At 40.6% G+C, this 72089-nt stretch overlaps 2 protein-coding genes and 1 pseudogene across 3 annotated transcripts; 1 reads left to right on the forward strand and 2 right to left on the reverse strand.

Moving 5' to 3' along the window:
* Positions 1-1793: 1793 nt before the first annotated feature.
* On the reverse strand, positions 1794-3504 carry LOC309408397 (voltage-gated potassium channel KCNC1-like; annotated as a pseudogene). Its single transcript has 2 exons — positions 3042-3504; positions 1794-2611 (listed from the first exon to the last, which is right to left on the reverse strand). The product of its transcript is annotated as a voltage-gated potassium channel KCNC1-like (transcript).
* Positions 3505-7887: 4383 nt separating this feature from the next.
* Positions 7888-47391, forward strand: LAS1L (LAS1 like ribosome biogenesis factor; the record flags this gene model as incomplete). The annotated part of the gene is made up of 13 exons (XM_082003980.1): positions 7888-8084; positions 8798-8923; positions 9117-9186; positions 10371-10452; positions 11460-11651; positions 13050-13096; positions 16764-16873; positions 25027-25112; positions 26602-26817; positions 28017-28152; positions 28746-29125; positions 31620-31761; positions 47301-47391. 13 exons carry the CDS (start codon positions 7888-7890, stop codon positions 47389-47391), a joined length of 1875 nt encoding a protein of 624 aa, XP_081860106.1.
* A 5627-nt stretch (positions 47392-53018) lies between these two features.
* ZC3H12B (zinc finger CCCH-type containing 12B) lies at positions 53019-60689 on the reverse strand (the record flags this gene model as incomplete). Its single annotated transcript, XM_082004080.1, has 5 exons — positions 59416-60689; positions 56178-56317; positions 55185-55419; positions 54989-55095; positions 53019-54439 (listed from the first exon to the last, which is right to left on the reverse strand). The coding sequence occupies exons 1-5, from the start codon at positions 60024-60026 to the stop codon at positions 53019-53021; spliced, it is 2514 nt and encodes an 837-aa protein (XP_081860206.1). The 5' UTR covers positions 60027-60689.
* Positions 60690-72089: the final 11400 nt, after the last annotated feature.

The following is a 72089-nucleotide window of genomic DNA, read 5'->3' on the forward strand; positions in this document are numbered from 1 at the left end:
GCATCCTGTGCAGAAACCGGACTGTCATGTGCATTTAGAGAGCACCCTCTTCTGGGGGCAGCAGTGAAGGCTGCTCTACTCAATTGCAGAAGATCTGTCTCCTGTGAAGCATCTGCTAAAAAATGGATGTACACCAGAAGAGCTGTCTAAACACAGGAAAAAGCACTGCAGCATTCTGAACCACCTCCTAACTTCGCAGCCAGTAAGATGTAACTGTTCCAGTGGATTTGACTTAGATTCTTAAAATAGGGTCATGGCCTATGATTATATCGTGGGTCCTTTCCTGGACTGGGAGAAACTCGAGCACAGGTCTGGTAAATCTCTTGTTAAACTGTTGCAATTAATATGAATTTCCAAGAAGACTATATAAGTCCATAGAAAGCATAGCACCACTTCGATCTGATTAAGAAAAATTCCTATGCACCACATGCATGTCTTTACCCGGCTCACCCCCTCCACTCATAGCAAAGGTGGGTGCAGGAGAACACCTAGACTTTCCTTCCACTGCCAGGGTGTTTCCAGCTTCTCATGTGCTTTGTGCCTGAAATGTTTGCAGTGTTTTTTGTTTCGCTTAGATTAATTCATTGGAATTGCATTGGAATAGAGGGAAGCTACCTGGTGTTTCAATAAAAATAAAGCAGCCTTAAAATGCTATCCTGAAGAGAAAAATCATAGTGACAGACAAAGCTTAATAAAAACTGCAATTAAAATACAGCCTTAATGAAATTTATATACATAACTTGTATACAGAAATATTTACTTACTAAACAAAATAATCTTAGCACATCATTCTGCTATATAAACAATGGGATTTTTTTTTTTATACTTCAACAATATTTGTTATTTCAAAATTAAACATACGCAACAATTAAGACTATCCAGTTAAAAGATAAATAATCCTAGTTTATATCTATGTCTTAAGAAAGTAAATGACATTAAAATTACGTTGAATACTGTAGATTATGTTTTTCCTTTTGAATAGCAAAAAACATATATATATATTTTGGGTAATAGCTCTGTGACTTTTTTACATAAAAATCAAGAACTGTTGAAATGTGTTGATCCGCTGGAAGTGTCCAATGAAACTTTGACCTCACTGAAGTCAGTGAAAGATTGCCATTGACTTCAGCAGAGCCAAAAAGGATTTGCTGCTACCCAAATGCCACGGCAATTCCTGTAAGCCTGCAAAGCAAGGTGACAACCAGTGCTGGCTCTCAGGACCACAGATATTCATTTCAGCCTGCTGCCGCCTTTACACCTGTGTGCAAGTGCAGCCAAATCAGATGTATTGGTAAAATGCGCAAACAGAACATTGTTAAAAAAACCCAAACCGAACATGCTTCCTCCTCGGTGTCAGAGCACGACTGTGTACAAATCTTTTTTCCCAGCATGCAAAATGAGATTGTGGTCTGTCAGGTGATGGACGGCATAGCTAGCATCATGGGTTGTATGCCAGCTGAGGGAATATGCTGTGGCCCCAGGTCATGGAACTGCGCTATGTGGTGCACATTCAGGCTATAACGCAGCATCACAGCCTGTCTCCAAACAGCTAGATGAGAAACTGCAGCATATAAAAGAGCATGGGATGAAGAACAATATGGGAAAGACTCATGGGATTTGACAGGTCTGATCAGCTGTGTATCAAGTACTGCAACCTGAGGCCTCACCAATGGTTTGAAATAAGCTGAGTTAGCGAGTGCAGTAAGAACTATTTGCACTCCCTTCTCACCAAAAGGAATAAATCATGCTGAAGGATTATTGCTAAAGGCAAGGGGAACAGAGGGTCTGAAGTGTTAATGTTTCTTGCTCCTTGTCAGCTTCTGTTTGAAGATAGCAATGTCATAATAGCTTTTAAATTTCACCAGGAAAACAGGTACTGAGATGATAATAGTTAACATGCCAAGTACCCCAGCTAAGGCTGCCGTCACTTGTCCAGCTGTGGTGAGAGGGATAGTATCTCCGTAGCCCACTGTAGTGAGTGTGATCAAAGCCCACCAGAAGCAAACAAGAATATCAGTGAAGTGCAGCTCCCCTGTGTAAGAAGGATGGCTACCCAGCAACTCCCCATAGGAAAAGAGAGAGACGAAGAAGAGGGTCTTGAAGGCCAAAATCCAATTATCTGCAGGATGCAAATCTCTGAGGATAGACTTGAAGGTGTAGCACAGAACCCTGAGGATCAGTGGTGTTTCTATCAGCTTGGGTATCTTCAGGAGTGTGAGGAGATGGACAATGTGAACAAAGCCCGAACAAAGCCCAGCCAAAGCCCTAGGCTTGGCATTCTCTGAATCTGCCCAGCCACAAAGAGTGCAATATAAACTGGGAAGAAGGAGAGGAAGTCAACCACGTTCAGGGGATTTTGGAAGAAGAATTTCTTGTCTGGGCAGAAACAAAATTGCGCAGAGAACTCAAAAGTAAACCAGAGGACACAGAAAAGCTCCAAATGAAGCAAGTAGGCAGCCTGGCGGTAATAAGGTTCATGGTCAATGTGGCAGACCTCGGAATAGCCAACAGAGGTGAAGTTAGCAGCAAAGAACTCAAATGGTGCCTTGGTGTCCTCAAAGAATATGATGTCAATTCCAACGATGAACAGCAAAGAAACAAAAGCCAAGCACTGCAGAGGGAGGAAAGGGCACATGTACAATTAGTCCAACAAAGAAGTATCGCATGACCTCAGTGCCTCACCACAACCCCAGGATCCCTTCCACAGGCACAGTACAACCCCAGACTAATCTTTCTCAAATCATCATTGTTTTGCTCACATGGAGTGCATTTTCTCCTTCCAGATTTAAAAATAATAGAGAAGATTGGAGTAAAAGAAAAAAACCCACCTGAACTCCTATATTGGATTTTATAAGGAAGGGGGAAAAACTCCAGTCTGACAGCTGGAGTAATGCAGACAGGCTCACACTGAGGGCCACTTCAGAACTAAATGTTGGTTCCAGAAATAACAGCAGCGCAGAAAACATCCTCCAGTCTCTGACTTGTGTTTGTTCCTCTGCATGCCTGACATTATAAGGAGGCACGGGGTATGCATTTTGTACGGAGAACAGGGAAAAGAGAAGAAGGAGGTGTCTAGTTCACCAGCTGAAATCCCTTCTGTCTGTCTGGACTGTGAGGCACTGATCATCAGTCTGTTCACTTTCATCCCAAATGTTAAACTCTTCTGGCTGCACCTCTTTATTATTCAGCTTCAGCAAACAGCAGGATGCTAGTGGTGTCTCCTTTATTTCCCAGAAAACCAGCTCTTCTTATAAGACTGACCTACAGGTATCAATGGGGCAGTGGAAATGTTTGGTCCTATAATAGTTCAATGTGTAGCTAAAGATCTCAGCACTCCTATCAAAAAAGAACTCTTTGATGATGGTAGCATGGTTGTAGATGTTTGGGGCATGGGGCTCTGTTAGGCTGCACAGCTTGGTCCCTGGGAAGGTCTGGAGGGTGCTGCTGTATGTCTCACATCTGACCACCAATATTCAGGATGATTTTTTCCTTGGAGCCTTCCATCTGTGAGGGAGGAGGGAGGTACAAGTCCTCACAGGCTCTTGTTTATCTTCAGTCAAAAAGAAAATGCAAATTAAAAGAAGTAAAGTTGCTTATTTCCTATAATGCATCCCATTTTGCTCTTCAAAATCCAACATACCTGGAGGAAACTTGAGCCCTGTTTTATGAACGTTATTCGAAGAAGGGGGGAAACCAAGGACCTCTGTAGCCTCAGGAGCAGGTAGGAGAGGTGCAGAATAGGGGCAGGATGTTCTTGAGAAAATCACTAGGGCTGTCTTTCACCCACACGTATCCACTTCTGACTGTACCCCTCCACTTGTGCCCCTCCATTCCTACACATTTCCATCCAACCTTCTCTTATGCCCTGCATTCATAGTTCTGGCCCTTCTCTTCTTCTAACAGATCAAACCTGTCTGTCTTTCCTGCTTGGACTCTCTTACTCAGAGATGGCTGCTCAGTGTGTGGAGACCATGCATGCAGAAATTCCATTGTCCCTCCTCCCTCTTTTGCAGAAAGTGCTGAGCATGGGAGTCACAGGCCACTTCTGTAACAAACCTTTCCATCCAGGATCAGCAGGGAAACAAGCCCTGCACGAGGGGAGACTCCCAGAAGTAAAGAACTACATGCAGCACCTCATTCAGCTTTATCAGAAAAGGCTGGAAGCTGCAGCTTGGACATATGCTTATAGCACAAGAGAATTACTGCCCATCGGCTGTCCTTGCCAATCCCAACATCTGTGAGGCTTGATGCAGCTTCACCCTAAAACTTGCACTAACTTCAGTGAGAGCAGGATTGAGCATAAGGACTAAAAGTGTGCAGGCATCGCTCAGTACTTGCTGCACAGGAGTCCATACAGTGTGGTTCTAAGAAGGTTAGATTAATTCAGCACTCAGCAAATCTGGAGTTACATTATTGGCCTCTGTTGCCTAGCTCTCTAAAGAGCCACAGTGATTTTTGAGATCCCAGCTAAACTTGCCTTCATCTGCTTAGACTACCAGATACCCCTTGCTCAAATATAACAATCCCCGTGTGAGAAATGAGCCAAGAAGTGCCATTTCGTATTCTTACCTTGGTACTATTGCAGCAACTCTGCAACCTGAAGAAAGGAGAAGAGACTGGGAAGAACAGAGACAAATTCAAGTGAAAACAGGATGTTTGATGACTAGTGTTCAAAGCTCAAGTCTCTCAGATGCCAGAAAACAAAACCAGCCAATAGCACTGAAAAGATACAGAGCCCCTCTCCTTTGTTCTCTGCCCCATCAGCAGTAGCTCTCCCCACTCCAGGAAATAACACTCAAACAAGAAGGCAACAACTGCCAGACCAGATATGCTCTAACTACTCTGCCACCCACTGCTCTACTAACAATCTCAAAGGGCCATGGTGTTTGGAAAAATCGTGGAGCTAAAATGTCTTAGAACCAATTAGAGATTAAACTATCAAACCACAGAAAGGCAGAAAGAGCATGGTTCTTTCTTGGCTTGTGCCTTATTTGAGTTAAAAAATAATATGGAAGACAACAGGAACAAACAAAGGAACAAAAAACTGGTCTCCCATCTTCTTGTCACATTCTCTCCTTTTTTGGTTTAAAGGGCTTTTTCTTCATTTCTTGATGCCATAAAGGTTAACTTTTTGCAACCACTGATTTTAAATGCACTTTTTGTCATTGATTACTCCAGGAAGAAGGTTGGCACATAGTTGTTAATCCTAGTCAAGAAAGGCATGCTGCATGTGAAACTTCCTTTCAGCTGACATTCCAAGGCCATTTTTAGGTATCACCTCTACTTACTTCAAACTCTCTGGAAAGAAAGTAGGAAAAGGAATTTTCTCATTCCCAGGAAGAGCAAGACTATTCAGGAAGTCTCTGGGGGCTTCCTTTTCAGTTCTACAACTGAAAAGCAGATTCATGTTTCTTTAGAGGAAGTAGTATCACAGTTCACTTGCTGGATTTTTCATTTTAATCCACTACTTACATTACCCTGGCACACTGAAGTCTCTTTTCTTTAAAAAAATAGGGTTTTTTTAGGCCTTTTACCTAGATAGCAGTCTGGTTCTTTGCTCCTCATTGGCGCTTCACCTGCAGGTGCAAGTAACCTCACTCACCCTAACCATCCAGATTCCCAAAGTACTAAGGGACATCACAGACAATCTTGGCTTCTTCTCTCAGCTAACACCACAGCAAGGCTGCAGAAACTAGAATGGCAAATTGCTGCCATTGTGTGGGACATTCTGGGCAACAAGCCGTCTTTGCCCATTACGTCCCAATTCTGTACTGAGCAACTTTGTTGCCAGACATCACAAGCAGAGCACCAGCAGAAGAATAATTTCACTTAGATCCAGACTCTGAAAGCACATGAAGCATGTGAAACCTATGCTGCTTCAGTCCTTGCTCCCTTCCATCTCTGTAACAGACACCAAACTTCACATCTTTCTCCCTCTCCACAGAGAATAAGAATGAAAAAGTCTCCTTTTAATTTAATGTCTGATATGTGTCTGAGGTTCTGGAAGCGGGTGATCTGATCAAGTTTGATGTATCCTGTTCCATAGCACTGCCTTATTTGCCTTTTACAACGTTTGCACTGCAGCTGATTTCTGAAACCCAGAAATAATCTGGAAAGCAAAATGACACATGGTGTTCCTATGCTCTGAATAAGACCCTTTGATTGCAGTAAACAGCTTGTCCTTTCAGAACATTTTTTAAGCAGATGAAAAGTGCAACTCCATTTCCAGAGAACAGGGCCCTATTCCAAGTTTTCTCCATGCCTCATATCTTCTGAGAATTCACTTTCACTGCATGAGGCACTGCGGGAGTTTGGCAACGAATGTCAAATCTGCTCCCTCAACCTTATACTTCTTTTGAGTAATGAAACTCTTGTTTCAATTTGGCCTACATTTATTAACGCCAAAGAACAGGGCAGGCTTTTCTGGGGGGAGGCAAAGGGGAGGAGATTGAAGCTGTAATGAACTGAGGCATTTTTCAAAGATGGTATTTTAACAGAACTAATTCAGTATTTCTTTCCCATAATCTTTGGTATTTAATAAAACAAATATTTTGTACAGGGCAGATGTTCTATTACTTTTTCCTGTTCACTCATATTCAGATGGATATGGTCTCCACTATGCACTCAGGCATACTCACGTTAGTCTTAATCAGGCAGGGCTTTGTTAACTGCATTTGTGCTAGAATGTAAGAGGAGTTTTAGCCTTCCAGTATAAGCATTTCTTCAGAGAATGTTCATAAAAAGCTGGTGAGGATGAGTAACAGTTTTGCAAACAAAATCTTGCTTTGGAATATTGAGCAAAAAAGCTTAATCTATCCTAAAGTCCTGAGAGCCCTGGGGAAACACGAAGCTACTCTTTAGGTGCTGGAGATACATAGCACCAGCACCTACAGACGTAGCTTTTCTACTAGCAAAACCAGTGTAAGTAAGCTTACAGTAAGTGTAAGTAGCTTCTGTGGATTTCCACCTCCAGTGAATTTTTCCCCATCCCATGTTTCAGTTATACGTCTGTTTTGACCTCTAACACAAGTGTATTCCTGGGATTATGCAAACAGATCGGTGAAAAAAGTTTAAAAAACAAGCCTCCAAAAATAAGGTGATGTATAGCCTGGGTTATTTATTGATTCAGCCTACTGCAAAAACCTGTAAAATGTCGCAACTGGAAAGAAGAGCAGTTAAGCCTTCTGCAAGTGCAGATACATACAGCCAAGGCTGGAAGGTCAAGGACACTGAAAGCATCTGTTTGAGATGTGCTACTTTAGTCCCCCTCCTCCCTCTCCCTTTAGGCCCATGGCATGCACCGAGTTCAGTAAGGCCAAGCAGATACAGCGTGAAGCCCTACGTTATCCGCCTGCCTTCACCTCTTGCTGCGGGGACTGTGTTACACATCCCATCAAGTTCAGCATCCTGCCCTGAAGTCCTCTGGCTACCCTTCCCCACACCGCTCCCTTCACCCTGACCCCAAACACACTTCACCGTCCCTCTGCTCCCCCCAGCTACATAAGGAGAGAACACGTCTGTTCTGCACCGGCCCCAAAACCCCTAAGCCCCTTCTGGCCGTGGACCACAGGCCCTGCAGCGAATCACTGGAGGGGGCCCCGCTACCCTTGGGAGACGAGTCCTACAGCCCTCGGGCGAGGGCAGGATCCCTACGCGGGCCGAGAAGCCCTGCAGGCGCGCGACGCCTCACAGCTCGCCCCACGACCAGCCCCACGTCCAACAGCAACCGGCCCCCGACCGCCACGACCCGCCCCGGAAGCCGCCACCTCGCGCCCCGGAAGCGACCCTCCCGCGCCCCGCCCCAGGGCCGGGAGCGGAAGCTGGGAGCGGAAGCTCGTCGCGGATGGGCGGTACGCAGGGTGCAGCGGTGGCGTGGCTGAACGCGGCATGGCGGGCCGCGCGGAGCTGGCATGGCGCCGCGGGCGGCGGTGTTTGTCCCCGGCCCGCAAGCGGCTCAAGCCGCTGCGGACTGTGGTGGCGTGGAGGGGCAGGGCGGAGTGGGACCAGGTGATGGTGGGGCTCTACTGTGGAGACAGCCGGCTACAGCAGGAAGCGCTGGACCGGGTCTCGGCCTGGAAGAGTCGGTACGGGCTGCACACCGCGGGCATGGAGCGGGCTACGGCCCTCCGGGGCCGGCGCTCCCTTCTAGGCTGCCTCCTCTGTCCCTGAAACGGCCCTGCCGGCCCTCCTCCCCAGGCTGCTCCTGACGCTCTCTGTCGTGGAGCCGTAGGGCGCCCAGGACCCGGCCGCAGCTCCCCGGTGGTAGTCCGCGTCCGGGGTTATGTGTGCAGATCGCTGATGCTTGCCGGGCAGGCAGCTCTGTCTTGCAGGGTGCCATCTTCATGCAGTGGACTTCGGGCGTGTAGCTCCTGCCAGAAGTAGGCAGGCCCGGTGGTCACCAGGGGAGGCAGAGGCCCTGCACACCTGCAGCATCACAGCCTGGTGTCTCAAGGCAGAGCGCTGCAGTAAGCGTATCCAAGGCCCCCAAATCGCCTTATTCTATTTGTGTTGCCCCTGCTGCATCCATAGACAGGACCAGTTTTGGTATGGCATCTTATATTATGTACATGCTTAGCATATCAGTAAGTACGTGTTTTAACATATGCTTAGGAGTAGCCATGTAATCACTCTGTTCCAATAAAAGCCTTCTGGAAAGAGCCTGTGATGCAGTCTTGCTGCATACTGCTTCTCAGGCTGTTACGTATCACAGAGCACAAAAGGTAGCCAGAAAGCTACGCTTTTTGGAGGGGGAGTGTATTCCTGTGAGGCTGCTCACCTGTTTTTCTTTTATCTCCAGTTATGGTCCCAAAATGCCTCTTGCAGTGGATTGCACCGCTGAACTGATTCGATGCAAGGTCCTGGATTCATCTGGCAGATTGAAGTCACATGAACTCATCCTCTCTTACGGTCTGGCTCTTGTAAGGTAGGGCCTGTGTGCTGTGTGAGAGAGAGAGAGACAGACACCTGGGCAGATAGCATTATTCTGCTGTCAAATTTCACTTTGCACCTCTGGGACCACAGATCCCCCCACAGCCTGTGGGCGATTTGTCTCTGGGGCTTCCAAGTTTCTCTGCAGCTCTTGATAATTGTTTATCTTTTCTGTCACTTGCATGCAGGTTTGTCAACTTGATCACAGAAAGGAAACAGAAGATGGTCAGCATTCCTCTGAGACAATTAGCCAGAGAGGTAAATCTTTAATAAGTGTTACTCAATAACTTATGTATATACAAAGAGCATATGTATTGTCTATTACAGAACTGGGTGGAGGGAGTTGGGGGGGGGGGTAATTCTTTTGTAAGCAAAACAATGGATATAGATGCCAGTTCTTTCCAACTGCAAATTTTTAAAGAGACTTGATGTAACTAGATCTAAAACTTTGTTCCTTAAAGTCAGATTACGAGTAACAAAGGCTGATGTTCATTAAAGCATTTTGAATCATGTGATCAAAAGTCTTGATTTACATGTAAATAGTCCCACTTGACACATACAACCACGCATTTTTGTTTCTTAGCTACTGAGAGGTGGAAAAAGAACTAAATCTATGGTTTATAAATTCTAGTCTTGGACAAGAAAGGTTATATATAAAAAGCACTTAACCACATTTGCAGGTATTTTCATCTTGTGGCTCTCACTTAAGGTGGGCTAGTCCACTTCTGTGTGCAGGAGGGAAGGTTCAAGGTGTAGTTGTAGTAGCAGGACAAGTTTGAGTCCTTTTATTGGCAGTTGCACTGAGCATTATATCTGGGTCTGAACAGCAAGTTTTGAAAGTAAAGAACAGATGGCATTTGAGACTCTCCCAGATACGCAGCCTTGTCTGGGGCCCCTATGTAAGAATGATGAACTGATTTTTTTTTTTTTTTTTTTAAGAAAGGTGCTGTTTCTCAGCTTTTAAAACTGATCAAGCTTAACACTAGAGATGTGGCATAGTTAAGGTTAGTCGTCCTTAGGAAAGTTGCAAAAAATTGCATGCGACTTGGAGTGTGTATGATTTGAGTATGATATGATTTCTATCTTTGATATACAAACGGTCATCCAGAATGTTTCATCACTTTAAATATAATTTAACTGCTTCTCAGTATGTCATTAAGTTATACATAGCACCTCTGTCTAAAAAGACATCTGTTGTTGCAAGTAACGTTGAAGAACTGAAACTGTAAAATTGCAAGTTTGTATGGATCTAGGCCACAGGAGGAGAGAGGAGGGGATCTCAGCCCACCCTTGAAGTGGGAAGCTGGGGGACTGTGGTGCAGGAGTGGCCCAGAAGAGGCTGTTCCCACCCAGGTAGAGGTCCTCTGCAGTCTTGCAGGGCTGCATGCAGTTGTGGCGTGATGCAGTGGGAACTGTGGGGTAACGCCTGTGGCTTCTTCCAGGTGGATATCCCTATCTGGGTTGTGGATCTCCGACACGAGCTGACCCATGGGAAGCTGCCACGGCTGGCTCTGTGCCGCAAGGGTGAGTGCTGACAGTGGGCGGCATTGGGAGGGCTCGGCCTGAGGTACACTTGAGGCAGCAATGCCAGTGCTGCAGGCCCTGAGGGGGAGCACCCCCCCTCCATTTTGGGCCCCTGCAGGGCCGGCAGTGGGCTTGTCTTGGCAGGGAGAGCTGTGGTGTGAGACACTGGGAGGGTTTGCTGCTGCCCTGTAAGGGTAGCTGAACTGCATTACAGGGCAGATGTTCAGAGGTTTTTCTCCTTCCCTTGAAAAAAATACTGGAAACAGTAGTTCAGCCCTCTAGTTTCTTTATAGCACAGGAAGTTTATCTCAGGGAAAGAGGTAAATGCTTTTCCTGATGGTTTAGCGTTACCCCAGACTCTTATTAAATCCCATTCAGGGACAAAGGCTCTAGGTGTACTGCAAGCCTGAATGAATGACCAGCTCATGGTGTTCGAAGGGATTCCTGGGAATTTTGGGTTAGGCACTGAGGAGACAGTTGAATAACCTTCAGCAGGGTCCTTAGGTTGAGTTGAGTAGTGAAATAGTGGTGGGAGAAAAGGGGTTCTCTTTCTGTTCTATGTAATTTATGCCTAGTGTAGTCTCTACACGAAAGATTAATGTTATTGCCATTACATTGAACATGGTGATACTAAATAATTGACTCATTTTCTCATCAGAATGCCACTGCTGGACTTAGTTTCTGCTTAAATTTGGCCTGCCTTGAGTGAGGTGCAGCACTATAGCAGTGTCCAGTCTGCTGCTGCTAAAAAGACAGTGCATGGGTGTTACCAGGCCTGTGATACTGGGTTGTGGGGTTTTCTTGCTGTGTTGTTTTGTTGTGGTGGTGTTTTTTTTAAACTCGTTCACCTTTTCATTAACGGAGTTGTATGTGATTTCGGGGTTCATAACTTGTTAACAGCATTTCTTTTCACAATGCAAGTTAGCAATTTTCCACCTATATTTTTTTTTTTTTTCAATGACAAAGAAAACCTTACTGAGTAGAGAATGTTTTCTGTTCTCCCTTAGGTTGTGATGTTGTCCTGGACTGGCTACGAAAGACTTACTGGAGCCGTCAACTGGGCAATAATTTGTGTGAAGAAAGTGAGGACGAGGAAGAGGAGCAGGAAGAGGTGGTAGCAAATGCAGAGTTGGACAATGATGCATGGGAGATTCGAACCCCACAGCATGAGGCCTGTCAGAAACACAAGGAATTCCATGGTAGGTGTTCCTAGAACAATGGCACATAAAAGGATTAGATTTGTCACATGCTAGAGAAAGCAGTTTAAGTGTCATCTTCTAGCCCTGACAATGCATAAAGATATACCTTCAGCTCAGGTTTTGGGATTTCTCTTTGGGCCTTGGTGGATTCTTGGGGTGACTGACTTTGCTATTAGCTCACTGAATTTGTAGCATAAAATCTTTTACTTCTGTTGATTATGCAGTATCCCAATCAGTAGCAACAGTTGTACTGGGATGGTTTAGCATTGTAAAAATTTTACAAGCATTGTAAAAATTACTTGTAGTGTCTTGACAGCTGCAGTTTTAATATTGAGTCCACTACTGACAAAGAAGACTATGGTCCTTCTATAGCCCTCAAAACTCTGTAGATTCATCACTTGAGCAAGAGCAGGGTAGTTTCAGGCAGTTCAGCCAGTTTCAAAATACTTCACATGTGGACAGAAAAATCACTAGCTGCCAATAGTATTTAAAAACAATCACAAGTAACTCATCCAGGACATAATCTAAAGTGCAAAACAATGGGAAAACTTCGGTAAACTGTTCCAGTGGTTGGTTTTCCATCACCAGAAGTCTTTGAACCCAAAATGAGGAGCTTTTCTCAAAGTGGATTTCTAGTTTGAATGACTTGCTGGAGGAAGTGGGAGTTCAGATTGGATGGCTGGTCTGTAAATTTGAGGCATGTGAGGTATGACACAGTACCTCAAACAGTAAAACCAGTCAGTCATAATTTTTTCTGACAAAACATGGCATGCTTATGGGGAGTAACTCATCCAACAAGATTACAGCAGCCCAATCCAAGGTGCAGACGGTGTGCAGAAATGCTGAAGTGACCCGTATGGCTCCTTGGAAGGTCACACAAGGTGACTATAATGACCTTTCTGGCTTTAGGATCAATGGATTTGTTGCAGGTCTTTTCTAGATTCCTTTATAACAGACTTATGCATAGTTACAGTAACCGTGGTCCAGAAAATATTAGCTAATTTGTTGTGCACTTTGAGTTTAATACAGAATTTATTAGAACAACGCAAATCTAGAGGCAGTACTAAACTTTGGAACGCTGCAGCACTTACCACTGTTCTGGTCAGTGTGTTATGTCTGGGCTTCTGTCTGACTTCATGTTGGATGAGACCCAACCATGTGCTATTCCTCCCTCTCCGTGGCTACTGTAAAAAAAAAAAAAAAAAATGAACACCCCATCCTGGGTTGCTGAGAACCACAGAATGATACAGAGTGTTGTCTGAATCAAAATTTATGACTTTGACTGATGTCTTCCTTGAGTGTATGTTCAGCAGAACTAAGCAGCTTGCTTAGACACAAAATTTCCTTATATAGTTGAGCCATTCCCTGTTCCAACTATATATTTATGTTTATTTCTAGAAAAAGTCAGAGATGTGCTGATATCCTACAAGAATGAGCAGTTTCGGGTAAGTGCAGTCTGATCATCAGCACTTTCAGTTCTTCTCATTTCCTGCTTGGGGCAGTAAGGCTTCTCTTAATTCTTGTCCAAACTGAAGAATTGATGCTCTTGGCCAGCTCTCATTTGAAATACCTGAGTGCTAGCATGACGTAAGTTGCTGTGCCAGGAGTTTATTTCATATAACTGCAGGGACCACTTTTTTCTCCCTGTAGCATCCTCCCACAGTTAGAAGCATCAGTGATACAGAAGTGGTATTTGTATCAGTGCTGCAGACGTGGCAGTAAGCCAGTGTCCACAGCACTACCAGTGCTTACTGGGTTGTGTACTCTTGCCTGAAGTAGTGCTGTTGTCTAGTGCCTAGCCCATAGTGGAGCTGTGACTGCTGCATGTGGAGAGAGGCTTGGTTAGTTCCTTGTTCAACTATCTCTCCTAGTGTTGTCATGCATGGCTTGCCAAAGTAAAGCTTCACTGCAGAGAACAAGCAATTGGGGCTACAATGGTTTGCAGTGTGAAATCTTTGTTCATGTCTATAAAAGAGAGATGTACTTGTTTGAGATCCCAAGTCTTCCTTGTCCAGGTGGATAGTGCTTAGTTTGTTTTTGTTCATCCTAGTGTCTCTGGAAATTGAAACCTGTCATTCAGAGGTTTTCTATCATCCATCTTTTACTTTTGCAGTGGCCCAGTGGCTGAGGTGCTGCGGTTCAGATTTGTGAACGATTTGCCCCAGAAATCTCTCTCTTCTCAGCTTGCCCTTCGTAATAATGGGATAGTTCTCAAGATGTGTTGAGAGCTGGGTTACAGACCCTGTAAAACATCTTTGGATATGACCTTGCCAGTATATGTTGTTACTGGGGAGCTGTTCTCACTTTTATTTCGATGAATATCATTAGGGGCTAAAGGAGAAAGTGTGATAACATTCCAGTGAAGTGTAGACTTAATCAGCAATGAGAACTAGAGTCAATAATTTAATTGAAAATGAACATCCAGTTTCCTTCATTGTGTTGGTTTTGGAGTATATAACATGAATCTCCATTGTTCATCCTACCCTTTCTGTAGTTGGTACTGGCTTATTTTGTTTGTTTTGTGTTACATTGTAAAGGTGACAAATTGATTATGTGCAGTGAGTGACATATTAACAGAACAGAGGGAAGTATTTCAAACTGAAAAGGAAAATGCAACTTCAAAATTTAAACTGGCCTGGGTTGAATGCGGGAAGGGAGTAGTCAGTCAATTGCTAAAGAGTAATTTCAAAACTTTTGTTTCGAACTTCATGTGAAACTCTTCTTATCCCATCAAAATGGTGTAAATACTGGCTGAAGAGTAAACTGTGTTATATGCCTCAATTTAATTGAAGTCCTGCATGCTGTGCTTTTGAAGTGTCTCTGTTCATGTTGTAGGGCTGCCTTTCTTGTTGAATGATTTCAAGTGGTGTACTTCTAAGTCTGCCAACAGTGACAAAATACAGCTGAATTATGAAAAAGGAATGCTCTGTAGATACATGTGTTGTGGGTATAGCTTCTAATATATCATTGGTGCCTCTCTGAGGTACACTGGCTAAGGGTGGGCAAAGGGCTTGCCAAGATCTGTCAGTGGCAAGGAGTGTTACTACTTGTGGCTGATACCTGCAAGTTCTTAACTGAAGTTTGTTTTTAAAAAAAAACAAAACAAAAAAACCCCAACACCCCCCCCCGCCAAACCATAATACTGCTTTATGCATTAGTAACTATTGCCAGTAATTTGAAGAGATGCAAGCATATTGGTCCTTCGTTGGCCTCTGAAACTCAGTTCTGTACAACAGTGGACCTGATTATAGCTGATAAAATCTCTGAAATTTAGAAATGAATTGAAAAAAATTACATGGGCTTGTTCTTGTGCCCTTTAAGGGCAGATGGTTTGATGCTTCCAGACAATTTCTTGGCCATGACAGCAACTGAATGTTCCTAATACCAAATAAATACTACTTGAAGCTTTTTTAGGCTAATGTTTAAACACTTAACCTGGATTGGCATAGCAAGAGTAGTACAGTATCTTCGCTAGTCTCCCTGCATAAATGTATAGTCTGTCTCTAATCTGTCTATCTACAGTGTTACTGTATAGTCTGTGATCCAATAATAAGTTCTGTCGTGGAGGCTGTGTACTTTGTTGTCTGATTGTTCGTATGGGTAGGATAGAGGTTATTTGGTCACTTTAGGTAATAGCTTTATACTTGATTTGTCATCTAAAGTATCTTTTGCATGCCATGGTAGCTCTGCATATACAGGTTAAGAGAGCTGATCTAGTCTTGAAAATGACACCTTGGTTTTCCAGTCTTATTTTACATTAAATTCCTACCTGGCAGGAAAAATAATTTCTTCTTTTCTCTCACTAGTTATTGTCTTCAAAAAAGAATCTGCTAGATACTTATTGGTGATGTAACATGCTTCATACCAATGTTTTGTAGAAGGTGGTGATGGTAGAATTGCTGCTTGGGTAGGTTATGAGCATAAGTAGAAGGCATGTCTCACCTTGCTGGACAGACTCAGTTAAGGTATGTATATGTCATGATTTAGCCGCAGCCAGCAGTTAAGCACCACGCAGCTGCTCACTTGCCTCCCCCTGCTAGGTGTGATAGGGAAGAGAATTGTGAAAAAAAAATCATGAGTTGAGATAAAAACAGTTTAATATAGGACAGCAAAAGAAGAGGAAACAATAGTGATGATGATGATAATACTACTAGTAATAATACTGATGAAGGAATATACAAGAACAAGTGATGCACAACACAGCAATTGCTCACCACCTGATGATCAATAGCCTGTCTCCAAGCAACAGTTCCCGCCCCCTGGCCAAGTCCAGTTTGTATACTGGGCATGATGTTATATGGTATGGAATATCCCTTTGGCCAGTCTGAGTCAGCTGTCCTGGCCGTGCCCCCTCCCAGCTTCTTGTGCACCTCCCCGCTGGCAGAGCGTGTGAAGCTGAAAAGTCCTTTGTTTTGTATAAGCACTACAACTACTTGGCAACAGCTATAAACATCAGCATGTTATCAACATTATTTTCATACTAAATCCAAAACACAGCACTATACCAGCTATCAGGAAGAATATCAACTCTATCCCAGCTGAAGCCTGGGACAGAGTTTTGATACCTTTTGACAATATCAAACCAAGAAATCACTAACTTTCAAAGGAGTGCTAATCTCCAATATTCTCTCTTCCATTCTTGGTACAACTTGGTAGACTGTTTTGTGTATTGCCTCCTACTTATCAGATGCTGTCAACTCATTACAGGTTGCCTTGATGGCTGTGTTGATTTGACATTTTGATCTACTGTATGCATAGCATGACTGGTAAAACCATGTCCTCATCCCCACCCGACTTGTGGAGTTAATGATTCAAAATGAGTCTGTCCTGGTTTGTGCTGAAGTCAGGGAGTGCTAGGTTTAGAACCAGAATGAGGATGCTAGGACTGTGACTTCTTGGAGCTGCTGCCTTTTTAATTCAGGCCTTTTCCAAGTATGACATGGCTTATATTAATTTTTAATATACCCCTAGGGAGGGGAACTTAGCTCTGAGTTTTTTGAAGTGTTGTTGATGAAGTACATATGGCACTAGCATCTTCCCTTCAGAGCAATGCCTTTCTGTTTGCCATTGGAGCATATTTTATGTTAATGCATGGATTTTTCCTTCACTCAGGTTATGCAGACTGTGCAGTCTGTTTCAAAGTCTCGAGAACTGTGGTCTGATTCCTCTTCAGAAGTGGACTGGATTTTGGCTCAGATCAAAGACCTGATGCAAGAGAACAGGTACATCTCTGATAAAGAACGGAGGTGAAAGGTACAGTGCAGAGCTGGGCCTGTAGACTGTAGACCTATTGCACTACCTTTTCACCATATTGTTCAGCTGGTCATGGAGAAAACAATTAGTTTATTTCCTCAGCATCTTTGAGGATTGAGTTGTTAATCTGTGTCAATGTTTCCTGCACCAGATGGTCTCCAAGGTATTGTTCCTGACTCAACTGTGCTGGCCCCAAGGCACGTCAGTATCTTCAGTGTGTCCAAAAGCTCTCCCAACAGCCTTGTGTATAGACTTTGATCTTGTAGTAACCTTCTTCAAAATTGCAGGGCAATACTTGGCCTCTTCTATACTTTCTGTCTTTCTAGTACTACAGGGCCTCTAGGACCCAGTGTTTTGAGACTTTATTATTACTATATAAATTTGCATGAAGATCGTGTCCCACTCTGAGAAACATAATCAGTATAACTGTAGAGGGGAGAGTCTCTGTCATGCAGATATGAGCTGTAATTCCTGATGTTTTGAATGTAAATATGTATGCCATACAAGCTGCTGGTCAGTTTAAGAGGTTATCAGATGTTGTGCCAGAAGAAAACCCTGAGGAAGAGAGTGGTGCCCATTGCCCATCGGTTGTCGAGCATGGAGTAACAAGCAAGAAGTCATGAAGATTCTGTAATGAGAAGCATCACTTGCTAAACATGGGATTTCTATATCACTTAAACTGTCTGTTGCTAAGTGGTTGGAAAGTACTGGTGGAAGCAAGCCATTGCACCTACCTGTGATTCTGATGCTCTCTCCCTAAACATCCTCTGTTAGTCACGATCAGAACACAGATGGGCCAAGGGCAGCTTTTTTCATATATAAATAGGTATTTGAACCTGGCATCAGTTACATGGTGGAGGGGAAACAGGCTGCCACACTACAAAACAAGGATTTTGAAAGGTTCAGGTGAGAACAAGAGACTTGCTGTTATGTGAAATGGGTTTTGTGGGAAATGTTCAGGCAAGAGTTGTAATGCATTGATAACAAGTAAAAGATCATAGGAGGTCCCTTTCCATACAGGAGAACTGAAGTAATGAAGATCTTAAGATACTCATGTATTTGGGGTCTTTCTAATTGCCTTGTTGGCCATGCTTTCCTATTAGTTTATGTCTGTGCAAAACTTAGTTTTCATAATAGTACTGTCCTACACAATCAAAACAAGTACTTAATTTGGAAAATATTGTGCTTTTGATTCACTTGCTGTGCAGTATTCTGCAAAACATGCTTGTGGTATCCGATCGAAGTGTGTTAAATCACATTCTAGCAGTTCTTTGTCATCATCTTTGTATGAACCACCTGTTGCGTCAGCTCTTGCTATTTGTCCCATGCAGCTGCACAAAGTACGTTCAACCCAACTGCATGTATTTCCAAAAGAATCAAGAATCTACTTCATCTGTCGAATTAAATCTTCCCCCAGAATACTCAAACTTGGAATTTAGATGCTGGTGACTGTATTTGTGGCCTTTGAGGCACTGGTGTTTCAAAGTTGTTGTTCTCATCAAGCTGCAAAATACCATGTGCTGAGGAGTAAAGAGGAGAGTTGGGGCAGCTTCATTTTTTAAACCCTTGGAACTGATGGCATGCTTGAGACTACAAACACTTGGACCACCCAGCCAGTTCCCAGGGCTTTGCAATGCTTGTGCTTTACTACTAGCACAACCAAACCATGCTAACGTTTTTCCCTTTAAATAATCTCAAATTTCTATCCTAAGCACATCACACTGTATCTTTATATTTCATATTCTCAGAAGAACTCTTCAGGCTGAATTCATCATCTCAGCAGTGCCTCAACTATTAGAATGGACAGCAAGTGAGTGGGAGGGGATTCTGAGGCAGGGCTGTCTATGAAACCTTCAGTACTCTGCCTGTGTGTGTACTGGCTGGAGGGCAGGTGTGTGGGGAAAGGAAGCCTCTTTGAAGTTCTGTTCAATGACAAGATTACGGCACATGATGAGTTTTATAACATATGATGCTAATATAGAACCACTGCTCACCCAGGAGTGTACAGTAAAAAGAGGAATCTCTATTCTCTCCTTGGAAGTAGTAACTTTAAAACAAACAAACAAAAAACCCAAACCCCCTAAGGTAAATAGCCAGTTTTGTGCTTTGGAGAGGACTGAATGTCTCCAGAGCTCTTCTCAACTCCAGGATACTGGTAATAGCTTGACTTGAAGTGGTGCTTGCGTACAGCATCAACAATTATCACAGCTTGTGGTAACTAGCTTTTCTGCTGGTAAGCTTGGTTACGCTATTGCTTCAGAAGGATGGTCATGAGCAAACAGCAAATACTCTGAGAGCAGCGTAGTGAGGGGAGCCTGCATAGGCCTACTTGTGTATCTGGCCAGTGGGCAGGTAAGCAAGAGTTTGCTTTCCTGCGATCAGCATGGCACCTCTGAAACAGTTTAACAGGCTTGAATTCAAGTGTGGCTTTTAAGCTGCTTGAATTTATTTCAGTGGAATGCTGTTCTGTACAGGGTGCTGTCACCAGAATGTGGCAGCCTTCTTTGCATTACTCTTTCTACAGGAAAGTCTGGTCTGGCAGGTGTAGAGAAGACTTGAAAAGTAACTACCACCACCACCCCCAACACCACCTCTAGCTTGGAAGGAATCTGTGCAGTTGTCACGTTCTTTTAAATAGACCCTGTTAGTCCGAAAGTGCCTGTGTGTGAATCTTTTCTTCTGAAAAGCTGTTATTGTGCATGAGTAGTTAAGATGCTGCAGTGTGATAAGTCAAATGGAAGGCTTAGACTTTTCCTGTCTTTCAACAAGACCTACTTGTGGAAATATTTTAGAATAGCTGTAGATTATAAATGAAATATTTAATTCCTGCACAATAAGTTGGGAATTTCACTGCTTTGCAGTAATTTCTTTAGAAGGTAAAGTGGCAGTAGGAGAGCATTGTTTTTACATCCTTCCTTCTTCAGTTGTATGTGATAGCATGGATTGGTGTGCTTAGGAGATGCTGCTTCCAAAATTAAAGCAGTTTTTAAAGTTTGTCACCTAACTGGGGAAGTCCTAGACCTAGGTGGCATATCTCAGGAGCCTGGTTTAATTTCCAGCTTTCACTGTCAGTTTTCTGAGAGCTTTGTTTGGGATTCCAGCCCAGTAACCTATGTAAGGGTATGAAACTCGGATATTAGGTGTGGCCTAAAGAAAATTCGAAGATGGGACAAGAATCTGTGAAAAACAGCAGAAAATCTGTTTCAACTAAAACAGCTGGTGGTACAGTATCTCTAGGGTGTCTGTCATTTAAGTAATCAAATCTGGCAGTAATGCTTTCATAAGAACTTTGTCTTCACTGCATTGTGCTACATTGAATAAGGCTTTTTTGAAGGTTCCCTTAAGCACAGGCTTCAAATAAGACAAAGAAAACAGCAAGGAGGAAGCTGTTTTCTATGACTATAAAAAGATTTTTTTTTTTTTTTTTAATGTATTGTGGGTTTTGTTTCTGTTAGCTGTTTCATGGTTTCCTTAAGGATCAGGCAACTTCATTAAAATAGCTGCTCTGATATGTGGGAAAATCCCCCACTTAACAGCAGCCAAGGATGGGGGACTGTTTCACAACTCACAGCTTGCAAAACTAGCAGAGAGCCAAACCTTTCAGTAGTGATGCTACCACAGAGAGATTTTGCAATTGCATATAACTGCCTTGTGTGTTCAATGTTCAGAGGGGAGTTTTGGCAAGAATGTTTTTTATTTATCTATACCTGTGTGTATGTATTATCTCCAGTAATTACTGGTTCCACAATTCCAGACTTCGGGCCAAACTTGTGGAAAGGAAACATATGTGTTTGGATCAGAACAGCTTTGGCAGTGAGTTTCCAACCCTTATTCCTTTTACTTTACAGGCTTTCTCTCCACTCCTTTTGCTTCTTTAAGCAGCATTAGCTCCAGAAAGCCCAGGGAACTGGGTGTCAGGTTACATACTGCTAGTTTTGGTACTTTTCTGTATTTTTCTGCTCTTGTTGACAGCAGATGTCAGATAGGCCAGCTGCTGTAATGAAACATTTTCCTTGATTTCTGCAGAGTGAGGTTTGACTATATTCACAGAAGTGCTTATTCTTGGGAGCTGGCAGAGCCCAAGCAGAGAGGGGCCATGTGTTATAGGAGAACGTGGAAGTCTGGTCACTCAGCCTGTTATTTCTCCCTGGGAGTTTCTCATCCCTTTATCAGGAGATAAAGAGAGAAGTGGGACAAGGGACTTGATGGACACCCTTCTTCAAAGATGAACATGTGACCCTTAACCTTTGCCGCCTTCGTTCTAGCTAGCACAACTGGAAACCAAGTGCTGAGCCTGGCTCTGGTGCTGGGTACTGCTGGGGGTGATGTTACTTTCCAGGCCCCTGGGCAAGATCCAGCCATGCATCAGGTAGTTGCTCTGCAAGGGTTTTGTCGCGCTTCTGCAATGCTCTTTGTAAAGTACCTGAAATAATAGTGACGTAATTGGAATGTTTTGCCAGAGTGACAGTACAGGCTCAGCTCCACAGTTGTTTCAGTGTGATGCAGCAGTCACTGGAATCAGATTTTAGCAGGATATTGAGGTGTAGTCATTTTCCACTGACTGTTGTCATACCAAAGAGCTACTTTATCCATTCTCCGTCTCTTGTTTTTGGTTCAAGCAATGTAGGCCAGATGCTGCCGTGCTTCCCCTTATTTAAGCCTTCTTTATACCTACTTTCCCCATTTTAATCCTGCAGGGTGAAAATTACTTACCTGAAAATCAGTTTAAGACTTAAAAATAATAAAAGTTTACATCTTGAACCTTGCTGGAGTGTCCTTTCTGCAGACCAGCTATTTAAAACAAACCAACCTACAAGCATACAGTTACTGTTTGTTTTCTTTTTTTTTTTTTTTGGTCCCACAGCAAGAGCATGTATCTATTATAGCAAAGGCTGGAACTAGCACTGCAGTGAGATCGCTACCTTTACTACACTTCTAAAAACACCTGACTCTGCATCAAAGTTGAGCTGGAGGGGAGGGGAAAAGCAAGAAAATCCCACTATCCACCTGTTTCTTGCCATCTTCTTGGCAGCCTGCTGATGGAACCATGATGACTTACTCAGGAAGTTTTGGAGTTTGCTTCATGCAGCCAGGTCCTTGTCTCAAGCCCCAACTTGCCCTGTTCTCCTGTCTGGATCCTTAAGGAAGAATCTTGATATCATACAGTTATTTGTTTTGCAACAAGCGGGTGGCTTAATAAAGAATCCTATTCCAAGCTTTTATATTGTTTAACATTAGAAAGTTGCTTGAATAATACAGTTTTGCTTGAGAGAGAAAATGATTTTTCAATTAATCTGCATTTTTGGTGGAAACTCTCCTCTGTTAGAAGACTTCCATTGTGTTGCTTATTTCAGAGTAATAACAGGACAAAGGCCACATTGCATCTGAACAAATGCTACACAAGTGTCCTTATGGACAAATGCTAAATCCCAGTAAGAACCAAGTTCAGCAGGCTGAGCATGATGAGCAGTCAGGCAAATCACAAGTACATTCTTCTTGTGGAGGAGGAGGCAGCAGAGGTGGGTTGGAAACCTCAGAAGGGTAGAGCAAACTCTAGATTTGGCAGTCACTGCCATATTTCATCCTTGAGTGCCTACTTTTCATCTCATGCTATTTTTATTCCAGCATCCAGATGCAACTTTTAAAGAACGCAAGCTGTTGTATTTATAGTTAATGGAAGACTGTGCCTATATCCAACTCTTTAGAACAACCTACACATTTTCTTTGAGAGCCCAGCATTATTAAAAACAGTTCCCAGAAAGGATTCATACATGTGCCTTCTACTTCTGTTTATTAATAATAGCATGGTAACTGTATTGAAAATGAGACCCTATCACACTGTGGTTTCCATTGGTCTTTATATAGCAACATAAATACAGTGATATGCCATGGGGTTTCTCTTAAGTGCAGATTGATCTTCCTTTAGAGGGAATTCTCCATTAAATGTTCTCGTGTGAATGGTCACAGATTCTCTTACTTCTTCAGAAACTCAGTAAAAGCTCTACCTTCTGTAGCCCTTGCTACCAGTCCAGTTTCCACCATGGCATTTGTTTGAGAAGATGAATAGTAGTATGCTACCAAACCAGCAACTAGCGTGCAAACATATGTTTGTGTGTGTGTGTATGTTTATATAAGTGAACACAGAGGTTTCTGGAAGTTGTTTTTGAATGCCATTGTGGTAATTGCGTCTGCTTTGCTTTGTATCTGTCCTGAAATGCTGCAGCTGTTTACTCTTTCAGTCACATGGAGCCTGTCGTGTATCACAAATGCAGGTGGGCTAGTGCTTCTCCAGTGGCCTCTATGAGAATCTAGTTTTCTAAAGGACTGACTAATGGTACTTTCCTTCTCAGCTGAAGACAGGGTTGTTCGTGCAGTCTTGTATGTATTCCTGAAGATGCTTAATTTAAGGACTCAGCTTCTTGCTTTCATTTGAGAGAATTTTTTTGTCTTTATTCACAGAAAATAGACCATGTGGGAGGGAGGAAGGCTGGTGCAGAACACATTGACAAGGTTGTGACTCCATTAGGTTTGGAAACTTGGATTATGGACCCAGGGATAACAGAGTTTGAGTTCTCTTGAATATGTCAAGCAAACTATGAAAGTGCTATTTTAATTTAGAATGCCTATGTAATTTTGAGTAAAACCTTTAATTTCCCCTATCGACATACCCTGTAATTTGGATTGTGCAGAGGGCAGAAGATTCCTCTAGACCTAAAGCAAAATGAGCTAACTGGAAAGGATCCTCTGCTGTTTGCTTCAGAAAACTGACCCAGTGGACCTTTCGTAGTTAGATGTTCTGCTTAAATGGTTCTCTACTGAAGCTGCCATCTGCATGGAGATGTCCTTAATAGTTGGTGATGATCAGTCATTGTGTGTAGGAATAATGGTAATTATGCTGGAACTGTTTCCAGAGAAGAGAAGGATTGGAACTGGATTTTTTTAGAAACAAATTACATTCTACCACTTGCCTTCTGATTTCCCACCACATCATCTACTTATGACAAAATGGTCTAGTGTTTATGTGTGTTCTTTCTGTACTCTGAGATCTTCATCTGCTGTTTGTATTTATAAAAATCCTGTGTTGGATCTAAGTTGTGCCTGGATGTTTAGATTTGGAAGTCACCCCTATTGGAGAAGAAAAATTTTCTCACCCTTTCTAATACCAAAATATTTTGTGTTTGACATGGGTACTACCATTCCAAACCTAAGGAGTCTGATAGCAAAACCAATTGTTTCTGTGGAATTTATTCAGTGTTTGAAAATAGGCACCTTGATTTTTATCCTGAGAAGTGTTTATCTTAGTGTTGTATCTTTGCACAGATAGAGAGACTCATGGATAGAGGCATGAACAGAAGAACTCGAGAGAATCCCGTGGCTGGATATTGGGGTAGTTGTGGGAATTTTGCTTCTGCCCCTTCGCTATATTTTACTTTCAAGTGTCAGTTCAGCCTACCTATGTGTGTCCTCTCCATCTTCCACTTGCATTAAGCCAGCCTAATAGGAGATGAAGTGGTCCTTGAGCTGGACCATTCAGTGCTGTCAGACTAACTAAAGTTCACAGGGTAGTTATAAGGGCAGGAGACATCCAAAAAAGAGCTGTATGGAAGAGCAGTTATGACCCTACTGCAACTTATCTGCCAGACAGCTGTGTGAACTGCACCTTAAGGTGTGCCTTGCCAGCAAGTCAACGGGGTTGGCTTTTCCACTGAAATTTAACCTAGCTCTGTGGGTCAGAGGTCCTCAAATCTTGGCGGGCCTGCTGGCAGAGGACTTGGATCCTTCTGCAAGCCGTAGGTATTTCAGTGTGATAAATGTTCCTGTCCATTTGAAATGTTTATGACAAATTTTCCTGTGCTTTTGAAATACCGAGATATTTGCCCCTGCAACTCGAGCAGAAATGTTTCCTTCGAGGTTCTGTTCCAGTTTGCACATTCCAGTACCGCACATTCCCCCCAAGTCTAGTGGGATATATACAGCCCAAAACTGGCATACAATTTTAATGTCTTACAACGAGCTACACAGTTCCAGGTGTTTGGCTCTCAGACTTGTTTCAGAATTGGTGGAAGTGGTGTTTGGATATAAGTAAGTAAGTGGCATTAATAAGACTTTCTGATTGCTCTAGGGAGGCAGTGGCTGAAGCTCTTCTCAGTGATGGCTTTCTCATCCCAAAGATGGATTGTCTGAAGATGCTAAATATCAAGTATGAAGGTTAGTGTTTTGGGCACCACATAAGTAAAAGGTGCATAGCTAGTGTTATGTCCAAGTCTGTTCTTTTTTTCTCATTACATTGAAATCTCTAATTCTCTGCATATTTTTCATATACCTAGGTCCTTAAACATCTTGTCCTGGTTTCAGCTGGGATAAAGTTAATTTTCTTCCTAGTAGCTGGTGTAGTGCTGTGTTTCGGATTTAGTATGAGAATAATGTTGATAACGCACATCATGATGTTTTAGTTGTTGCTAAGTAGTACTTACACTAGTCAAGGGCTTTTCAGCTTCTCCTGCACTGCCAGCAAGAAGCTGGGAGGGGACACAGCTGGGACAGCTGGCCTAAACTGGCCAGAGGGTTATTTCGTAACATATGGTGTCATGCTCAGTATATAAAGTGGGGGGAGTTGGCTGGCACTGCGGCTTGGGAACTGGCTGGGCATCAGTCAGTGGGCGGTGAGCAGCTATATTGTGCATCACTTACTTTGTATATTATTATTATGATCATTATTATATTATTTTCTCTTCCCTTGCTGTCCTATTAAACTGTCTTTATCTTGACCCATTTTTTTTCAATTCTTATCCTCGTCCCACCACGGGGTGGGGAGGACTGAGTGAGTGGCTGCATGGTGGTTAGTTGCTGGCTGGGGTTAAACTATGACACATCTTTTGACCTGTTCTCCAGACCCCTTTATGGCCATGCTTAGCAATTGCTTTTGCATAAATCTCTTACCATGGAAGGACAGCTCTTCACCACTGAATGCTGCCTGGCCAAAACATCTTTTGAAGCTTGCATCTCTGCCCTTACCTGCAATAGTTGCTGATTTGATGAACTTCCGCTAGTTTCTTTTCTGCATTGAAGATTTGAAGCAAACCTAAATGTGGGTTTTTTTGAGCCTCATTCACCAGTTGCATCTTAGTTCCATGCTGCTGCCCATATGTGTGGATTTTCTGCAAGAGAATTAGGTGCCTAGAGGCAATGAAAATTAATAATTTCTGTATTTCCCTGGGACCTCTTGGAAACACCAGCCAAAGAACTTTCCAAAAAGGATCCTCAAATTTCTGTGACTATATTACAGTAGTAAAGATTTATGAGCTTTTTGATTCTGTGTTGCTTTGCTCAATGTGCCTTCTCTTTGCCGTATATTTTTAGACAGGATAGCTCCTCATTATGTGTGAAGTAAGCTGATACTGGAAAGGGATTAGCAGAACAGATAGATTTTCCTGTGGTTTACCATGTGATTAGATCAGGCATTGTATTTTTTGCTTTCATTGAGCTTTTGTGTTAATTATCAATTTGCTGCTTATTTTACTTCCCTAGCATAAAAAAATTATAGTTCCAGGTTCAGTGAGGATCCCAGGAAATACCCTGCAACCAGTGATCTCAGAAAAAACTACTTTAGTTTGGAACAAGTGTCACACCCATGGTTCACAAAAAATTACAAAACAGTGATTTTTGGCTTCTCTTTTTTTTTTTCTTCTTATTGCAGTAAATAAAGAGGTATGGCAGTTCAAAATTCCTCAGACATTCTACTGCTTTTGGCAGCCTTTGCTGACAGGCCTCCTGTCCCGAAGTTTTACACAGATCCTAATAGAGAAAATGTTCATGGAGTTGAAAGAATGTTCTGATTCTTCAGAACTCCGGCCTCAGTTCTTGATCAACTGGATTTCTGAGATGCTGACTGGCATTGCCAAAGTAAATGCTGGTGAGTATGTCTGGAATTTGTGTGTAAAAAATGTAACAGTCTCTTCCGTACTATTGCGAAAACTGGGAGAGTGGTGTGACCTTTAGATGAGAAGTGCAATAACCTAATTATTACATTTTGTCTCATGTGAACATAGAGCTTTTATTGTTGCATTTCATACACTTTTCAACCTGCAGCTTACGTATGTCATGCATATCTTAGCAAAAAATTGAAATTGTTATTAGCAACTTTGCTGCAGCCTCCTCGGGATAGGAAAAGCTGATCTCTCCCATGAAAGATCAGGCCCTTAAGTGCTATTTTTTCCACATATTGGTACTTGTAGGAAATAACAGTAGCAGATAACAAATAAAGATGTTATATGCAACCTGTTACGATTTCCCTGTTCCCAGTTCTTTCCTCACTTACAGAAGCCTGCCTTTACAAGATATTTATATAGTCTTGCTGTTCTTTTTTAATCCTATCGCAGGATTTGTCATGCCTTCTAAACTTACAGAAAAGTAATAAGTAATATTTTGCTTTCTATTCCTAACACATTAGAACTGTTTAAATTCACAAACTGTGTTTCACTCTAGAGACAGGGGCACAGAAGAGCTTTAATTATTCAAAGCATGTTACAGGAATTCTGTTAATAGGACTTTAATACTGTGATACACTGTATCCCTGAGGAGGTTTCCAGCTGGTTAATTTTGCCACTTCTTCTGTCCTCTCAGTCTGTCCCAGTCTGCACCAAGCTTTTGCCAGTATCTGTGGCAGTCATGGGTTCATGTTTGATGCTTTCAGTCAGCACTGAGCATGTCTGTTATGTACCAAGATCCCTGAATGGTAGGAGTTCCCAGCTGTTAAGTCTACTCATTGCCGTGCTATGTGGAACAATACCAGGTCCCAGAAGCAGCATACTGCATTTATTTGAGACAATACTGTACAAACACATCTTGTGACTTTCTTGTTTGGGATGGCATGCACAGAACTAGCTTGGGAACGTCTGCATCTCACTGTGGTCACATCTTGTGGAACTAACCTGTCTGTCAGTGCATTGGCAAGTCTCCTGTAACAACCTTGATGTATTTGGTCAGTACATCTGGTCTTGGATTGGAATGACAGCTTATTTGAGGATGAGTATTCCAGTAAAAATGCAAAGGGATGAAGGGCATATTTTAATGGTTTTGAGCATCTTGTTGTTTTCATTATCTTCTTTGAAGGGAAGAAAAGACAACACTGTAACAAACAGGTGTCTGTGAAGGAGCTGTTCCTCCACAAAGTTCCTTTGCAGTGGATAAGACTGACTGATAATTGTTTGGAAGCTCCCTGCTGGGCAACCCCACACCTTCTTCAGCTGTAAGTTTGACCCTGTGACCTAGAAAAGGGACAGCAAACCGTGCTCTGTAACAGCTCTGGCCTGCTCCCTTGTGATTCACTGAGTTATGGCTGCCTTCCCTTCCCTTCCTTCTAGTAGAAATTGTGGCAGGTGCACATAAAGCCCAGCTTGTTGCCACTGATCTCCCCATTGATTCTACAAAGAAAGGAAGGAGGAGAACTTAAAAGGATTGCACCTTCAAAATGAAAGCGGAGATTATCTGGGGGGGTATTAAAGCAGCAACCTGGTCAGAAGAAAAGTGACTTGGTAGCAGAGGTGTGACTGCTTATACAGGTGATATGAATTTAGCACAGGTGGTAACTTTTTCACATGAAAACAGCAAAGTGGGAATTCAGTTAGAGGTATCCCCAGTCCTTAATTTTAATCACAAAGAGGGAGTATTCCAGCATCCACCCACCAGGGAATAATCAGATTTGCCTGTTAGAGGACATATCTGAGCAAGCTGTCCTGGAGGAAACTCACGCTTAAAAGGCTGCTTGCTCAGCTTGATAAACCTTCATCTGGAATCTTTTTTAAGCTTTTAAGACTTTGACATTGTCCTTTTCCTTTCTAGGATCCTCACAATCATGAGACCTCGCTTGCCACGTTCTTCGCGGAAGAACCTTCTCTATCTCGCTTCCGTTTACACAGAAGGAGGTGGCCCTTTGTCCAGTCCAGGCCTGTCTTCAGACTGCAGTGAACAGCCAATTTACACTATAGAGAGCTTACAGTGGAGGGCCAGGCAAGAAAATCAGGTTAAAAATCAAGGGCAGACTGTAGAGAAACAAGAGGATGTGCTGGAGAGAGATGATGGTGTAGAGGAGGTGGAGGAGGAGGAAGAAGAGATGGTAACTGAAACAAGTCCTTTGGAAGGACTTGCTCATTCTGGTAACATGGTGGCTATTGCTGAGAAAAGGGCAGCACTGCAAGGGTCCGCGTGGCAGATCACTGCAGGTAAAAAATGACTTTGTTAGACTTAACATTTGCCAGTGACAAAGACTGTCTAATTGAAATGCAAAGGCATCTCAGCCCTCTGGGCCTGGCCAGAATTGAAGTGTGCTTCAAAATCATCTAAATGCCAAATCACTTAAAACTGTTTTTTTCCCAATCTTGTGTTTTATGTGCAGGAGTCATCTTTCTTAAACTCTTAAAATACTGTGAGTGCTTTTTCCAGGAGCATGTTGTTACTGCCTCATTAAATTATTTATCAGACTTTTCCAAACTGTTTAAAATTTCAATGTATCCGATTGATGAGGCAGCATATATGCCAGCTGTGAATGGCAAAGAAAATACGGGTGTTTCTTGGACTTCTGTTTGTCAGACTTGGGGGTATTTGAAAGCGCAGTTTGGCTGTGCTGGAAAGCACCAGTCATGTGCTCATAAGTGCCATGCTCCAGGAAAATTGCTGTTATGACATGGTGGCGAGCAAGGCAAGTATTTAGAGGGAATAAACAGTATATCCAGTGTTTTGTTAGCTTTACTACAGTCGCTGTATTTTCTTGTTGGGGTGGAGGATTCTGTAGCTAAGAAGATTTTTGCATAAGTGATTTATGGAGGGACTTGAAGATAGGAGGAGGTTGGTGGAGAGGAGTTGGAGGCAAAGTGATATTTAAAGGAAGAAGAAAAGCAGCCATTAGAAGACAATGAACTCTTGTACCCCACTGACAGGGGAATTTTCCAAAGTAAAAAAACAAACAAAAATCTGCCTAAGGAGCTTGGCTTAGTTATGCTGATGTGAACAGCTTGTTAGAGCTGGATGTTTTGAGAATGTAAGCAAAATCGTCCTCTGCTTCAGTGACTTTGGTTCAGATCAAGCAAAGCTTTCCCTGAAGGAACATGCATTGTGTCCTGAACCACCTGATTTTTGTGAAGATTCTGTTTGTGTAGTTATTTGTGGGTAAACTTAATTTCAGTTTGAATAACATCTGTGTAGTTACCATCCTTAAACAATTTGAAACTATAGCCAGTAGGTATCTACAAACCCATGACAACATGTGGTATATCAACTATGTACTAGGTTGTTGCCCAAAGAGAGGGCTTAGTCTGTTAAATGTATATAACTGTAACTTGACTTAGAGCTGTGTTGGATATTACCAAATGCTGTTTCTGCCCCTTTTTAAGTCGTAAATTATAACGCATAGAAAGCACTATCCTATGTCAAGATTTTTTTATTATATTAGATGCCAAGAATGGTATAAAAGGAAAAACAAATCTGGTTCTTTAAGGCAATGCTTGGGTTTTTGAGCAGATGTCAGGTACGTAAAACATATCAGTTTCAGGCAAAAAGAAGGAAATGGCCAAGTTGTACATGACTAGCCAGGGTTCCAAATAGTCTGTGTAATTATTGCTGGCTTTCTTGAGTGGAGTGCCTTATCTTCTAAAGTCTTCTGTCTGCTGGTCTTCACTGAGCTGCTAGTAAGCATTCCAGAAGTAAGTGTTCTGGTATCAGGAAAGCACATAGGCTTAAGAAATCTTATTGTCGAAACAATGACACATAATAATTTGTAACTTTTCATTTAGTTAAACCTGAAATAAGAATGAAATTTAAAGGAGGAGTTCCCTATTGGGAACTGCCTTTGAAATTTTGGCACTACAGTATAAAGGAATGGACTCACTGATATTATCAATTGTGATGGATGGTTTCACATTGTGCAGTTTCTAGCCTCCATTGGAAGCAAGCTTTAACAAATGTGAAGTCATGGAGAGGAAACAGCGATAGGTGCTCATAAAAGTAAATAGCAGAATTTCCAAGACATTGTCATATTCTTTTTCTTTGTCATCTCATCCCAGCTCACCTGTCTGTCCAGAATTACTTATTGGTTAATTAGGCTTCTCCAGCCTTATACTCTTCTACTTTTGTGGCTTTGGTTCTTTTGTCACTGTTGCACTGTTGCTGTGCAGCTGCTAATCTCAGCAAGTCATGAAGAAGCTGGTGCCTAGTCTCACTGGAGGAATGAGCTACTGGATGCAAAGGTGTTGTTTTGTATGTTCATATGTGTATAAATGGCTCTTTCCATTTACAGAAGTATGCAGAGTAATTTTTAAAAATTAACATATGTAAGTCAATGTGTATGTTTCAAATGAAAGTATGCTTAAAAGAGCAAGGTAAATATGTTGCTCTAGAATACTGTGGGTTTTCTTTTAATGGACATTGTCTCACAGTGGTTTGGATGAGCTGCACTGTGTAGACTGTGTGATGTTACATGACTCCAGATGTGTCCCTGATGTCTGACATACTACAGTGACTTTCTTTGGAAGACGTAGTAAGGTTAGAAATAAAATTAGTTAAAACTACAGTTCAAGTTTATTTGTGCTGAGTACCTGAGATTGTTCATTTTTGCTGAATGGCTGACTTGCATGAGATGGTATTTATGGACTGGGAGGGATCTTGTTTTTTGAAAATCTCTGGGGAGCTCAGACTTCTTGTTTATGTACTGTTTTTACACAGATGAAGTACCATGGAAAGACTTTCCTCTTGGGAAACTCCCAGGTCAAACAGACGACCCTGATGGTCTCTTGTTGGATAATTATTCCATGATGTCCCTGCTTGATCAGCCAGTGAGAGATGAGTGGAAGTCTTCTAATACAAAGTGAGTAATGGTGCAGGCAGGACTTTGCCCCTGAACCGTGAAATGCATTTGTCTCTGTGCTTTGTACTATATAATATAAAAAATTAGGGATGAGATTTCCTTTTTGCTTTTGTTTCACTAAATAGTGTGACCCAAATATCTACTACTATCTCTAATATCTACTAACTGTGCTTCTCATGGATTTTTCAAGTAACATGAGTGTTTGGAAGGACCTTTGCAGTGCTGGTGTAATAGCATAACAGCCTGCTCTTCAGACTGTGCTGACAACTTTGTGTTGTCTGATGCTGTTGGTAAGATACAGTCTGCTGATCTCTTAGAGTTACTAGTCTGGAAGTGCAGAATTTTTAAAACAAGCTACTGAGAGCTGGTGCAGAATCTGCCTGGTGATACACTGGGATGCGTAACTTTAATGGGAAGAACTGTGGCCTTGCCATTAAAGCATTCAGGACTAGAAGCCTTGGAAGTTGTTAGCCACCTCCATTGTCACTTTTCCCAGACCAGCTAATCTTGTATAGGAAGGAGCCATCATTCTGAAATGCACAGTGGTTTACTGAAGCACTTTGAGGTCTGTTAGTGGGAAAGCCTGACAATGAGAAGGTAGCCACAGGAAGCGGCTGACTGCAGATTACTTTTGTAACACCCGAGGAAGGAATTGGCTCTACATAACCAGGGTGGTGAATAAGCTGAGAGTTTCACATCAGCGAATGCAAACACATCTCTCTTCTGTATGCTTGAAATGGAGACTATAATACGATTCTTGAGTAAGGTCTATGTCACCGCAGTCCCAGCCATTGATCCTGTGGTTAACCCAGCATGAGCCCAACTCCCTTCTCCTCACTCTCCCGCACCTCAAGAAGAAACTCTTCCTGCATGTTTGTACTGCATTAGTCATCATTCTGTCCTTGGAAGAAGTACGTTTGCATTGTTGATGGACAGTCAGACAGAAGTTACTGCTACCTGTATTGCTGTGACAGCTCACCAGTATCATAGGATGTTACTTCATGAAGCCCTAACAGCTATCCTTCGAAGCTGAAAGAATATAATCAAGACATGCCTCTCTGCATTTGTCTCCTTTATCTTTTGCTGTTGTCAAATCTGAGAGCTGCTATTTGTAATTGCTGCTGTTCTCATTCCCTTTTGGGAATGTACTTTTGTTTTGCACTCCCTGGGTCTTGTGCCCTATCGGAAAGTTAAATGTAGTGGCATAATTGGCAATAAAAAATGCGATTTCCATTGGTATCCTTTGAGGAAGCCAGTTTATAATCTTACCATCTTCACTTCTCCTGCTCTTTCTAAGAGAAACCATTACAAGGATTAGGAGATACTGCTGCTTAGCAGTTTGGAAGTTATTAGCACAGCCTCAGCAGGCTTGAAAACCCAATTTCTATTAACTGGGACTCTGATCCTCAGCCACAGTATGTTGGCATTGCCCAGTGACCTTTTCAGAGCTGCAGCCTAGTGATTTAAGCTGCAGATCTGACCTCAGTAAAGAAACACAGGTTGTCATGGAAATAATGGTAGTATTCTATAAAGCTTTAGTTAGATCACCTCTGTTTCTAAATGAAGCTTATCCAGTTAAACCATCCCACTGAAGATGTTTTAATAGGATTGTTATTTCACCCTTTGAAGTTGTTGTGGTTTAGCCCCAGCTGACAACTAAGCACCACACAGCCACTCACTCACCTCCCTCCTCTCCGGGTGGGATGGAGGAGAGAATACAAAAAACTCAAAACTCGTGGGTTGAGATAAAAAGAGTTTAATTGGACAGCAAAGGAAGAGGAAATAATGATAATGATGGTGATGATGATAAAGGAATATACAAAAAACAGTGTCATAGTTGCTCACCACCTGATGATCAATAGCTTGTCCCCAAGCAGCAATTCCCGCCTCACAGCCAGCTCCAGTTTGTATACTGGGCATGATGTTATATGGTATGGAATATCCCTTTGGCCAGTCTGGGTCAGCTGTCCTGGCCGTGCCCCCTCCCAGCTTCTTGTGCACCTCCCCGCTGGCAGAGCGTGTGAAGCTGAAAAGTCCTTGGTTTTGTATAAGCACTACAACTACTTGGCAACAGCTAAAAACATCAGCATGTTATCAACATTATTTTCATACTAAATCCAAAATACAGCACTATACCAGCTATCAGGAAGAAAATCAACTCTATCCCAGCTGAAACCAGGACAGAAGTCAAAGGAACTTGTATGCTGTAAGCTGTCAAATCAATTTCATCACATACACAATAGGAGATGGGCTTATATGTGTTTTAATCCAAGGAACACTTCTGAATATAAATGAATGGCAGTTATTTTCTTTAATACTTGATAGGATAACTTTCTAATCAGTGAGTCTTTCCCTGTAGTTGATGGGCCCAATCTAGTAGCTTCAAGAAAATGCGAAGAACATTGACAGTCATGCAGGGTGTGGCGTTGCGCTGGGAAGAGCTCTTGCACATATTCATGTTTTCACATACTCAGAGTTGTCTTCAGGTTAGTTTCCAGTTCCAAACTTTCCAAACAGCAAGGTTTCCATTCTTCTCCATCCTCTTGGTCATCCTACCCGGGACTAGTCTGCTCTCTTGTCAGTTCAGGCCTACTGAGATAGTGTTGTTTCTGCTTGATTCATCCAATCAAAATGTAAAATTAACATCTAACAGATTACTAGGTAGTCAAAAAGATACTGTCCTTTCCTACTGCTCCTCTTTCTGATGGTCCATATACTTAATGAAGGCCTTGGTTCCAACACTTCTACAAGAGGCAGGACCAAACCTGCCTCTCTTTAACCTCTAAGAGATGAAATGAGTTATCCTTTTTGAGTCCTCTTGAATGATGTTAATCCCTGACAAGACCTATGTTTGAGTGCTGTATGAATTTCTTCTCAGACTGTGAAGACAGCAGGTAACCATTTGTCTTCTGATAGTTTGTCATCCCAAAAAGAAGAGTAAATCTATACTAGATGCTAGAAGTCCCTTTTGATTCAACAGAAGAGCCCTTTGGTGTCAGCCAGACATGAATCATGTTTCTTGCAACATGTTTCATGTTGGGAATAAGGCAAATTCATGGGATTTGCAGATCTACTTTCAGCCAGCAGTGCCCCGGCACTCTCTCTGTAGTCACAAATGATAGAATACTTGATCTCAGAGACTTTAAACGTAAAGCTATTTGACTTGATGCTTAGGTAGGTGAGATCACTGATAAGAATAAGGAACTGCAATAGAATTCTAATTGGCTACAGTAATCAGTACCATTTGGCATGTAGCCAGAAGGATCTGACAGGAGATGGGTGGGGGCTTCTTAATCTGATCCTCGTTGGCTCAGTTGATTTTTCTATGCATGGTAACTGGAATCATCGTTACAGGGGCTGTAACGAAGCGTTTGTGGAGTAGTGTGATTCACTTGTTCTTGACTTTGTAAGCTGCAGCAATGTGCCCTTTCTGATTTGTGTGTTGTAGGCTTCAGGTGTTCTATAATCCCAGTATATTTCTGGGAGTGGTTCCTCGAGTAACAGGAATTAAAGATCACCTAATGATTCCAGGTTCTGCTCTACAAGCAAAAGAATTCCTCTAGATATAAACTTTACATCATACCACTGATGTAGATGTTAAAGGAGATAGAAGTTGGCCATGCTAAAATCTGCTGTCTGAAAATCCACAGCACATATTACTCAACTCATTTGTTAATTTTAGTGAATTTTTATTACTAATAATTTTTTTTTTTCATTTTGCTTTGGACATCAACAAAATCTTTGCTAGTGTCAGCAGGAGTTAAAGTCAGTGCTAGTATTGAAGTGTGATTAGTTACAGCTTTACTCTGAGTGTGGAAACATCTCTGTTAAATAATATTTAGAATAGACTTAAGAATAGAAAATTTTGGTCGAATTATGGAATATAAGTCATCTCACATGCATCTCTGTTCCATTCCAAGTAATGTGATACAATCATAGAATAGTCCAGGCTGGAAAGAAACTTGAAAGATCATCTGGTCCAACCTTCTGTGGGAAAGGGAGCCTAGATGAGATTATACAAACTCTGTCCTTGCCAAATTCCTCTTATCTAATAGGCAAAGCTTGATAGCAGGAGGGGTGGTGCAGAAGACCCTCAGACAAGGAAAAAAAGCTAGCAGGGTTTTCTATTTTTGGATTCTTGAGAAATGTAAGTATTGTTTGAGAGAAAGCAGCAAGCAGAAACTATTTCTATGGTGCTGCCCAATTTTTGCAGCTGATGTGCTTACCAATATTTTATCTTTGCCTCTTTTATTGCACGCATTATGTGGGAACAGCAGTGGTTTGGGATCTTTGATAATCTGTGTCTCTTTCTTTTACCTCTAATCCTCTAGTTGCAGGTGGTTGGAGAAATGATCTGGTTGTTCTTTTGTTGGTCTCCCAGCCCCAGCTGCTTTGCCTCCTTTTCCCTCCCCATATCAGTGGTCATTTTGCTGCAGCTTCCAACATCTGTGGTGGTGAGAGTGAGAAGACAGTTGTTTGTTTTGTTGAATACAAGTGCCAACAGTGGCAATATGCTCCTGTACTGTCACAGGGTAGGTGAAGAACTGAAATTTATCACCGTGACAGTGTTCTCCTATATACCAAATTCTTCAAAAGTCTGTGCCACCAGTATATGGCTAGCTGCTCCTGCAGCTGGCAGAACACCTTGCAGTTTCTATAGCTTTGTCACCAGCAAGGTAATTGACTGTGTTCTTATCGCTTTTGCTTTGGTTTTGGCTGCTTTCATTTAATGCCCACTAAATCTTTCTTCCTACTACTGCTAGGAGTTTTGCTTGCTAGCCCTTCATAAGGAAGGCTCAGCTGTGGATGCAGGCAGCTGACCTGGAGATGTTTTCTAGATAGTGTTTCCACTGTATTTTGGTTATGTTCCAACAAGAAAAAAATCCTCTGTGTTTAGAGTTCCATCATAGTTCCTAACAACTAGAAAGCAGAACCATGAAGCAAGCAACCACTGGTGCACCTGGTCCTGCTGCACCTTCAGTGTTATGTTCCTTTCTCCTTCTTATCAAACTTTGACACTTGTAGCTGCTTTTGTGATGCTCAGTTGTTGCAGTGAGTCATGTGAGCAGTTCAAATCTCAGCAGCTTTACAGCACTGGCAAGCAGTAGTTGAGTGTTACGATTAAATGGTGACTTGGTAAAGCTTCCAGTCTGTCCCTGTCTTAATATCACCTCTTGTGACTTCAGAATAAATGTGATCTAATTGTTTGGGTTTGGAGGGCATATAAGGGTAGTAGGAAAGAGTTTTGGGAGGTAAAACTTGTTGGGATTTTTGCAAATCCATTAAATGTCCAAAGTGGGTAAGATTTCTGGTTTTCCAAGACTTGCTTTCCTTATTGTGCTTCAAGAGCAAAGCATCACATTGGCATTAAGACGGAAGCTGTAACTGTGGTTCTGGGAGTTATGATGTCTGTGAAGGTGCTTTGAGATTCTTGCCCGAATAGTCTGCAAGGACACGTATTTAAAGGATCTTAAGAAAAATCCCCAAACACAAAACAATTGCCCACACATCAGCAAGTGCATCTAAACACAAGGCTGATCTTTGGCTCAGCAAGTTTCCGATTCACAAACTGCTGGCAGGTGGGAAGGTAATTGGGAACACTGTTGTTCTGTTCTGTGTCTCTGTGGTTACTTACAGAATGTAGTAACCTGTTGCTTTTGCATGTAGTTGGAGACAGGCAACTCAGACCTTTGATCTTGGCTAGTGCAAACACTTTACATACTGGAACTGATGTGCAGCTAAATCTGGACCCTAATAGCATGGTGCACGCTCTGGAAGGTCTCCTAGGATGCGTTCATCCTCCCTTCTCCCTGAATGTTAATAGTCTAGGAAATATGTGTGGCTGTTTTTTTAAAAGGCTTCTTTCTCATAACAAACTTGTTAGGGATATTTTTCTCCCCTCCATGCTGTAGCAAGCATTGGAAATTCAGATTTGTACTTTGTCATAAACAACCTGCAACATGCATAGCTGTAGAGTTGCTCTGAGAAAAATATTTGTACTGTTAATTAGATACTGAAATGGATTCTCATAATTACAAATGAACCATTTTCTTTATTCATAAGCTGTTCTTTGTAACGTACGGTTCAGTAATTTTCCACAGGTGAGCCATTACTTACCTATCTTTCAGGTAATGTTCTCTAATGTTTACTTTCTAGGACTTGTTTATGATTCCATTGCTTGCAACAAATTAGGAATAAGTGATCCTTGCTTCTGGGTACATGAAAAGAAGCAGCGAGTCATACAGAACAGACAAGGCTATGGGGAAATGCTAAGTCAACCTGTCCATACACAGAAGAAGAGCAAATATATTGCTATAGGATAGAAAAAAACTGTCTGTCATCCAGTTGAAAATTTCCAAGACGTTCTTGGGCTCAAGGCTTACCTGAAGTATATAAATTTCCAGTAATTTCTGCTCTGTACCATACTTGTGTAACTGTAATGGGAAATTTTGCTAAAGATACTTATCAGAGGCAAGAACCTTGGAGTAATACGGGTTATCTTCAGGAAGCAGTGCACTCTATGCCATAGTACTTGCCTACACACTTGACTGTGGCCCCTACCTTGACTTGGAGAATAAGCTGCTGGTAAGCAGAACAGAAATGTTTGCCAAGGCGCACAGCTTCTCTGATGCTGGAAGAGACAAACCTAATTTGCATTATAAATTCATGCTCACATGTGCCAAAATACTCCTCTTGATATCTGCAAATGGACAGCTGGAAGGACCTGTTTTTTCCAGTTTCTTTGGTGCTTTTCTTGTAGGTAATTCTTAGTTATTAATGTATTAATGCTTAGTTATCCTTGCAAGGATATGAAAAAACATGTGGTGACATTAAGGAATTCATGACAGAGTGGCTGGTGTAGATTGGTTGTTTTATGGTTAGGAGGAAGCTGCTGTTTCATTTTATAGTGCAAGTGGTAGGTAGACTGCCCTGGGGAAAATCAGACCTTTTCTGCAATGCCTATCCTGGAGGCAAGGGTGGAATTTCTGTGGTGATGCTTCACAGAGGCTTATACTGATGTTGCCAGGGAACTAGCCACCAGTGAAACCAATTACCCAAGCTGGTTTAGAAACCTTGCTTTAAAAAAGGGAGGGGAAGCCTGAGCCACCAGTAAATATCTTGCAGTTAAGGTTGAAGTTATCATTTGCTTTTTACCTACAGGATTCTGTTCTCTTCATGTACCATAGAAATAAAAGAGAGGGAAAGTGATGTACATGATGTAGCTGACTTCCGGAAGAAATCACATTAAGAGATGATTTCTGCTGCATTGCAGTGCCTCGTGATTATATTACAGAAGCAGAATGAGTCCCCACTAACTGCTGCATTGCAGACCTGCACGGAGTGTGTTGCCTGTTCTGTGTAGCATAAAATTACTTGTACTTCTCACATTCTTACTCCAGAGAAAACGAAAGCAATCTATAAAGCAGGTACATAAGGAATCATCTCGCTAACCCCAAAATTCAGCCTCTTCTAGGGTGGAATGTGGTAGCAGTTAAGACAAGCATAGCAAGTGTGTTGGAAAAACAGTATCCTGGGAACTTAAAATAGCAAAGGTCACGCTTACTAATGTCTACTACTGTAGGCTGTTTTTTTCATATTGTCTTGAAAATAGTTTTCTGCATAGATTGCTGCACGCCTTTTCTTCATATTTTAATATGAAACAATTTCAGCATATATTCAACGGTGAAATTGCCATAGAGGTATATAATTAATTGCTTCTAGGAATTTGTAAGTTGTCTTCAGACTTGTTTTAATCAGAGTTTGCTGCTGTCACCTTTCAAGAGACCTCATTTTAAATAATGTCAATGACAAGATTTATAATTTTTCTTACGTGATTCTTGTGTAAGTTACAAAACCTTGTTGTCCAGAAGGTGCCTCAAAAGAACCTGAGGCTTTGCTTCAAATCACACCATTCTTCCTGTTCATACCTCCTTGGCTTCTACACTGCATGTATTTGTGGCACATAGAAACTGAAGTGCTTTAAGGCACCACTAAGGTGGTGTCATGACTGTAAAGCTATACAAGACAGTACTGGTTCAGAGAGTTTTTGTAGCCTAAAAGACGGGAAAGGGAGGAGTCAAAACCCTTGAAAATCCAGAAGGTGGGTTAATTTTAATTTATTGTTCTTAACTGCTTTTGATATTGGAGAAAAAGCAAACCTGTGGGAAAGGAGCATGGTTTGATGGCTGGAGGCATGTTTCCTCATATTGTATTTAGGCATGAACAGGAGCAGGGAGAGATGACAAACCATTTCTCATGACAGACCTCTGTTCCCTTATTGCGAGAGATGTGGGGATGGAGAGTGGTCTGGAGTAGTTACAACAGAATCTGAAAGACCTAGAACCTGTGCTCATTTCAAGAAAAGCGTGGCTGCACCAGCAGAGCAGGAAGCTGGCTCTAGCCTGTTCATGAATGCTGGAAATAGAGGCACCCTTTGCCAGAGTAGAGAATCTCATTGATGCTGTCAAGAATTAGTGTGGCAGTCTAGGTGATTTTTATACTAGAAACAGGATTGAGCTGATGAGTAAAAAGGTTCATTCCTTCTTATCACTTCTGCTGGTGTGTATCCTACCTCAGTTCTATCTGCCCTGGGTTGTCTTGTATCGAGTGAGAAAGTTTTGTTTTCAACATTAAGCTCTGTCAGTCCCTAAACTAGCAAACAAACTGAGATTAGGCTCAAAACATTCTCTAACATCCACGTTCATTTGACCCCACAGCAGTAGTTTGCCTACACTGTTCTGTACTGCTACAGGGATAATACCGCCTTTTCAAGCAAGTAGTATTGTGGTTTAGCAGTGTTAAGCACAACGCTGCAAAAGCTGAGTTGTGCTACCAGAACAGAGCTGTTGGGCCCTTCCTTGAATGGAAGCAATTAGTGTTAAGCTTGTTGGGTTTTTTTCTCCTTTGGAGAAGGCTTTACCCCTTCCTAAAGGGAGAGAGAGGTTCCTGAATTTATTAGGAAATGACAGAAGGAGATAGTTGGAATACAGAGGCAGCTTCAAGGTAAAGTGGAAGATGCAATTCTGGAAATGACTTGTCTGTTGCAAAGGGGATTGGGATGACCAGTTTATCTGTTCTTCTCTAGTCTGGTGTATTTTATGACTGTGTTTGCAGTTGAATTTGGTTATCTGCACACATTCCAATGGTGTGACATACTTTGCTTGCTTCTTATGGTAGACACTGTCTGATATCCAAATGCCTGATACTGTTTGCCTTGTGTTTTCCCAGAACCATCAAGAACTATTTTGTTGACATGGAAGAAAGGGCATTTAGCTGAGGACACCTAATTAATGCATTTCAGTTAGAAGCAATATCTCCAGTGTTGCTGCATGTGATTTTTTTTCCTCCTCTTAAAACCAGGCACTTGAGTGATGCAAATCAATGTGAATAAAGCACTGTGATACAGCACTGGACACAATTAAAACTACTGATAGGCATGGAATGGCTCTCGCTTAGCCTAAACTATTCAAGATCTGTACTAATGGTAGTCACTGAGGACAACTTCACGGAAACATTTCTGTGGAAGAGAACAACCACCTCAATTTGTTTATTTAAAGTTATTTTTAAAAAAAAAACAGTAAAAATAATGTAGTAGCATCAGAAGTATGCAGTGACGCGGTGTAGCGTACTGGGTTTGTTTTCCAGAAATTCAATCTCAATGTAGGAAGGCCTGGTACAAATTTGAATTACAGAAAGCAGACTTCTCAAACAGCAGGAGCGAGCACACAAAGGTGATACTTCTTATCCTTAAAGAAAATGGGCATGGAAGGCATGCCAGCAAATTGTTTGAGCTGGGTCATTCTGAATTTTGAAAGTAGTTAATACTGTTATAAATTGCCCAGAGAGACTGTAGAGTCTCCATCCTTCGAGGTATTCAGAACTCAGCTGGACGTGGGCCTGGGCAGCCTGTTCCAGATGTCCCGAGGAGGGGCATTGGACTAGACAATCTTAAGAGGTTTCTTCCAGCCTCAGTGGTTCTATGAAAATATCTCTGTTCATTTCTCTTCCTACTTCCTCAACGAAAACTGATAATAGCAATAAATTGCTGAAGTAGTTTTAGTAATAACCTAAAATCTAACTGAAAAGAAGCTTCCACATGTAACCACTTTTGTCCAAAATGAAAACTAACTTAAGACATTTGTGGTGACAGTATTACAGTCCTTTCACCTCTGTGACTGAGAGTTCTTTCTAGGCCTGCCAGTAAACTGTGGGTCACAAGCAGCAAATAATCTGTCAGAAGAAAAGTCTGTCTCTAGTGTTGGTGGATCAAGTTCTGCAATGGTCTAGATCAAACCAGTTAATGTTTCCTTCCCATATTGGTAGCACTAGGTTCCTTTGGAGGGAGATGCCTGGACTGTATTTTGAAATATTATTTAGTCACGGTGAGGACTGATTGTGTATTGAATTCAGACTAAAATGTTGCAAGCCAGATATATAGATTTCCGGGCTTCATTGTACAGACTCGGAAAAAAGCCAGCGGGTGTTGCTTTCCCCTGTGCCCCCAGTAATTGCTTTCCATATGGCCAAAGATGCAGAGAGGAGTAATTGCAAGACCTTCATCTATATTCAGCCAAGAAGGTGGTCGTCTTTTTCTCTTCATGTGCTGCTTCCGGTTGGCTGTTTTTTGAACAATGTAATGTGTCGTGCAGCTCATATTAGTAAAAAACACCCATGTAGAAAATGAAAAAGCACATACCAGGCCTAAAGTAAGGTGTTTCTGCATCTCTTTAGGTGTGTGAAAGGGGTAGACAGTTTCTGCCACTTGAGATCACAGCCTGGCAGGAGGCCAAGGAAAAAAGCTTAGAAAGAAACATGAGGAAAACCTGTTGTTCCCACCAGTGAAAAGGAGCAGAACCTGATTTACTCCCGTAGCTGTGCCTGGAAACAATACAAGTTTCATCAGGAGTGTTACAACAGCAGCTTGTTCATTCTTCTTACTTCCCTTGCATAGCAACTTCTCTGTTTGCCAAATGCCATGTGGCATTAGAAAGGTTGTCTGACTTGCCCAGAGGCAGAGTGGAGCAGATTTTCTTGGCTACTTCTGATGAATTCTTCTATGTAGAAACTTTGTCCACTGTCTTGCAGCTACGTGGGTTTTCTGCCTCCCCTTCAAAAGGGGCTTGTATGGGCTATTCCAGAAGGGCTGTTTGCTATTTCTTTCTTCTTTGATAGTGCCCTCCAACTTCTCTGTCTGCAGAGAGCTGTTCTGCCAGGCTCACTGTAGGGGTACCGCAGTGTGGCATGAGAGATTGTGAAAATTTGATGCTTAATTTTGAAAATATCTATAAGATGCTTGGAAAAAGCATCTGCAGCATAGGCAATGGGACACGCCCTTTCTAGCCATGGCCATCTTTATCTTTCTCTCTGGCTCCACAGCCTCAAAGCAAATGAAGGTAATGACCGCAGAAAGAGTTTCCTGGGGCATGAAGTTTGACATTAATTCACAAAAAAGGACTTTGGACAAGTCACATAACAGAAGCAGAACCTCTTGCTGCAGCCCTAGTTCACCAGGTCCACAGATGAGAATGGAGTGCTTGGTGATCTTATGATGCATTTAATCTATGTTTAACGTCTGCCTGAATTCTGCCTGCCTTGTTTGAGGTCTGTGCTTCTTACTAAATAGTTCCTATGAACTGTAGCAAAACTTGATTACATACCAGGAAAAATAGGTTTAAGCTGACATCCTCCCTTCCCGTTTAAAGATGAACTCAAAGTTGAGAGACAATCAAGACCCCACCTCAATTCCCATGTTTCACTCTGTTTTCCACTTCTGTTGCAGTTTCTGGAGGTTTGGAAAATTGGAGAATGTGCCTTCCCTATGCTGAAAGCAACAGTCTAGCTACCCACAAAGTTTTCCCCCACAAGGTTGCTGGATAAGTCATTTTTTTTCTTCTTTTCCTGTTCCTGTTTTTCTGTCTGCCCCTTATCACACAGTTTGGCCTCCTGTGGAACCCTTTACACACAGCCTCTCTGGTTTGCCATCAGATCTTCCCAAAGACAAGTATGCTGTTTGCAAAGCAGAATAGCTCGAGTCTCAGAGAAGCAAAATAGTTCAAAAAGAGCTGAATACAGCCAAAACCTGTGAATTTTGAGGCTGTACTCCATTGTCACGTATTTAGCTGTCTTTGTAGATATACTGTTGGAAAAGACTAGTGGCAAGCCAAGTGGCTGAGGGACAAAATAGCACTGATTATGGAAAAGGCACTTTCTCCCTTGAATCCCAAGTAATAAAGTGGTTACTCTGCTTGGCGATACTCTAGTTTCATCCCTTCTGAAAAGCTGTGTGTGATGAGCTTGCTCTTGGCAACCTTCATGCAGTGCAGTTAAGGCAGAGAGTGATGTCAGTGTCTGTCCCCCAAGTCCCTGTCCTGGGAATGACAGAAGGTCTGTGAAGCCATGAATGATACATCACAAGGGAGGAAAAATTATCTCATTAGTAGGCTGAATTCATGACAGTTTCCAACAGCCAGAGGAAGACAGTCAGGGTCATTACACTGGGTGTAATAGCTGTGATGTTTCTGTGCTGGCTTTGTCTGTAAGACCTTTGTCAGTGTTTCATCTGAACAGGGGGTGTCCAAAAGGTGGTTTGACCTTAAAGGAGAAATGATCTGTCTCTGGGGAGCCCTGAGCAGCAGCCAGTTATTCCAGTACTGAACAGCTGGAAAAGACATTGAGTTTTTCGGTGTATAGCTTGAAGTTGCTGTATAACTAAAACTTTCCAAATATCTCAGTCTTGTTTGCAGAAATTATCTTCTGTCTTCAGAGGTTTTTGTGTTTGTTTTAACATGAGGCATAAGTTCCTGTGATGCTTGGATACTTTGGAAAAGCTTGCAGTTCCTTCCTTCCTGGTCCCAACAGACTGTGTTCTTTGGGGTTTTCTCATGTATGCTGTGTATGTGTGTTGTCCCAAGTTTGCATTTAGTGTTGCTGTGGCAACATCTGAAGCTTTGAATAGCTGCTGCCATCCTCAGGCAGGTGTTTTGTTTTTTGTGATAAGCATATGTGCGTTTTGTTTACTCCCAGTGGCAGCTTTACCTGGCAGTAGGGGCAAATTTGGCAAATAATGACCACTTGGAGAGTTTTCTGAGGGTGGAGTTGCTGACATACAATTGCTTTAGGGTTTGCATCAAGTGGTTGCACTGACATTTCAAAAATGGGATTCTTCACTTAATGGTCATGGATAACGACCTGATCTCCTTCTATGACCAGGTGACCCGCCTAGTGGATGAGGGAAAGGCTGTGGATGTTGTCTACCTGGACTTTAGTAAAGCCTTTGACAGCGTCTCCCACAGCATTCTCCTGGAGAAACTGGCTCGTGGCTTAGACAGGTTTACTCTTTGCTGGGTAAAGAACTGGCTGGATGGCTGAGCCCAGAGTTGTGGTGAATGGCGTTAAATCTGGCTGGCGGCCGGTCACAAGCGGTGTTCCCCAGGGCTTGGTTCTGGGGCTGGTCTTGTTCAATATCTTTACTGATGACCTGGATGAGGAGATCGAGTGCTCCCTCAGTAAGTTTGTAGATGACACCAAGTTGGGAGTGTTGATCTGCTGGAGGGCTCTGCAGAGGGATCTGGACAGGCTGGATCGATGGGCTGAGATGAACTGTATGAGGTTTAATAAGGCCAAGTGCAGGGTCCTGCACTTGGGTCACAACAACCCCATGCAATGCTACAGGCTTGGGGAGGAGTGGCTGGAGAGGTGCCCGGCAGAAAGGGACCTGGGGGTGCTGGTTGACAGCCGGCTGAATATGAGCCGGCAGTGTACCTAGGTGGCCAAGAAGGCCAACAGCATCCTGGCCTATATCAGAAAGTGTGGCCAGCAGGAGTAGGGAGGTGATTGTGCCCCTGTACTCAGCACTGGTGAGGCTGCACCTTGAATCCTGTGTTCAGTTTTGGGCCCCTCACTACAAGAAGGATGCCGAGGTGCTTGAGCATGTCCAGAGAAGGGCAACGAAGCTGGTAGGGGTCTGGAGCACAAGTCTTACGAGGAGCGGCTGAGGGAACTGGGGTTGTTTAGTCTGGAGAAAAGGAGGCTGAGGGGAGACCTTACCGCTCTACAGCTACCTGAAAGGGGCTTGTGGCGACGTGGGTGTTGGTCTCTTCTCCCAAGTAACTAGTGATAGGACGAGAGGAAATGGCCTCAAGTTGCAGCAGGGGAAGTTTAGATTGGATATTAGGAAAAATTTCTTCACCGAGAGGGTGGTCAAGCGTTGGAACAGGCTGCCCAGGGAGGTGATGGAGTCACTGTCTCTGGAAGTGTTCAAAAAACATGTGGATGTGGTGCTTCAGGACATGGTTTAGAGGACACGGTGGCGCTGGATTAATGGTTGGACTTGATGATCTTGAAGGTCCTTTCCAACCTTAGTGATTCTGTGATTTTGCTGTCCTGAGGATGAGAGGCGTAAGCAGGTAGGTGAGAGGGATGGTCAATATATGCTGAAGGGTAAGGACAGTGAGTAGGCAGGGAATATATTCTTACCCTGGAGGATGCTAGGTTGTAGCTAGGAGTGCCTGAGCTCTCCTTGGGCATAAGCAATAGAGAAAGTGAAAAACATGCACAAGACAGCTAGATTTTCCCTTTTTTTCCTTCACAATATTAGATACCAGGTTTCATGTGGATCCTTTAAAGATTTGTTTTATTGATAAAATTTAGCTTTCACCTTCACCATTCTCATAAAATGCGTAAAAATGATAAAACAAACCCTTATCTGACCTACTTAACAGCATGGTAGCAATTTAAGCTCCTTCACAGAGTAAAACTTTGGGTAGGGAAAGGTTTACATATGTTCTCCAACTGTTCATTGCGCCTTGTGTTTGACAGTGCCTTACGTCTGGGAACACTATGTAAAATCTTGCTTGTTCCTTTCTGTGCTGTGTTAGCAAGTCATACAAATGGGTCGTTGTTTGGGGGATCTCCTGGGACTCAGCCCTAGCTGGGTAACTTCTGCAATAAAAAGGGATTTTACGCCTGTTTGAGTGAGCCACCTTATAAAATTAGAAATTACTCAGCATGCTGTGGGTGTCACCAAACACCAACTTCCTTTAAAGGCTCTGTAAACGCACTAGTTTCTGTGATTCCCTCATAAACCCATAGGAATGGCTGGTCTCCATGTGCAGAAGGTATAGGCATTCTAACATTTGTAACTTGTGACAGTTTTCATGTTGACTACTTGCTATGTTAGCATTTCACCTGATTAGCTTGTATTCCTAGCTGCAAAGGACAGGTGAAAGTTCATCTGAAAATTGTTTTGTGGTTATTTCTGAAGTCATGTCTCCCTCACAATTGTTAGTAACTGGTAACCTTTCCTTTGGTTTGTGCTTTGGTACCTTTGGCACCTTGGGACTATTGCCTTTCTTAAACAAACTGGTTAAAAACTAAGGACATTCCAGCAGCTAATTGTTCAGAGCTAAAGGTGAGAAATGTGGTTTTCTTTTGGAAATAAAACTTGCTAACAAGTTTAAAGTGGTATCAAAATTACTTTAATGATGTGAGCTTCTAAATCAGCTCAGTGCTTCTGTGCTTTATTTCTCTTCCTCTCACAGCTCTGCAGAATTGAATATTCCTGTGGCAGGAGGATTGTTATGGACCCAGAATGACTTCCATAAAATAAAAAGTGGCCTTCAACTTTTCTAAGACAGCAGTGCTCTGCGGCTTTCAGTATTACACAAGATAAGTGGCATGGAAGAACTAGTAATGGTGATGGGGAAATAGCCACTCGAGGATCTTTTTAAGTTCCATGTGTAGTAACCATTGTCTTGCTTAACCACTATCATGAACTTTTAGCGCTAGATGCTGTTTGCCAAATACAGTTTAGAGTACTTCGGAATCTCTCAGTGCTCCTTATTTTTTTCATGGTTAATAAATACAACTGACTGAAGGCAAACCTTCTTTCTGGAGCCTGTTTTTCCTTTTTCACTCAGGTATTCTGGAAGTCCAGGTAGTCTGGAAAGTGTCCTGTGTCCTTGTTAGCCAGACTATTGAGCCCTTCCTATTTCAGTGACACTACTATTGTCCTGTACGAGTTTGCATGATTTTGCCAGGATAAGATTGTGCTACAATTTTCATCTTGCTAGGATTTCACAGGAAGCTTCAGTGATCAAGCCAAGTTATAGCATGGCTGAGTGCACTGTAGTCCATAAATATCTTTGAAAATACTTTCTTTTCACCATTTTTTTCCAAGTGGTAGTCTTGAGGCCACTACTACCTCTTTTTAAGGTTTTCTGCTTGATGTGATTTCTGTTCATGATTTTGCTGAGGTTGATAACTAATACTGTGGTCTTTGCTGAGAGCTAGTGTGATTACTGCAGAAATGGACCTTGTTGGAAAGTTGCTGAGAAAGAGGACTTTCAGCTATTTTTCCCTAAATTCAGGTTTTTTTTACCTGTATTAAAGGTTCTTGGAACTTGGAGGCTTCTGCAATTACCTGTCAAAAAAATATGAGTTTAAGCATATATTTATTGCAGGACTGCTTTTTAAAGAAAAGTAAAACCCTTGTCCTGTTCCGTCACAGGTTTAAGCACAGGGGGAAAAATCTGAGCATTATGCACGATTTCAGAATCTGGGTATTTTTCAGTAAATTAGCTAAAAATATTGAGAAGTGATTTGGACAGACTACAACAGCTAGTTGTTTTGGACAAAACAGCTTTTTGGGGCTCTCATGTAAAGAGGGTTACAGAATCAAAAGCTAGAAACAAATCATCCAATGGCACTCAGTTTTATTAAATAAGCAATTTTTTATATATATATAAAGTATAATATGTTTCATGTTATTAAATAATTGTGCAAACCTTTTACACAGAGCAGGGAGAGAACAGGTAACAGCCTCTATCTCTTTTAGATTCTTTTCTCAGTTCTTTTAATGCATTTACACACTTTAAATACCACAGACCAAAATCATAGATACTGTATAATGAGAGTATAATACTCTCACTGCCATGAGAGTAATTTACGTGACAGTGCACACCTATTTTTCCAGTTGAAATATTGCAAGAAATACATTTACCAAGGGCTTTCTCACCCAGACAGGCTATGGGTACCTAAGAGGCATATTAAGGCTGAACACTCACCATAGACATAATAGTGACAGATCTACTGGTCTGACTGCTATGAGTCCTGTAGTATTAAAGCTTCAGGTAAACTTTTGGCAAGTCAAGATAAAGTAATATTTCAATGCTGTGGAGCAAAGTCTCCTGGTTGTGGTTTGGTATACATCACAGGTCATCTCACCATGTATTTTAACTGAATTATTTGGACAGATTATTTGTGTGTCCTGGCTTTATCGTTAAGAATTTCAAAATGCCAAAATTGACAATTTGAGGCAAACTGGCATTAAAAGTATGTAGGGGAGAGCTCACCTGGACAGATGTTTTGGCTTTGTTTGGTTTTTTTAAATGAGGATCCTTCTGCTTGTTCTAAGCAACCATACCCCCACCTTCTCTTTTTAAATTTACAGTAAAAGCATTTTTACAAAAGCTAAACAGACTTATGCTAGTGAATGAATTTCATGCAGCAGCAACTAGAGCAGTGCACGCTTATTACCACAGAGATTTACGAATATCACTGGTTAAACATCCATTTTCACTCATTTTGTCATTAAGACTTACATTATATTTGGGTCAACCAAAAAAACCCAAAGATATTTATAAAATTTTACAACAATTAAACAGTAATGTTTAACTCTACAAATGAATAAAGCCAACTATTGCAGCTCAATACAACAACAGGACTAACAATAGTGAAATCATCTATATGTACAAATTAATATATTACTGACATGTAATTCTTACAAAAAACCCCACGTTAAATAACTTGGAATGACATCCCGTAAAGCATTTGATTTTTTTGATTAATGAATTTAAGGTTATAGACTTTTAAGTGACATATTATGTGAAAGTAATATAGCTAAAGGTGAAAGATCAGCAAATCAGAGCTGCCAGCAAACACTCTGGTCCCAGTGAAGCACGAAAGTCTAGTGCTTGACTCTTGCTGATTGCAGTAGGCCAGGATTTAACCTTCCTACCATTCCACCCACCCCACCCCCATCTACAATTGTAATTTCATGGATTTTATTAAAATATAGTTTCTAGAACTGTTCTCTCACAGTTTTAAAAGCAATTAAATACCATGCTCTCAAAAAGAGCATTTATACAGTCTTGTATTTACAACATAGACAGTTGTGATCAGGTGTTAATAAGATCAACTCTTCCATGTAAGAAGAAATCTAAGCTTATGCGCTGAAGATTAATGAATGTGTCAGTGTTTTGAATTGGCTTGTAAACATATCTGAAAACACATGTGAGTGACTGAATTATCACTTACAGTAGTTGATTAGGAAAGACTACATCTCATAAGAAAAGTTTTGTTACCTCTAAAGAAAGAGGACTAGACAAGCACAAAATCTGCAAATTATTTCCACAAGGCTACACTGCCCATTCTGTAACTCTATGCATGATAGATGCTAATAGCTTCTTAGAAAGACGATTTGCCTTCAAAGTGCCTTAGGGAAATAGTATGCTGGGTTTGTATTGGCATAGCATTCCCATTGTTTAAAAAGGAATTACTCTGTCAGTAAGACAAAAGTTAGTGAAAACTAAAATGACTAGACAAATTGTACCAAAATAAAACCACTCCATAAACCACCCAATACTTGATACAGAAATTTCTGCTCAGTTTTCCACATTAGAAAACATCAAAAACACCTAGTAAATCTCTCAAAATAGCTTATCTTTTATAATTGGAGAAAAGGGAACAAATATTTTTCTACATACAAATATTTAATTCCATGCAAGATGGAAAACGTGAGTGCACAATAAACTTTTTTATACCTAAATAATTTATAAATTAATCCATCAAGAATAAAGCAGGATCTATAGCAATTATATGTTACAATTTAAACACATGCAGATGAGTTAACAGCAACATTTTTACATAAAGTCTAGTGCAAGAATGTATCTGCTTAATAAATAGACTAAAGATAACTATGTAATGCTTCGAGGTGTACACACAGTATCTGTGCACATCATAAACTGCTTCTGAAAAGTTGTCCCTGTTTGTCTATAAACTACAAGTGCCCATTTTAAATAAAAAAAGATCCATAATTACTCATGGGCTACTTCCCTGTGACACATGGTGTCACAAACGTTGTGGTGAAAATGTAATACTGAAGTTAATCTAGAGTTTTTTTTTTTTTATACACAGTTTTTATACAATCAAGAAAAAGAGATACAATTTGTATCAACAAACAAAAGGTCATTTCTGGTTATTTGAGCCATTGCTCTCAGCTGCTTATTCCATGCAAGAGAAGAGAATAAGAATTACTCGCAAATTAAAAAAGATAGAATGCTGGTTAGTAAGAAATGTTTTTGAAAACTGGCCAACTATTATAAATGTTTGAAGATTTATTTTTTCCCCATTAACAGAGCCAATAACCAACCAATTAAAACTTATTTTTAAACACCAAGTGTAAATACAGAATCACCTTCAAGTTAATTCGTTTTAAATAATGACATGGTCATTATATATGTGTCCTGTACCAACACAAGAATATTTATCCTGTGTGAAATGATACAGTTATCAAATACCAGTAAATTAACTGTAGTCACATCTGTAGTTTGTTGTTGGTTTGGGTTGGTTTTTCTGGGGTGTTTTTATATGACAGGAACATATTTTGCACATGATAAAAAGCCCACAAGATATTTTGAATCAAACCAACCATTACAGTAACACGAGTGGAGGAAATGGTAGAACTTTGTTCCTCAGACAAACAGATAACTAGAAAGCAGCATGCAAGCCGTTATCAAACCACCAGAAACAACCCTGACTGCAGCCTCACGTTCCGTGTGTTTCACAGTAAGAAACATTTAGGCAGTGTCACACCTTCTCATGAAGAAACAAAAGGCCATAAACCAGGCCTTCTCAACTTTCATGAAAAAAACTACAGTAGAAGTCAACAAGTCCTAGCTCGAGACATATCGAGTTAGTAATGGTTCGAAATGTTGAAATATACAATGGATTCAAAAAAGGGCGTCCAGTCAGTGCAGCTTAAAAAACAATAAACGTCTCTTTTGGAGACATTTAGCTACAAAGGTTCCCACCCTGAGCAAGTTACCAGTTGCACAAACAATGCCACACAGAATTATCTCACCTGTTGAAACAGGAACTCTAAAAGCCTTCACGAGGCAAATGCACACCTTTGCGTGGATCTGAAGACCAAACACCAGGCCAGCTTTGCCACAAACCCAAACTGTAGCATCTCTTTCTTTTCAAGCAGCAGCCTTCCTCCTCCCCCCGCTTCTCAAGTTGATCTTGTATAGCCATCTTGAATGTTAGGCTTACTCAAACACCATCCTTGCCCCCAGAGGAAGGGCTGTAGTTACTGATGAACTTCCATGTTAACGTCCAGTTTCCACTGCTGCAGGCAGAGTAATCCAATTTACATAAAACTGACAATTCAGCTTGTCTAGTCATCTGGGCCAGCAGCTGCTTACCGCACAGTCAAGAGGCGATTCTGAACAGAGAAGCTACAGTTAAACCTCTTTTAGTTTATTGAATGGCGCTCACGCCTTCACACTTCTCAATGTCTTGGTCCTACTTTAATAAACTATTTGGCTTCTGTTGGATTGAGCCACTGTGTTGGACAAGGTAATAGATACTCAAACCCTTGGGGAACAGTTTTGAAATTTAACTACCAACACCACTATTGACATTCAAAAGCTGAAATCAGTTTTTCCTTTTACAAATTATTTCAATTTTTGTCATTTACTTTTTCTTCCATATTTAAAATGCCAGTAGGCAGCGTCAAATGACAAAGCTGAAGCCCTAGAAGTCATCTGGGTGTATATAGAGCATACTTTTAAAGGCCAATTAAGTATTTATAAGCAAATTGAAATTGTACACTAATACATGCAATATATTTGATAGTAGCAGCTTTGAGACACTGAACGTGACATTGTAGTTCTTTAATGAGCTATCCATGCAGCAAGGTATGCATTTCCTATAAAATACTATTAAAAATCCCTATATTTAAAATCTTAAAATTTACAATACAATCAACTCTTATATAGTGCCTCAGCATTTTTTTATATATATATATTTTTTATATATATATATATATATATATATATGATTGCTGCTGTGTACAGAATTTTATCCTATCTTAGTAGAAAATATTTACAATATATTGGCCCCTTCCTTCTTCATTTAAGTTTTCCTCCAGGTCCTATAGGCTGTATAATTGCAGCCTCAAAAGAGGCTGTAATGCTTTAACGTCCTGTTCTTAATTTGGCAACAATCATAGCTGCCAGCTGTTGTGCATCTGTCATGTGGGGATTCTTTTCCATCACAGAAAGGACAATGCTTGGAGGGAAAATATTGCAGAGGTTCTTGTATGTTTGATACTGATGTTCTGGGATGATATGTGGTTCCCGTGGCTCACCACATATCCCAATCCAGGGATTCCTCCAGAGTTGCTCCATCTTTTCAGGCATGCTTCTTACCATTACAGGTTCATAACATGGCTGCATGAGGTTGTTACTCAATGGATACGAGTGGTAAGTGTAAGAGTCTGATGCACATGGTAATGGATCCCAACTAGCATGCTGCTCTCGGCAGAGAGGTGGTCTTCTCTGCCTTGCAGGGTTACTTTCATAAAGCCGTGAGTCAGAAATACTGTCCATTCTTGTCATGACCAAGGCACGGCTTGGTTGTGCAGTTGATGGATGAACATTTTGAGGCACAGGGTATTCTCCTGGACAACTGGACCGTGCTCCAACAACTGCATGCTGGGCATGTAGGCCTAAGTGGGAAACTGACTGTTTGCGAAGGGATTGCTTAGGCTCTTCAGTTCCATAACTCTGAACTCTATTTAAGGCTTCATGGTAACCATGGGAAAAAGGCTGAAGACGATTTTGCGATGGCAGTCTGTGGATCTTCACATTGTCTTCTGGACTGGCATCTGCTACACCCAGATACAAGTCATTGTAAGAGGAATAAGAATCATTACTTGTATGGCTTAAGCAATTGTCAGGACAGGGACTTGAGTTTCTAGAATACATCCCCTGGTCCATATCAGCCCCGTAATAATCTGTGTTACGGATACTACTTATGCTCAAGTTGGAGAAATCACTAAGTAAGGAGTAATAGCCATGGTCCCCCAGTGACTCATATTTGGGATACTGGTCAGTATAGGTAACTGAGGTGCCATGGCTATTGGTGACTAGTATAGGAGGATACTGCACACTGGACATATGTTCCAGTGAGGATTTCTGATGTATGAACTGTGAGGAACCTGGCACTGGACTGCTTGCAGAGCGAGTATTTAATGCACCAGCTGCATGGCTTTTTGGTGGAGGGAGCGTTGGTACACTTAATGCAGAAACCAGAGACGGGACAGAGCTGGCCTCAGACTTCCGGGCTACTGATAACTTTTCCTCAGGCTCCACAGCTACTGATCTAATGCTTGGATCTGACTGACGTTTTGGGGCAATGCGTTTCACTTCAGAACTGATCTCTCCTTTGGAGCTGGATGGCCCTGTGCCACATTTGGCCAAGGCTCCCTCACTCATAGTTTTCACAGCAGATAATTTGGCACTTATTCGAAGCTCATCCGCTACTGACCTTTGTGGTTGGTTTGCCCGTTCTGGGTGGTAATATTTACATTTGTGCCCATAGGTGCACTTTTTACCTGGAAGAAAAGTGTTTTCAGGTTAAATAAACCAAACACTAAAATCAATACCACCAGTTGCTATCTTTTTTCTTTATACCTTTCACCACTTCTCAATCGTAATATTTCTATGTTAACACCCTAAGGAATAATTATATATATTGTACATACAGGCAGTCACAGACTCTGCTGTCTGTATCCACACGTATCCCTGCATCAAGGGCAAGACACATCACTTTTCTTCCTACTGGGTCATCATTTCAATTCTGACAACATATTCAATGCTATATAAAACAAAACAGCTCTAACACGTTTGTATAGCTAGGAATCTCCTTCCTTGAATACAAACCAGAAGAAAACAGCAAAAAGCTGCGTTATCCAACAAGGTGTATCTGGTAATCCTTAATTTTCTGCTATGTTGTTTTTATTAATATGTGTAAGAAGGGCATAAAAATAGACCTAGTGCTTGGATGGCAGCATGAAAAATGGCTACCCTCCAAGTAATGACAAGATGTTACTTGCTTCACCTACCTTTGAATACAATTAAGTCAATCTGACTTGGGCACTTACCATAGGGACACGGTTGTTTCTTATGTTCAGGAATAACTGGCCTTTTCCTTAAGAAATTTTCAAGGCTTGGACCATGGCGACCTAAAGGATCATCAGGAGGCATAAATCTAAGGGAAAAGAAATGAAATGTGAATTTCAGTTTTTACTGAGGATTCTGAATTAGCAAATTCCCTTACTTCCAAACGAAAAAACATACTTGTCATTCACAAAAGAATACATGAGCAGCCGCTCCTCTATGAACTTCTTCCATTCCGGTTTTTCATTTTGAAGATCCCTGTAGTTGTCATTTGATACAATGATGCCATCTGAGTCAAAAGCAAGTTTTACTATGAATCGATCATCATAGCAAACTACTCTTCTTCCCTGGACTCTTCGGGATGGAGTGAAAACAAGAATTTTTTCTTTCTCCAATTTACGTAAGATTTCTTGATCTGTAAAATAATTTCAGTTGAGCAGCTTTTAAAGAAGTTTTAAAAGAAAGAAATTCAGCCTTTGAAATATGAAACTTCTTGCCCTCTTTTCTGACAAAAGTATTTTGTAATTATGTTCATATACAGTCCCCATTATCTTTAAAAAAACACCTATATGCAGAGTGCCATTTTATTTCTGAGGTTTCAAAACACTGGGTAAATATTCAATATTTAAGCTTCATAACCACTCTACTCCTCTGTAAACAACCATGTACCTTTACTCAATCTTCCTGAACATGAACTCAGTTGTTGCTGTATTACAGTAGTCGTCTTGTTAGCCTATAGTAAAACATAGGTATTTCCTACGGGTCAAAACATATGCTGCCTCTTCAGTGTTCAAGATAAACCTACGAAATGAGTCCCTGGCTTGATACTGCTTATCTTATACTCACCCAGCAACTAAGAATCAGTTCCTATATGCTCAATGATGTTTGCTAATGGGAAAATTATGACTACTACTTCTCAAAAGTGTTGAAACCATCCAGTAATGTTACAAAAACCCAGCATTGTTTACAGGTGCAGATACTTAAATGTGTGTTTCCTCACGAGTGAAACTGTTGTGTTTTCAAGGCAACAGTTGAGTACAACATCATAGTGCAACTTCACATCCACAGCCCATTGTGTAGTACCCAGCAGAAAAATGACATGGTTGTGTCTTATTGCAATACTTTTATTTTTTCTGTTTAACCAAAGGGTCAAAGAAAATCTTGATCGGTTACCTGTAATTGGTGCATCAGGTCGAGACTGTTCTTTTCTCCACGCAGGTACAAACACAGTGATATCTTTATGTCCTTTTTCCAGAAACCAATCAACAGCTAGTTGAATTCCCCGACAGGAAAATCCTTCCTTATTCCCATGGCTGAAGAACATAGAAAAGTTTTAGAAACAGCAAGGACAAAAGTTATATTTTTTTTCTTTTTTGTTGTTGTTTTTTTTTTCTTTTTCTTCCCTCCCCCCCCCCCCCAGCTGCCATGATCTAAGGATGTAAGGGAAACAAAGTCTGTAAAGATTGGTAAACCTTTTTATTAGACCAGCTTACATAACTAGAAAAAGACAATTGTCCAGAGCAATTCAGCCATCAGATTACAGCAACACTGCTACTTAAAACTCTAGAAATGGTGCAATTTCACTACGCTAAAAGCAAAGATAAACAAACATGCTGTTTTTTCGCTTTTTAATTTTATGAAAAATATCACTTTCCCCAACAAATTGAGCTTACCTTAAATAGTACCATAAAAAGCTACCAATAACAAAAAAGGAATGAACTAACAATGCTGGCTGTCATGGGTGATAGGTGCTTTTAAACATCTAGATTAAAAATTATGTTTCTCTAATCTAAATGTTCTGCATTTTTTATTAGAACTTTTTAAGGGAAAGAAGTAACTCTTTGAAAGTTGTTTAAGCCCTGCCCCCCTCCCCCCCAATTTCTTTTCTGAAACACATGGGAGTCTCCAAAACAGCACACAATTCAGATAAAGTTGTTTAATTTTTAAAGTGGCCTAAGAAGTTTCTGCAAAGGAAAAAAGAAATTATTTAGAGGTTTGATAGAAACTAAGTAGAGTCTTAGTTATGAATCTTACTCAGCCTGCCTCATGGGTGCACCTTTCTTCATTTGCTAACCATAGAGTGAACTAGAGAATCAGGTTTTAAAACCTCTCAGGAAATAGTTTGGGAATGCCTGAATAATACATAAGTACATATACAAGAGAAGATGACGACATTTAATTATAATATCCTTAATAGTTCATCTACACAGGTAAGAGAGGGAGTCACAGATCTTTGCATTATGGCTGGATTTCATATTTAAATTCAAGCCAACATTTTCTTTGTCTGAAAAACAGTGCCTATATTACTGCCACACCATATAATTGAATAATAAAAGTAAGAGTTCTGGTTCTTTTCAACTTAACAACTTACGAAAAAAAAATGGTGTGCCATTTTTACAAAGCAAAACAAAACCAAGACAAAACCAACCTTCTCTGACACACTTCAGTTTGGTTAGCAAAGTGAACTACTTCCAAAATTGCATTTGAAAAGGCTAGACTAGTAAGCCAATGCTATGCTCCTTGGTGCATACTCTTCAAAATGTATTAATTCAATTTTTTTTTCTGCGCTTTCTCAACACAGCTGCAATTTTTCATCAGTTGTGACAGAAGTGATGCTGCCCAGTTAGTTTGGCACCCACCAGTCATTATTTATGGAGAAACTTCTGTATTTGTGAAGAAAATGAATTAATGTCTTCAAATCATTCCATCCATTGCAAAAGGCGCTAAGTGAATCATATCAGTCATGCCATATTGAGGAGTGAGATCTTCACCATGAACAAATGGTTGAATGGCCAGGTCAGGGAGGGTTACAGAACACTGTAAGAGCAGGGCAGGCCATGTGTATCAGTGATGCTCCCTACTAGAAAAAACCCAAAGGGCCTAGGTAGCAGTGCTGGGCAGAAAACACAGGAGAGGACTCTGCTATAGCAGCCCTGAAGCACGCGGCCAGTCCATGCAGTTGGCTGTAATTAAGGAGGCTTTATGGCACTCTATAACACTAGGAACTCTTCCCACTACTTAAAGCAGCTGGCATTTGACTATGCAAAGTGGCATCCAGCTGCTGCACCACCCTGTTCCAAGCTGTTAGCTCCGAGTAGCATCCCCCAAAACTGTTCACGTCAAGAAAATGTCAATACTGAAAATGGAAATGGAACCATTTGCCATATATAGCCACCTTTCAGTTACAGCATACACATTTTACAATAAAGGCAAGGTCTCCATTTGCATTATCGATAACTACAGTGTTTTCAAGGATGAGGAGTGTATAACCCTTGCACTTTCCAGGTATTCTCAAGTCTGTAGAGCAGACGCTGCATAATTAAGAGATTGCATCTTATTAAAACTGTCTTTACCATTATTGTGTAGATTATCATTCAAAATTTTACTTCAATGTTGTTAATTCAACAGGCACAGAAAAAAAGGAAAGAAAAAAGTTAAATTTTATATTGGTGATGTTGCTTTACAGAAGCATCTTCTGGATTGATATAACCACAACCTGGCACTGGAAATTCCTGTATATAAAATATTCTTCTAGCATTTAGGGGGTTTATGCATTTCAAAACTCAAGAGTACTCAATACACCTATAAAAATTTGAATTTTCTTAATACATTGAAAGAAAAATAATTCAGATCACAAATTCTTTTAGAGCAGAAAGCTGATGCGAAAGGAAATGTATTGTACAAACACTACCCGAAGAAAACTAAACAGACTATTTAAAAAACTCCCTCATAGAAAATCTTACTTTCTCAATGATAAACAGATCATTGGCTAGCTGAACTGTGTACTCTACGGATGCGCTCGGAAGTGGCTTGGGACAGATATCTCTTGATTTAGTGTTGACCCAAGCAGCAAAGTGCACGTGTACACACGTGTCCGAAATTACAAACACCATAGCTATGTGAGTCAGCATGCTTAGCTCATGCATATCCCTGTACTGACACAGCTAAATTGCTTTGATTTCTGAGCAGGCTTGATCAGCAGGAGCTCAAATACCCTGAGGTCCACTGCATATCATCAGCATATACTGCATGTCATTTTAAGAAGAACCAAGTTTTCCTCCCCTATTTGGTTGCCTCCAGACATTAAAGAAAAATAATTTTCAACGTTGTTCAAGGACTTCAGAAAATTAAACCCATCCACACAAAAGCACACTACGGCTAGACTGCTAGAACAAAAGATTTGAGGGAAGAACTTGGTTTGAAAGGTGGCAGGGGAGAGTAACTGGAATACAGCTTCCATATAAAGGAGTAACAGCATAATTAAAAGCCTGGACTAAAGAGACCATAAAAAAGATGTATTATCAATGTAGATACACTGCACAACTTAAAATTACTTTGCCATCAATACTGATTTTTCTCATAAATATTTCAGTGATTTATTCTTTTCAACTGTTGTGACAGGGAGACCCACCTCATAGCCACATTGCTTCCATCAATGACAATTGGCCTCAAGTTATCACTGTTATCCACAACTTCATCCTCAAGTGACAATTCAGGGCTTGCTATTTCCTTTGGACAAGGGCCTCTTGGCACCAGAGTACTAGTGGTACTGCTGGCACTGCTTTGTCCCTCTGATTCACTTTTGTTGCCAAGTCTCACAAGCTCTGCCAGAACATCATTGATGAGTGCATCTGCTCCCAATTTATTCAGTACAGCCTGGATTTGATCTCCTGCATACCCAAGCTTCAAAGCAAAATCCATTTTAGCTTGGTATTCCTTGTCCAAATTTGTTTTGCGTTCATCTAGCTTCAAGTCTTGTGTGATACTGCTCTGTGAAAAACTTGGGCGATCCAAACAAGGGGACCGGCAGAGTGGCCGATGTGGTTTAGTGCAAACCTCCTTTTCTCTCCATGGAATATTGCTACAGGTACTTCTGAAGTATGGTTGCTCAGGTTCACTTTCTGAGCTCGTCCATTCCTCAGATTCAGCACTGCATTCCCCAGCATCTTGTTCCACATTTCTGTCTTCTCTGGAGCGCCTCTTCTCCATTTTCAGCGTCCCTACCATAGACCAGGCCGTCATCACGTTCAGCTTCCAGCCAGAGAGCTCAGTTCTCTTTCATTTCCAAAGCCACCTGGAATTCATACTCAATTGCATCATGCTGGCCAATTAAAAGTTTACACGAGGCTGGAGTTAATTTGCCTTGCTTACTATGTTCTGGCATAAACAACACCAACATGAAGTTCCTTCAAAAAAAAAAAAAAAAAAAATTGGCTTTTGACAAATTCTGCGAAATACTCAACTACAATGATTTTGTTTACAAATCAGTAGAGGTCCCTAGTCATTCACATTTCTGTGTAAAAATTCATCATAATAAAGCATATAATTAGGTTGTGTCTCTAATAACAAATTAAACTCTTTCCCTCCCCCAGTTACTCTACGTCCAAAAAAAATTACACTTCCCACAGAATAAACTTACAGTTGGAATCAATGGAGTATCCCAGTAATATTTAAAGATAATAAAATAGAAAAGGGTGACCCACCACTTTCACTAGAAACCTGTCTTTACAGCCTTCTACTGCAGGAACAGCCCATCTACATCAGGAACAACTGTGTGGAGTTACAGTATGCGTAAAATTTAACACAAACCATTTCAGCCTCTTTCAGTAAGGGTTTACTATCAGAACCAACAAGTTAAATTTACTGCAAGCTGGCTGCTAGACATGTAAAGGTCAATAACAAGATGCACAAAGGTTCTACACAACGATCAACTTGTGCTCTGTTTACTGTACCCTATTGCACTGAAAATTCCAAAATCAAGGATGGATATTAATGTATTTTGTCAGTCAGGATAGACACTCATAATTCTTGTCTTATACCAGAACAAAAATTGTTTGAGGAATTCTAGTGAGAGGTCTGACAAACAGAAGATCCAAGTGACCTGTGAGGGGCTGAACTGACACCATGGAGCCTTTGAAAAATAGTTTTTAAAAGAAATTGCACCTACAGCAGTGCATGTTTTAGATAAAATGGTAAACTAAGATCTAAACTAAGATCTAGATATAAATGCGGGTAACTGGAGAAAATTGGTTACCAAAGTAATTAGCTAGAGGCCTACTTTCAGAAAGCTACAAGTCCCACTTTCTGTCCTCTGTAAAACAGCAGACTTGAGAATTGCAGGATCCAGTGTAACAAAAAATAATGATGTAACAGTCTTGAAGAAACCACTTTCTCATTTTGATAAATCGTGCTTTTGCTAAAGTCACCTCTTTTAGATGTAACTACAAAGAGAAGACTAAAAGATAGAAAAATGAAAAGGTACCAAGCTTCTGAAAGAGCACAGTTTTAAAACTACATCTACTGCAGACACTTCTGTCGTCATAGATGTAGACAGAAGAGGCATGAGAAGCATGATCCTGGATTTAAACAACAATCATAGAAGAAAGACCTAGTATTGACACCAATTTTCCAATATACCTTTGTTTTTAACAGTATAGACAGTTAACTTTGTGTTCCGACAAATGCTGTAAATATAAGCTGTGGATGCATGGAAAGCTCTTTCCCAGGATTCCTCTGAGAATTTTTGTGACGCAAAATAGGCACGACTTCTGCACTGGAACAGAGATTGGTCAGAGATGTCCTTTCCTAATGAGCTCCTCATATACCCAAAAAGAAGTTAAAAAAAAAATCAAAAGTATAACTCATGTTTTTTTGGGGGGTTGTTGGTCACTAGTGTAACTAAGAATACATCTGTATCCCTTTTGTGCACCTTTTTCATCTCCTGTCACATCTCTTCCGCTCCGTCAGGCTATGAGCAAGCATTAAGAGACCACAAAATTTTCCTCCAAAGAGCATAACCACTCAACCAAGCACATGCATTATTTATTTACAGGACATTATCAAATATACTTGTATTCAAAAGCTTTTTTAAAATCTGATTCCTATCTCCCCAAGAGACCACAGTGGCCCTTATTTAATTACTGTGATCTACTAAAACAGCAAATAATAGGACAAATGCTCTCTTAATGTACAGTAGTATAACTCCCTTGATGTACAGTAATGCCAAATCTAGGGAGTAAAAATAAGTATTGGAATCTGGAAAAGTTGTGTCTAGTGTAGCTAGAAGAAGAGTATCTCTGACATTGTTAATTTTATTATTTATTGTTTAGATTTTTCCACAGAACCAAGTTCAGTAGATACTGAAATCAAGAGAATAATAACGGAAATGCTGACATGCATTAATATATTAATTTAGTTAAAAACCCCAAACATAATAAACATAAAAACAGAATCTTACATTCTAAAAGTATCTTTAAAATGAAAAACTGATTTTTTTTTTTTTTTTTTTTAATTTCCTGAAAAACAGTACAGGCATTTTACAAAGCATTATAAAACACAAAAGAAAAATGAAAGAACCAGCAGTGTGCACGTAAGTCAAAGGTTATTCATTCCGAGTTTTCATATCCTTTTGTTTTTAGGTAATAAGATGCTGAAAATCATAGCCCCTGATTTACCACTCATCTCAGAAAACTTTCTTCCTTGGCTATTTCCCTACATTAAATGATGGTTTTCTGTTGCCTACAGGAATATTTCAGAGAACAACAGGTCTAGGAGAGTGATAAAATTTGATAATCAAAACCATAAAAATATCAAAGGATCTCTAAGACAGGACCCTAACAACAACAACAAGAACAACCCTAAAATTGTCTCAAAGTGAAACAAAAATTATTAATCTGCAAAACATTTACACAGTAATATATAATTACAGGCCAAACAGTTACATTCTACAAGACTGCACTCTAATTTATGCTCTTTAGTTATACATCTCACTTGTCTGTGGTAAATTTAAATACTGGTGGAGATGGTAGATATATATGCAGAATACAATGAACTTCAACCCATGGTTCCGGTGACACTGGAAAGTATCTACCTACTAAAGGTAGGTATTTTAAGAATATGTACATTCACAAATGAGTGATTTTAGGTAAATATCTTAGACTGAAATTTTATTTATTTTTGTGCTTTGTTTGCTTTAGGGATAAAGTTCTTTCATATTCTGTTCAATTCACTTGTGACCTCATAAGAGTGGCTAGGATGCCCATCATTAACTGTACAGTGGAAAAAAGCTTTAGAAGGAAAAAAAATTCTAAAATATAGTCCTAGTGCTCAAAAGCACAGACTGAGTGAAAATTTCTTTTGATGCATATCAACAGCAAGATTTTCAGCTACAGCTGGGCGATTCTTAAGTAAGCAAGAGTGGCTAGCTTGACTGATAACCATTAATGGTCTCAAAATTACTCCAAACAGTGCCAAACGCAATGATTCTCACTTGTTCATGCTATTTTTGTGATTCACATACATGCAAACACAAACACGCATGCAGAGAGGGTTGCTCAAAAGCCTAGTTTCCTTAGGAAATCAAGCTAATTAAAGAAAATTCTAAGCACTTATGTCTTAAAAAACTTAAAAGGCCAAATTTTGAGTCAACCAACATTATTTTTAATAAAGAACCATCATATTCTAAGTCCTTTATGCAATAAGGAATAAAAACACAGTTTCCTTGCATTTGAATGTAAATTCCAATGTTGATTAGTTAGGTTTAGGTTAGACTTAGATTAGGTTAGATTTAGACACTTGCTATTCTTTAATATTATACATTCAAAAAGTATCCCTGTAAATACTTCGATATCGTTATTATTACAGTACTCCCTATTTTCATTTGAGGTGATTTTCTCTAGACATAGCAATATAGCAGTGTATTTACAACTCAAGTACTTGCCAACATAGATGTATTAATCAGCTTAATCTGGAATGGCTTTTAATTAGGTCTCATGTATAACCTTGTAGCTTGCCAAAATGAAAACAAAGGATATAAAAAAATCGTTATAAAAGGAGATTAAAGAAACAGGTTCTCAACACACTGCACCCTCAGCTTACAAAATATTGCGACTAAGGAACACTTTACAACACCTGCAGTAAGAGTAATTTTTTCAAATTTATGACACTGTACTGCTTTGGCACTGGACAAAGAACAGCATGATTCTGTTGGTCCAGGTTTAAAGATCTCGATTCTTTTTCCCAAGTTGTCATTGTTTCTTTAATTATAAAGCCACAAGAATGGTTTTGGCTTTTGTTAAACTTATCTTGCCTGTTTTTCCACTTCTAGTAAATAATCCTAACCCCTTTGCCAGTGGAAATCTCATAAGAATGATCAGCCAAAGGTTCTTAAGACTGGAAACAGCCCTGAAAGTATGATGAAGAGAAAGGAGGTTGTTTAGGTTTCCAAATTTACTGTTAACTTCTCCATTGGTTTTATTTCAACAAATGATCTTCCAGAAGTAATCCATTTAAACCTATTTTTAGAGGACCAAATTTACATTCTCTTATAAACACTTAAACATTAGTTTAAACTAAAAGCAAAATATGTTCCTTCCCAACTGGAAATTAAATCAACTGGACTCACTTAAAGAGTCCACGATTTTTTTTTAGAGTAATAAAATAACACTATCGCTATTACTTCCACATTTAGATTTTTCAACCTTTTTTTTTTCTGTAAATGACAACTATACAAGTTTTGCTCTTAATTTTTTCCTTCTTTCTTAGCTGGAAAATAATATAAAACTTATCTGCATATAAACTGATTTCACCATTTCGTTGGAATTGGGACAATTCTACATACATATCTCTAGTTTTCTGTTATGTAACATCATATAAGCAATTTAGCATAAATTTCATTTGTCCTTCCCTGAAAGTAAGATCTTATTTTAACAAGAAGATAGTTTGATCATAGTCAGATCTAAATAATCCTGAATTAAAAAAATAAGAGATAAACAAATTTAATTCTAAGAACAATCTGTATCAGTGCTGCTGGCATACTCACTTGTGTTGTGCTTATGAAGAAAGTAGCTCAGATACAATCCGTGTTAGGAAGCAATATTGTATATCTACAAAGACTGCTCTCTGCCAGTCCTGTGCTGTGGTTTACTATTTGGTCACCAGTAATAGATTGGTGGATCTGTTATGAAAGCTCACTCTGTGGAAACACCCACTTCTATGACTCATCGTGGAGTTTCTGCCTTTTTTTCATTCATGTCAGCCTTTGGTTAAAAGCCACTAACTAGGGAAATTTTAGCTGTCTCATCCCTCTCTTGCACAGCAGTGGAAAATATTTGGTCTGTGATGTAATGATCACCATTATCTTTCAAATATTTGAGATGGGAATTAAAAATCTGCTAAAAAAGAAATAAATCTCTAGTTCTCTTCAAACTATTTAAAATCTAAATCACAGTGTTTTATAAAAATCTCCTCTTCATATCCATCGAGGATCTTGTGAGGGAAACACTAAAGTCAAAAGGTCCTGTCTGTAGCAACAGTACTCATTTCTACCAAGATATATCACAGATCTGCAAAAAAAGATACAATATGTAGACAATGTAACTTCTGGAAAAGTAAGGAGTTTTTCCCCATTTTCTTTAAACACTCAGCACACAAAGCCAATTTCTGAAGAGGCAACCTCTGTCAAATAGATAACTTGTTTTAGCATCAACTGCCACTTTGACAGAAAATAAGGCAGGCAGTCTCCAGAGCCCATCACTACAACTCTGTACACTTTTGTATAAAAAGCTCCTAGGAAACAAGTCAGCTTGCACGAAAGTCTCTCCACCCTTAGCCAGTTGCTCCATCTGTGCAACTTAACTGTTCCGCTGCATCCACAGACTCGGGACATCGTAGGATTTGCTCCCAAATGCATAAGGTTACGATTCCCAAACAATGAGGGTCATCTCATTGTTGGGTCAGGAGCACCAAAACAAACAAAAAAGTCCAACAACAAAAAACAATTACAAAAATATTACAGCACAGGACCAAGTTTTCCCACTGACCACTGAGAAAGAGCACCTAGGAAGGAAGAAGTGTTGTGTTGCTCCTAAGCCAGCAAACATAGAGGAATGAAGAACTGAGCAAGACAAAGCAGCAGCAGCAGCTACCACTACTTTAACACAGCACCTTCTCTTGACATCCTCCAGATTAGAAATCAGATTTGTAATATCATCATTCAGTTACCAAAACAGCACTATGGTCTCTCCCTCATTTCTTCACAGCCCTGAACAATCCAATCTACACTGTTGCAACCCCTATAGATCTACCTATAGAACACCTAGGGAACTACCTATAGCCTCACAGTTATCGATTCACTATGTGTGTTCACAGACTATGATCCAGACCCTTGTCCCTGCGCAAGCCAGCTCTCAACAGTGAGAAAAGGCATAGCTACAGAAACTGATTACTACTTGTCCTCAAACTGCAGCCACGTTTTTTAAAAATAAATCTGCAATCCTATTCTGGAGCCCAGGATCATCACTACAGTACAGATAGTATCTCTTTTCAGTCAGTCAGTATTTTGATCTAACAAGCCAGTCAGCCACGGCCTCTGTCAATGCCAGCGATCCAGACACAATCGGCACCACCAGCCTGAAAAGGCTCAGACACCCTATTCTTGGAAAGCTGAGGTCTCTGCCCTGTACCACTCTACGTCTGAAACCATATTCAGTCTCTGTTTATTTCTGACTTCCAGTTAAGCACCTCTACTTGCTATCATTACCTCCCCACCCACAGTATGGCAAGCATTTAGTATACTATCCCTTCTTAGTGGACCACAGGGTTCTCCTTCAAACAAAGGAGTCATCTATTGTGTAGGCATATCAGGGAAATGAGTTTTCTGTACGTTCAAAGCATTTAAGGTCAGTGACTTGAATTCACCACCTATCTCAACTGTACAACTGTTTCCTTTGTGACGGTCAAATTAAAGAAATTGCCAATTAAAAACTCTAAGTAGGAACTTCAGAAGTTCCTTTAAAAGAAGCTTGATGCTGCCAGGAACTAAGGAATGAATGAGATACTGACGAGATTCAACCTTACCACCTCAAATACAAGAAGGGGTCAGGGAAGAGTTGTGGCCACTGCTCTTTATACCTTCTCACAGGAAAGGTGAAATGGTGTTAAGCAGATACAAGATTAACGTTTTATGTTGACACTGAGTCAAGTCCAAGCCCTCCATTTTTTACTACTCTTACAATTTCTAATACATTTTTTAGCAAGGTTTGGATTTTTTTATTAAGCTTTTCATAAGTAGCTTGTCTTGCCTTCCCCTCACTACCTCTTCAACTAAAATGAGGTCCTTGCTTCACTGTTTGTATCTGTTGCCATTGAAGAATAACCTAATAAAGAATTTTAAAACATATTTATAGCTGCTAGCATTGTTTTCTGCTTCCCATGCTGCTTATAGATTCTTAAGTATCACTTGTTAAATACATGCCATATACTGTACCAAGTAACTATGGTTTCGGTTCAGGAAACCCTGAGCAGCTACACACCGCCAGTTCCAGCCATTAGAAAGGCTGAGCATGTAATTCCAGATTACACTCACAAACACATTATATACAGCACACACACATGGCCACCCACACAGATGTACACAGACACGAACACTCAGCACTCGCACAAACACAAGCAGTAGCAATGGCCTCATCTTGTTCCCCTCTCTGGCTGATAAAGGTGAAGGTCCATTTGTGGAAAATACATATATACATATGTATTGGGTTTATGTGGCAAGATTTTGGTAGCAGGAGGGCTGCAGTGATGGCTTCTGTGAGAAGAGAGCAGGAGCTGCCCCCATGTTGAACAGAGACAGTTTCATCCGCTCTAAGACAGACTTATCGCTGGCCAAAGCTGAGCCCATCAGCGATGCTGGTGGTGCCTCTGTCTCCCTCAGTCTCCCCGGTTACATCCTCCACAGACACACATCCCCTTCCAAAACCAGGACTCTCAGTTGACCCCCAGACCTTACAGCCTCTTCAGTAGTCAGCCTGGACCTGCTGGTCCCTCTGGTAGCCAACTCTTCCAGTTGTCTCACTCCAGAGATACAAATATACATGTGGCTTCCTAGCCACTTAAACTTCTTGCCATCTAGTTCAGCTTGATATTTGATAGTGATCATGCACCAACATGCATATCCTCTACTTGCTTGCACCACAGACACACAGGTCCCTAGAGAGCCCTTCACCCACAAAAATAGTTAGAAATGGAGTTTAATGTGAAGACAGGACAGAGTGTGCTGACCACATTCACGACATGGCCAGACAAGCATACTGATCAACAACCCCTTTACAGGCAACCCCATTCCTTTTATACCCTTATGACTCTATTTTCCCATGGTGGTTCCTTCACAAATCATCTTGAAACCTCCATTCTCTCTTTGGTCTTTGGAGAGAGCCCTACAAAGACCCCTACAAAGGGTACAAAGACGCCTACAGTGCCTTTGGTTCCTCCCCCAAACTGCCCAAGTTGTATGCAATCACAAAATGCTCTTTCCTTGCATCCCCCAACCGTGTCCCATACCTCCTCACTCGGTGAGATGGTTCAAACAGCCTCTACCATTAGTCAACTCATTGTGATGGGTGTCACCTCCAGAGCACAGGGCTGATGGCTCTCCTGTGACAGCCCCTGGAGAAGCCTGTTTCTTTGACTGTGTTATTGGGGTTCCCTTGCCTGCCATTGTGACCCCATGCTCCTTTGTGATTGTGGAGACAGGCTTTTTATCACACACTAACAGTTTATTTCAAACATTGCAGGCAAGATGCATTTTTTATTATTATGTGTATATAAATATCTACATTGTCGCTACTTGAGCTAAGCAATTTGTTACAAGTATTTCTGTCAGAATGTTTTCCATACAGCTGAATGAACCGTGACTGAGAGGACAATCACATGATATTCTAGCATCATAACAAAGAAAAGGTTAGAAAAGGTTCAAACAGCAAAAGCTACACCTAGTGCCAAACTCTTAATATACATAATACCATTTACATTGCTGTTCTTAAATATTAAATATTACTTGACTATTACACACATTTCTCAACTTAAATGTTTTGTCCAAACATTGTAATTCTGCCTTTAAATTCCTTTTAAAAAGGCTTTAATAAGTACAAAATGCAAAAATACAATGCGAAGAACTTAACATCTGAATTAATGTACCTTTGTTACTGAGTTCCAAGCCTGTCTTTGTTACTAGTAACTGTACAAAGCACACATCTCACATGGTGCACTTACACCTTCAAACCTCCGTATTTTGTAAATGAAGCAGCTACAGCCATATGTATTCAACTTCTTTTCTAACAATGGCATCAGGTCTCACATGATTAATTTTTTTAATTGGCCAAGTCACTACTAAATTTTTCTACAATGAAAGAGAGGGAGTAATGGCAATATCTGAACTTTAAAGTCATAGCTTGCATGTAATACACATAGTTTGTATACAAGTAGTCTAAAAGAAAGTATGTACAAAAATAGAAAACTTTTTTTTTAATAAAAGATCATTAATTTTAATAAAAGATTCATTTAATAAAAGTTCACATTTTCCACATCCATATGAAAACAACTTCTTGCTATTAATCTTCCTCCTGCTTCCCACTTTAAGTGACAAAGTTCATAATTTCTTTGATACACGTAAAAAAAAAACCCCCACAATCACTGCCACACCCCCAAGAGAACTTCCAGTCAGCAGCAACGTATGTATGCAATTAACTCACTGGCATTTAGACTAAAAAAGCCTCAAAGCTGCAATAGCACCATTTGTTTGTTTTTTCACACTGCATTTTTCAGAAATTAAAACACGTTATCTTGCAGAGTACTGACAATAATGAAGAATTTTTCCTTCTGATTTACATTACCTATCAGTGCTAGTACAGCTATACTTAGGGACCTCAATCAGTTCCTATTCTATTCCAATTATATAATCCCTGCCCAAAAGAAAATACAATCTAGAATTATCATGACAGGCTATGGATGAATTAAACAAGTGACAGCTGGAATATCAGAAAGACTACATGAAACATTGTGGTATTGTTTCAGTTCATTGTTCGTCCAGACACCTTTAGAAGGTCGTACTTTATGGGCACTTTAAAGGAGTTTATGGAGAGGTTTTAAGGGGGCAAGTGGCAAGAAATTATGCATTTAATAAGCACGTGTGCAAACACACACATCAAAATAAGCAGCTTAGGAAAGGATCTCAATATGAAGTGAGAGCCTGGATATAAATGTTTTTGTGGATTAACGGAAACAGAAGACTCGATCTCAGCCATCTTCCTGGCCATAACACTGAGAAATCTCAGCAGCAGTCTGGCTGCATAGATCTAAGACAGCCAAATCCAAGAGGACTCCTAGATTTCAGGCCCACATATCCAGGAGACATTAAAGCAGTGTTTCAGCCATTTTCAGTTTAAATTAGAAGCTGAACTTTTAGGGAGAATTGCAAAATTCTGTTCAAGCCAGAAGTTTGAGCAAAAGGAGAGAAGATCTGTAGATGAGAAATTTTTTGAAGCAAACAAACACTTCAAGCCATTTGAATTAACTCCCCAATAACATGGTATAGAATAAAGACTGAAAGGAGACAGTCATGAGCCTCTGGGACCCTTTACAGAGGGAAGAAGGATGGGAGGAGGAAGATGAAAAAGTGAAGAGACAAAGTGATAAACTAAACTCTGCACACAAAGTTAGCCCGCAAACATGGTATATCTTTATCAGGGTAGTATCCGACCAAATAGTACAAGAGCTATGGATTACATTTAATCTAGTGCAAGCAATTCATGCATCATGTAGAATAAAACGACAGCTTTCAGGCAAAGTCTTTGGACAGGGATATCTTAGTTGAGCTCTATTTTTGGAAGCAATAGGTGATCCATTGACAATTCTCTATTATCTCATTACTTTTATGCTCACTTTGTCCTTATGTGCACAGAAAAAAAAAAGTTACTGGAAAAAACCCACTAATAATCAGTTTACAAAACTATCCTTGCAAATAATTTTCCACTTTTTTGTTATTGCTTATACTGTACACTTTTTAAAGCTAGTATTGATGCATTAAGGAGTTGTCACACGGGTAAATGAAAAACAAAATCCACTTACAAGCAAAAACAGAACAAACATTAAAAAACATAAATAATGTGAGCAACAATTTATTTTGCTGATGACTAAAACACTGAGAAATGAGTCAGCGTGTCTCAGAATTTTCTCAAAGATGGAATAAAAGGTCATGTCACAGGTCGTAAACAATAACATTGTATAGCTGAAATTTTAGTGTTTGTTTAGTACGAGTTACATTTTCTCCAAAGACAGACAAATATGAACACACACTTAAGGAGATAAAACAAAGCTATTACCAATTTCTGATTTGAAGATATTAGAAATCAAAAATGTACAAACTGCAGCTTTAAAATTTTAATTCTTGTGATATTCATTGCTAAGCAACCAAGTTTTCTTACTAAACACCTCTTTCAGCACAGTCATGACTAACTAGTAGAATTGATAACGTGATTCAGAGAAAAGAGTAAGGCAAAATTATCTGTATTTTGTTCATAAAGGACCAAACTGAAAGCATCTATTTAGTTTTGCTGTTACTAAAACAGAAGGAAAATGTCTGCTCAGTAACAAAGTACTGTAATATTAATGAAAAACACTTGGGAATTATTTAACAATTACTATTCAAATGTCAATGACTATTAAAAAGCTGGTGCTAGAAATACTCTATTCAAAGCCTGTTCATTTATGCAGGACCAAGAGAATCAGAGAAGACAGGGTAAAAGAATGGATTGAACAACTTCTTTTGGTCCCTTGTGACACTATCTTTTCACCACCTCAGTGTGCTCTGAGCCATGCCCTTCAAAGGGGTAATTATACAGTGCATACATTTATTATGAGAAACAACCTTTAAAGGAAAAATATTTTAGTAACTCATTTAATCAACTTTTAATCTACTTTTAAGCAGCTTTACTTGTTTTCTGTCTTTGCAGATATTAAAATGCAAAATTTAAAAAAACCAAACAACAAATAAAAAAACCCCTAACTCAAATATTGTCTCAGATGTGTCTCTCACCTGGATAATAAATACAGATGACAATGATTCTATAGTATTTATTTTAAGAAGGGCGAGGATTGTTTGATTGCCCTTTTATATTTGAGATACATGTAGTTAATAAGTGATTTTTTTTTTTCAATATCACTCCAAAGGGGGGGGGGAAAAAAAAAAAGTCTAACTGAATACTGACACATGAAATGGTAACATCTAAGGGACTTCCACAGGCATGGTAAGGA

This window comes from Phaethon aethereus (assembly GCF_964289735.1).
Source record: "Phaethon aethereus genome assembly, chromosome: 10".
In the NCBI taxonomy this organism is placed as follows: Eukaryota; Metazoa; Chordata; class Aves; order Phaethontiformes; family Phaethontidae; genus Phaethon; species Phaethon aethereus.